The sequence below is a fragment of the Vigna unguiculata genome, chromosome 7 (genome assembly GCF_037176805.1).
Source record: "Vigna unguiculata cultivar grain cowpea cultivar isolate G323 ecotype 2 chromosome 7, ASM3717680v1, whole genome shotgun sequence".
NCBI classification, from domain to species: Eukaryota; Viridiplantae; Streptophyta; class Magnoliopsida; order Fabales; family Fabaceae; genus Vigna; species Vigna unguiculata.
In genome coordinates, this window is record NC_140798.1 from 10952733 (window position 1) to 11024821 (window position 72089).

Here is a 72089-nt window from a genome sequence, read left to right on the forward strand (position 1 = left end):
AAATGCAACCCTTTATACCTGCATACTATTTCATTACAATAAAGTGTCATTCACCCATCGTAGAGAACAAAATTAAATTCTTCTTACAACATTCAACCTCCGACTTAAAAAACATGGTTTCAATGAAATGAAATCAAAGCATGGGATGAAACATTAAATGTTTATGGAGTAGCTCGAAGTTGTAGAAACAACTTTATTGCAGACTCTAACAATAAGTGAATTCTTTTCTTTTATTAATTTATTTTTCCCCATAAAATTAATTACATTCCTAATCTATTGCTAGGAGTTATGAATAATTGGTTGCACTAAATGCACCTAATAACTCCGTTTTCCATTGTTGGTTTTTTGTGTGGGTGGTATTTTTTGTAAATTTATTACATTTCTACCACATATTTTTGAACTACAAAGGTGAATGAAAAACAATATGGAAACTGTGGAAATTTTATATGTCTAAAAAAATGTATTATGGTGGTGTTTAGGGCTTGTTTGATGGAGTATGATACAAAAGTTTTACGAACTTTTAACAGTGATGTAGTGAGAAGGTTAACATATAAGTATAAAAAATAATTATGAAGATTAATTAATTTCAATTATTTATAGATCGAGAAAGCTTTCATAAAAAAGGTCCTTTTAGTGGGCATAGTGTGCAGGACATGAAACTTTACGCACCTTACAGTGGTAATGTTGTCAGAAGTATAATATATGTTTTACTATGTCATTGTCCTGATAAATTTTATATTTTTATTATTTTTAGATGGATGACATAAATAAGGCATCATGATGGGTCTGAACGACATCTTACTAGTAGAGGATGATGAGGGAACTTGTACTATGACTAAAGACAAGTTAATGCCTAACGAATATATACCACAGTCCTGTGATGAAGTTGTGTCTCCATACGTTGGGATGAGCTTCACTATTGTTGATGAATTTAAGTTTTTTTAAAAGGAATACGCATTGAAGTATGGTTTTGGAATCAGAATCAAAACTTCTAGAAAAGATGATGACAACCAAATGTGTTACATAAAATTAGTGTGTTCTCGCGAGGGAAAGTATGTGTCATCCATACCCCCTGAAATGAGGACTCTACCCACCCAAACAAAGCAATGTCCAACACGCTTAACCGTTGTGAGAAATCAAGATAGATGGTTGATAAGCAGTGTCATTCATGATCATAATCATGAGGTCAGTCCCACTAAGTCAAGGCTAATCCGAGGGAATAGGAAGCTTAGCATGCAAGTGAAAAAAACCCTTGAATTAAATGACGAGGCAGGTGTGCGTCTTCACCAGAGCTTTCGGTCTTTGGTTTGTGATACAGGTGAATTTGATAACTTGGACTTTGTGGAAAGAGACGCAATAAACTATATTGGTCAAAAGAGACATGTTTTGGGGAAGGAAGGTTATGGGCAAGCTTTGTTGAACCACTTTTCTATTATGAGATACCTAAACAAAGATTTCTTTTTTTTATATTGAAATTGATGGAGATAATCGAATATGCAATGTATTTTAGGCAGATGCAAGGAGTAAGGCTGCATGTGTTGATTTTGGGGATGTTGTTTCATTTGGTACAATTTACTTAACAAATAAGTACGACATGCCTTTTGCATCCTTTGTTGGTGTCAATCACCATGGCCAATCAATGTTATTAGGATGTGGACTGCTATCTGTGGAAGACACTGATACATTTGTCTAGCTATTTCGATGTTGGCTGCGATGCATGGGAAATAAACCCCCTAAAGGCATTGTGACTGATCAATGTAAGGCGATGCAAAATGCCATTGCAATTGTGTTCCCTGACACACGACACCATTAGTGTCTTTGGCATATCATGAAGAAACTTCCTGAAAAATTGAGTGGTTATAGTAAATACAAGTAAATCAAACATTCCTAAAGCAATTGGTTGACGACTCATCAAGTGTTCTTGATTTTGAAAGTGGCTGGGCAAAGTACCTTGAAATCTATTACCTGCACCTAAAGGAATGACTTTATAACCTATTTGAAGAAAGACATGGATGGGTTCCATGCTATATGAAAAGTAATTTTTGGGTTGGCATGTCAACAACTCAAAGAAGTGAGGGGATGAATGCTTTCTTTGATGGTTTCATCAACTCTACAACAACACTCCAACAATTTGTAGTTCAATATGACAACGCAATTCATTCAAAGGTCGATAAGGAGTGTGAAATAGACTTTAGTTCTCATAACATGACCTTCCATGTTAATCTCAATCATTTATTGAGAGGCAATTTCAAGAGGAATACACTCAGGCTAAATTCGGGGAAGTGCAAACTGAATTCAGTGCAAAATGAATTGTAATGTTAAAAATGTTGTATTAGATGGAAGTAGGTCTATATATACTGTTAAAGATGTCTTGATATGGAAAGAGCAAAGTGCAGACAAAATTTATGAAGTTATCTTTCATCAATTGACAAAAGACAATGAATGTAGTTGTAGGTTGTTTGAGTTTAGAGTTATCCTTTGTCGACACTGCCTGATTGTCTTTGCACAAGAGGATGTTAAATATGTATCAGGAAAATATATTTTGAGTCAGTGGAGCAAACACATTCGAAGAAGGCATACTTTGATACGAGTGTCATATAAGACAAAAAAAGACGATCCAAATGTCAAGAGGTATGAATTAATGTGTAAAAAATTATATGACATTGCTGAGGTGGCTTGTGAAAGCGAAAATGCAACACAATTCATGATTAACCAATTGGAGTGAATATCAACTAATCCATCCATTGCATGCTTCAATAAAGGGGGTAATTGCTTACAACTTGATTTCAACATTTCTTCCCCACCGAATACTGTAGTTGAACAAACCCACTTACTAAGCCCAATTCAAGTCAAAAGAAAGGGTAGACCATGAGGATCAAGACTATAATCAACCATGGAAAAGGTTTGCAAAAAAAATATATATATAATGCTGCCAAGAATAAAGCGTTGCAAGATTGCATTGGAATTGGTGACCATGAAGTTGGTAATTCAACATCCTAAAGGACTGATATACTCAACCTTCAAACGAATACCACAACCAACATGGTAAGTTTTGATTTCATTATAAATTGTTATTTAAATGAAGATAACTAATTATTTTAAATTAAACCATATTCAGGTCTTTAATGTACCATGCACAGGGTTCTTATCATTGTTAACTTCAATTGAAAATACTCATGTTTGTGGAAGTGGAGAACTATTTAGGTAAAATTTGCATATGCTATATTTATTTCTTATAATTTAGTATGACATTAACTTTGATTAAAGAATGCCTCATCTTGTGAAGGAAATAATTGTCAAACAATACCCACTTTTGGATCATTCAGCATGATCAACATGGCATTACCAAACACCTTTTCAGATTAGGATTTGTGTTTGTCAATGACATGTTTAGTTATGGATAGTTTCGTAGTTTTTAAGTCTTACTTTGGTTTTGTTCACTGCAGTGGTGTATGTGAAAAGCTTTATTCATGACTCACCACTTAATTTGTCAGAATCCATCACATAACAAGAACTTGGGAAATGTATTATTTCATTATTTTGATCTTTATAATTTATCAATGAGCGCTTTAATTACACTGAAATTGCATTGACAAGATTCCATAACTATTATTTTTAATTAGGTTTGCGTAGGCAGGTTATTTTCCTATTTGGTTAAACCTTATTAAAAAAACATACCTTGATTACCCAACTAAGTACTCCTGAAAAAGTGATGAAAAGTGGGCTTCAAAGGTTTATTAAAGTTGTGGTACTATAATCTTCACTACGTTTTTAAAAAATTAACAAACAACAAATCTCCTAAGTTTTCTATAAATCTTATGTGAATAGCAAACATATTTTAAGTGATGACCAACCTTATACTTTTTGTATATGACCAACATTTGTAGAAAATGAAAGCTGACTTGGTAGAGCAACTACGAGAGGAAATGAGACAGGAACGGGAGCAAATTAGGCAAAAGCATCAAGAGATGAGATTAGAACGACAAGCGATGACGGAAGCATTTGACAAGCGGCTATAGATCTTACTGCTTTCGCAAAAGTTCCCCATTGTGGTAGAACCTGAACTTTCTCCCAATGTCGTGAGAGTCAACACTAAAGAAAGTTATTTAGCTGCAGCTGAAACAGGGGGTGACATTGGCTTTGGTTCCCAATGTGAGTTGTACACATTAGTAGGTTATGTATCTCCACTTCAGTTGGTGGCCCATAGGAAGCATTTTGAAGGTTCAACCATGTTACATGTTGAATGTCTCCCCTCTCACTTACTAAAGGTTATGGTGGAGACTGTATGTTATAGTGATGTTACAGTTCGTATACCGACATCAGAGGTTGGTATTGTATCACAAGCAGTGGGAACTTTCATCGTCTGGCCGAAACATCTAGTGAGGATGACACCACACATTCAATTAGTATGTATATGCAGTAATATTTTTACATATGTAGTATATATATTATCCTAACTAATATTATGTTTGTTTTTGTGTGTAGCAAGATGTACTAGAGTTGCATGTATAAAAAAATTATGAGGATCAAATAGAGGCATTAATGGAATATACTGCAAGCATGACTATAGATGCAACTTCGATTCCTTGGGATGCCATTATTTTTGGTAAAGAAAGCGAGTTTCCATTGTACATATATAAAAGTGATTTGATGGAGATCATATATGGCATAGAGGACTTAAATGTGTCTATTCTGCAATTATGAATGATGTAAGTGAAACATTTTTAAATCATTTTTTAATTGTTTCCTTCTTAGATATTAAATATGTATTTTCATTGTCAAATTAGGTACTTGCATGGTTTGAGTGTGGAAGCGGGAAAGGATGACATGCATGGGTTTATAGACCCTCATTTCATGACTCCAATGGGTAGTAAGAACCCTAGAACAAAAACGTACATCCAAAATTCCATAATGCAGCGAAATAAAAAGATTTTCATTGCTCCATATACAGATAGGTAACTATATCCTTATCTTTCATTTCATAAGGTCTAAATTTTGTAATAATAAATTTTGAGGTATTTAAACTAATTTTCATTGCTATTGTCATTGGCAACTGCTTGTTGTATCAGTGCTAGAGCGTACTGCTTTATGGTTTTGCTCTTGTGATAGACCTCCTCCCCCTATATGAAGAGCATAATTGATACGTAAGTCTTTTTCAATAAATGTCTTCATTTATACTTTAATCTTAAATATATAATGTCATGTTTTCTAACATTGATAATTTTAACTTTAGTACTTTTAATGGACAAAGTATATTGAGTGGTAGATCGATTGCCAATACTAAAAGGGTCACTTGAATTTTCCTCTAGGTACTTATACGTTATTTGTCATTCATTTACTTTAGTATTGTCATGTGTATTTATAACTAAATACAATTACTATAAGTGTAGTGTAATAAACAAACTAGTAGCTTTGAGTGTGACTATTATGTGATGCAATGGATGACATCAATTGTTCAGGGCAATTATGAAAGTGGTTGGGATGCGGTAACATACTAACTTATTTCATGTACTAATTTTAACTTGAACTAATTTACATATGTATTACTTTAACGTTTCCTACACTTTTGCATAATTCAATGACTCAAATCCGATGGATTCAAGAGCAATAGCTTACGTTCAAAAACCATGGGCAAAGTACTTTTTATCTAGAGTTAGTGAGAGTTAGGTTTAGTCAGACTTAGAAGTTTAGACTTATTTTGTCATACAAGTTATTTGTAACTTTTTTAAACTGTTTGGGTTGAAACTTTGTTGACACTACTGGAACTCTGTTTGAATTTGAATTTTGTTGAATGTTTTTTGGATTACATGTTCGGGTTAAGACATAAACCAAATCTACCTTTAAAAAACTACAATTAACAACGATTATGACACAAACCGTCATTAATTTGAAGTACATATACGATGATTTTGACTATAACCGTCATCGTTCGTGGTCGGGAGTTATGTTCCAATTGCAAGCACATAGTGTGTGTGAGACCCAGGAAGAACTTGGAATATTTTAGGTAAAATTAAAAAGTGATTGATAATTTAGTATGGATCTATAACAAGTTATTTTAGTCATGAGGAAAGACTAATTTAATTAAAGGAGTGATTAAAGATGCTATTTATCTAATCTAAGGAATTATGATTTGTGGAGTATAAGTGTTTTAATACTTATAATGCATGTTATATCATGTGATGGCATGTAATCTAGTGGTGGAAGTTTTATGTAATGTGTGCATGTGCGGGGTTCGAACTTGCTTGGCCAAATTTTGCCTTGTGTGTTGATTTTAAATTCAATTTTTCTCCTTTAAAGAGTGGGGCCCACGTAACATGAATTGGTTTTTGTTCTTCAGTCACGTAAATGCACGTTGCAACATATTTTGTTCAATCTTTCATTTTTTTCTTTTCTATCTTTTGAATTGTGATTTAAATAATACAAAAGGAAAGAGAAATAAATTCAAATTTAGAGAATCTTAACTCAAATATTTGGTGGGATTAGATAAAGCCAAACCCTAGAAGGTTTTAGTGGGAAGAATTAGGAAGGAGAGAGAGCAGAGAATAAGGGTGATGTTTCGGGAGTGGCTATGGTAGAGAAGGAAAACGCTGCAGAGAGATACCTTAGATAGGGGAAGCCAACCTTTTGTGTGTTTTTCTCTCTTTATACTTGTGCTTTATGAACTAGCTTGTTGCGTTTTGTGCCATGTTTCTCGGTTTTTTTCTTGCTGTGCATGTATGTATGGTCATAAAGGTGATGGGCGACATTTGTGGGTTTTCTTTTCATTCACGATGGAGGATGATGGATGCGTTAAATTGTCTAGTTTCTGTTAGGGTTTAGGATGCTTCTAGTTTCTTGTATTTATGATGACTAATGGTGCAATCACATGTTTACGAAGAGCTTTCCAAACTTTTCTAGTGTCAAGCAAATTTTATACTCATATTTGTAATGCTTTATATATGGTCACAAACCCTTTTTGTAGTGGGGTGAGAGTCACAGTTTCTCTCTTGTGGTGCAACACAGTTTCTTTCTCATTTGCTATATTTCTCCTATTGATTTAGATGTAGTTTTGTTATTGTTTTATGCATGATCTTTGGATGCAGAGTGCATGGTCGTGGGGTTCTTTGTTTTCAGGTCTAGGATTCTTTTTTTTTTCATTCACGCTGCACGCTGCACCAATCTTTGTTTTCATTGAATTGTTGTCATCACGTGAAGGTTTTCACGTTGCAAGGTGTGGAGTGCATGGGTTCCTTAATTCTTTCTCTTTCTTCCCTTTCTATTATCTTTCACATAAAGGCATGGGCTTCTTTTTCATTCACGATGCTACATCAGTTTTCTTTCATGGTTTAGTATTTCTCTTTCTTTTTTTTTTTTTGGTATCATGCGTGTTTGAAATGGATTGTAGGTGCAAACTGTGCAATGAATAGTGAAGTATCATTTAGTTTCTAGTGCTTTGTCTTGTTTTGATGCGACTTCTTTATTTTCCTTTTATTCAAGGTACATTTTTTCCTTTCTTTTGACGCCATATGCAAAGTTTGCATCTTAAAAAATTTTGGTTTACAATAGTATTTTCTCTCACATATTCCTTTGCTTTTCATCCATGCTGCAGCATGTGTTTTCATGAGATCAACTTTTCTCTCTCTTCTTTTTGCTTAGTTTTTTCACGTGAATGTGGGTGCAAGGTCATTAGCCTTTCTCTTTCTTCTTTTTAGTTTTGATATCATGCGTAAAAAGGTTGGGGGCATCGTGTTGTAAATTTTTATGCACAATAAGCTATTCTTTTTCCTTTTCAGAAAAGATAACATCTCCTTTTCTACTCTTTAAAAAGTTTAGGTGCAGGTTGTAGTAATTTATTTTCTTTTCTTTCCCATGCATTTTACTAAATATTTAGTGTGTATTAAATACATGTGTGATACATGAATTTGGTTTTGTTATGAGACTTTATTTTTCAACCATGATGTGATGGTGTGTATTTGGTTGGCAATAAGTAATCCTCATGTGTTGCATGTTGGGAGTGTTTGCCTTGCTTGAAAGATCTTGTTGGAATTGAGTGTTTTGTGAGGTTTTTCGTACCTAGGAACCCAGTGAAGACTCTTTCGCCTGTGTGAAGCAGTGGAAATGGGTCTTCTTCGCTTGTGTGAAGCAGTGGTAAAAGATTGGTTCGAGTGTTGTACCTTCTCGCCTATGTGAAGTAGTAGGGAGGGGAAAGATGTTTCACCTTATTTCGGATCGTTGTGAGTATAGTACCCGATGTGTGATGCATCGACGTTTTTACCCATAATTCCTTGAGGAATAAGGGAGACAATATGGCTGCGATAATGGGACACATCGAACCATCTGTTCTAGGAAACTACATGTTGTTGTGGGATGAGAGGCCACAGAAAACCAAAGCTTGATTATGATTTTGGAGATTTTAGATGAATGTGATGCTATGTTTGGTTTAGCATGATTGTATGAATTTGGGGTTTGTGTGTTCAAACCAAGGATGGATTGTGATCATAACGTTTCTGAGCTACTTGAATGCGACGTTGAGTATTATTGGACATGTTTTATTTAAGAATTTCTTTTGATGAATATCATTGTTTATGGTTAGCTTACCCCTATTTGTTTATTTATGTGTTTGTTGCATGTGTGATGATCATATAACGTGTGCGTTATACGAGAGCAGATGGTAATGCAGATGTTTCTAACACGTAGTAGATTGCAGAGAGAATGGAATGGACTCAGGGGTTTATTATTTCTTTAGTTGATTTCAATCAAATAGTGAAGACTATGAAAATTTCTTTTGTTTTCTAGTATTTAATTGGAATTTTGTTTTTTTATTATTACTATTATCAATGGATGTTTTGGACTACCTATTTACATTTAATATATAAGTTTATTTTAAGTGCTTTTTTTGTGATATAATCGTTTTACTTTTTAATAAAAAGAGCAATGATAGCTTCTCGTGACATCCTAAATTTGGGGTGTTACATTTTGGTATCAGAGCCTGGTTTTCGAAAAACCTTTGGGATTGTGTGGAGTGAGCTCGTCTAGTTGATGTTGTGTGACTTTGAATTGTGTAGTGTTTTATGACATTTAACTGGTAGTTAATTGATTATATATATATATATATATATATATATATATATATATATATTAGAGTGATGGCATGTAGATTTCAAAACCTGACCAACTTTTTGACGAAATTGCTTGAAAGCTCTTGTTGGAATTGAGTGTTGTGTGAGGTTTTCCGTACCTAGGAACCCAGTGAAGACTCTTTTGCCTGTGTGAAGCAGTGGAAAGGGGTCATTTTCACCTGTGTGAAGCAGTATTAAAAGATTGGTTTGAGTGTTGTACCCTCTCGCCTGTGTGAAGTAGTGGGAAGGGGAAATATGTTTCATCTTATTTCGGCTCGTTGCGAGTATAATCCCCAATGTGCGATGCATTGACGTTTTTACTCATAATTTCTTGAGGAATAAGGGAGATGAAACATCCCGACCGGATGTTACTAACTTAAATAATTAAAATAGGGATATAAGTATAAAATCGCATTTATGATCATTTCTTTTCCCAAAACATAGGAAAATTTAAAACTTTATTTCAACGCGCCAATTATAAAATTCATACGGCGTTCAATTATTACAAAGATTAATTGTTCATAATATTCTTTACAAAATAGTTCATGAAGAAAACTAAAAAAAACTCCCATAGCTGGTTCCCACTCCAACACTAGGCATCCACATGCTCACCTGCATCAACATCTGCTCCTATGTAACAAGTTACATGATCATCGCCAAACACACACAGATAGGGTGATCTTAAATACAAGCAGGACAATTACACATGACATAATTAAAGCATTTCATAACCATAACCTGTGTTAGCCCCAATCCTCAATCCTTCACTTCCAAACTTTCTGTTGGACGCATCTTGATTTTACACCCTTTTGGTGAGTTCACTGATTGAACTTTGCTGCATAAGTGTTTACTGGCCCCTCCGACTACAGGCCACCACCTGATAGTCCACACGCGGGAATAAATTTGCCACGCCCTCACACCGCGACAACAAGTGGAGTTCCCCAAAATGAACATAAGTCTGTAGTTGTCCCCAAACTACCAAAACTCTATCAGATGCACTGAAGAGGGCAATCATCCGAAACCTCGTCGTACGAGCCACGATCTCGCACACTCCACTAGACTTCCTAAACCACCAAGCTGCAACCTAGAGTGGCCACGTGTTACCCCAATACAAGTTACACTCGTAACTGGACCCCAGCCAAAGCATCACATCATGACATTCATCCAAAGCTATGTAGAACTCCTCCACTCGAACCAACTCTGCACCCAAAACCGCCTGGCGCGCCTCTCACGTCGCTAGGCAGAACTTGGTTCCAAACCGCCTAGCGGGCATCTCACACTGCCATGCGCAAAGCGCCTTCCAAAAATATTGTCGCACCGTCACCGCATGGCGCACCTCTCACGCCGCCAGGCGCAAAGCTCCTTCCAGGACTTCTACTACACAATTCCGCCTGGCGAGACCAACCCTGCCGCCAGGCACCACGCGCGTACAGTGGTCACTACCACTGTTTTGGGACTTGATTGCCTGACGGGCCACCCCGCACTGCCAGGCGCCATACCAGTAGCATTGCGTTACTGGTTTTTGGCATATTAAACAGGTCCTAAGGGACCTCAAACCACCCATTACACAAAATCCTAACACAAATACGATTATCCAGTTATACTACGATGACTCAATCATAATGCACACATTTAATCATGCCACACAATTAATTATTATGCATACCATACTCTCCTTCATTTACTAATCGAAACATGTCGCATTCTACTCAACTCAACATCACAATTTTTACATACACACAGTCATAACAGAAAATAAACAACATTACCGACAAAGCCGAACCTACATTTTACATGATTTCACAATTTATAGCATAACTTTCCTCAACTAATTACTAAAATACAACACATCACATTAAATGTAAATCATTCCTCACAATGACAGTAATCCCTACGATTAACTTCCAAAATTGCGACATTTATTTTAAATATCTGTACTTTTATCTCAAACTTTGGGAAAACAAAATATAATAATATTAATTAATATTTCTAATAATAAATACATATATTTATATACATTCTAGCCAATTACAGTAGCTAAATTCGTTACCACTTATATTGTACACGGGCTCCAACCTCAAAGTTTTCCAATAATGTACACTAAACAAATCTCAAATTCCTATACAAGATAAAATATTATATTGTCTTGATAAAAAAAATTGAGAATGGAATTAGATTTAAATAATTACACCTTCTATTTCTTAAGTTTCCACCGGTTAATATATAATATACCTCATTGCCATCCAATCTTAAAACTTAAATTGAACCCTTTATATAATATTATACTATCATATTATATATATATATATATATATATATATATATATATATATATATATATATATATATATATATATATATATATATATATATATATATATATATATACACACGCATATCAAATATCTCATACCTAATATAGATTAAAATATAGTTATATAATATATTATATATCCCTCACCTATTTTTCCCTTTCCTTTTCGTATATGCGTTTTATAAATTTATAAAGTATCAAAATATAATAAAAACAATATCCACTTTCTTTCTCACCTAAGCTTTTGGTGATGTTGCATATTGAAACCAAAACGGGAAAAAAAACAAGACATATATGCTAATAAAATCACACCAACGTCATATGATAACCAACCACTTATAATCAACCACCAATCTCGCAACCTTTCGATAGTTTTAGAAACCAATTCAAATAGGTTTAAGTACAGTACATATAAAAAGACCTCCGCTTATACTCTTCATCCAGCCCTAAACTCAAAACAATCACCAAACCTGGAATGCTTCAATTCACTTCCGCAATACCCCCACCCAAAATTCCCATACGTGTATATTACATTATAAGAAATTCATTGATTACTGACGGATATGTTCCGACGGATAACTATCCGTCGGTAAAGTTTATTTTCCGACAGATGTACCGATGGATATTGATGATTTATTTATCGACGGAAAGATCCGTTTGTAATGACCTATGTGAATTGGGTTTCTTATTTACCGACGGAAGGATCCGTCGGTAATGTCCGATGTGAAATTTGTTTCTTATTTACCGACGGATCCTTCCGTCGGTAATGTCATAGTGTAAGTTACCAATGACGTGTTCATATTTACTGACGGAGAAGATCCTTCGGTAAATTCTCGGCCAAATGAAAATAAGATTTCACTTTCCCCTCCACTATTTTCAGTTTACCCCCTTCCCCCAAAATCACCAAAACCCAGTGCCTTTCTGCAAATCGCCGTGACCACCGCCTGTGCCGCTCCACCGTGATTCTTCCGTTCATGCCCTGACGTGCGTTCTCTGGCGCAATCTGCCGCTGCCTCATCTGCTTCGTCCATTCTCCGGCGCGAGCCTCCTGTAGCGTAGTGTGTGGGGGTCTTGGACGACAACGCGTTCTCCGGCAACGTCAATGTAGTGGTAAGTGTCAACTGCCATGATGTTTGTTTGAATTTTTTTATCCCAAAACTTGTTCTCATTGTCGTTGATTCTGAAATTGGTAAGGGGAGATGATGTTCGGTTGAGTTTAGCAGTGGCGGGTAGGCGTGAAATTCATTGATATTGTGGGTTGTTTGCAAGAGACGTGAGACACTAGGTTTGATCAATTTTCCCTTTCTGATTTCACTGCATTTCCGAATTGATTGCTTTGTTGGATCCGAATTTGATTGGTTGGTTTTGTTTTGGATTCCATTAAGTTATTAAGTTGATTGATTCATTGTGTGAATGTGTTCATGTCTCATACAAGCATGTCTCGATTGCTTGTGTTTCCCAATTCAATGGTCATTGCTAGGTGTGTGCCATTTTCCCATTTCATTGTCTCGATCCCTTATTGAGTGATGTGTTCTGTTTTTTGTTTAATTGAGTTGGTTGATTAGGGATTTGGTGTAGTTTTAAACCAATTCGTTGATCAAATTGTGCATCAAGTTTAATTATGTTCTTATTTCTAAAACTTTGAAATTGGGCATCCTTAACAGCCACAGGGATGGGTGATAAACTGTGAAATTGGGCATCCTTTACAGCCACAACCACAACCATTGAATCAATCTCAACTTTCATACAAAAAAGCCACAAATTTAATTTTTTATAAGTTAAGTCTTATGAGAATAGTTTAGAATCATTTTTCAGCTCCTATATAATAATCTCATTCTAAAATTATTAACTACATAGGGTATGATTAACAAAAATATGAATTGCATTAAAGGTAGTGAATAGAGTTTCAAAGCTGCCAAGAATTTGAATAGTATGAGCCTATATCAATTAGGTTATGAGACCTCAATCCTAAAAAGGGAGAGAGAAACCCCCTGAGAAAGAAACTTAAATTGGAATTGTTTTGAAATCTGAAAAAATAGTGTGTTTTCACTTAGTTCATATTGTCTTAGCTCATTTTGACTATTTCTAGTTCATTTTTTGGGTTTTTACTAGGCAAATTCGAATTAGGTTGTTAATTCCGAGTTCTCATATGTTCTCAACCTTTCTTTTGATAATTGGAAGTTGTCCAAGTAGTTCTATAAAAGTTATGTGCAGTAGTTTATTTAATTTCTAATTTTTTGGAGTTTTAGCATAGTTTAGTGGTAGTTTTAGGTCTTAGGTAGCTAGATTTTGAGCTGTAGTAAGTTTTAGCAGTGTGAGTTGTTTTCTATTCATATTTTGCCATTAGAAACATGTTAGGATAGTTAGATTAAACTTCCATAGGTTAGCTTAGTACATGCATACACAAAAGGGTCAATTTTGTAGACTAGTCTTGGTTTTAGGTAGTGATTTTTGGTAAATCATTTAGGAGATAGTTTGTGACTTAAGATTAAGTTTTATTAAGTCATTTGAATCTTGTCTAGGTAGTTTAGTGGTAGTTCTACCCGTGCTTTAGCATAAACTTAGTTTTAGCCTATCTTTAAGATGTTTTTAGAGGTTTTAGGTAGTGAAATTTTGAGTTTTAGGTAGGATTTCAGTTTTGAGTTGTTCCTTAGGATCCTTGAGTCATTTTAACTTTGTTGAGTAGGTCCTTGGTGCTGTTTATACCAGTTTCGCATAATAGATTTCAGATTAGAGGAAAAAGGCAAAAAGTCAACTCTTGGTCAACTTTTCAGCCAAGTTACTGCATTCTTTCTTTGTTTATGTTAGGTTTTATGTCCTTGGTTTACTTTTTCTGCATAAAAATAGGCCACACAACTTAGTCACACTAATTGAATGAAAAAATAATGAAGTTAGGTATTTAACTAGACTAGAGATTCATAAACTAGCCATACAAGTTAGTCTCCACCTCAGTTTTCGTTTTTCTTGATATTGCTCACTTTTAGCTTAGTTTTCATCTTTCATATACTAAATACATTGTTTTTGCATCATTCCTCAACATTTCCTTTGCTGATTGGATAGTCTTAAGTTCATTTTGACCAATTTGTAGTTGATTTTTGTGTTTTCTGTAGGCAAATTTGAATTTCCCTCCAAATTTTGTTTTGTGATGTCTTCTCCACATTTCTTTTGGTAATTAAAAGTTATCCAAGGGTGTTGATAAAAGTTTTATGCAGTAGTTTATTTCAGCTCTAAATTTTTGGAGTTTTAGCATAGTTTAGTGCTAATATTAGGTCTTAGGTAGCTAGATTTTGAGCTGTAGTAAGTTTTAGCAGTGTGAGCTGTTTTCTATTCATATTTTGCCATTAGAAACATGTTAGGATAGTTAGATTAAACTTCCATAGGTTAGCTTAGTACATGCATACACAAAAGGGTCAATTTTGTAGACTAGTCTTGGTTTTAGGTAGTGATTTTTGGTAAATCATTTAGGAGATAGTTTGTGACTTAGGATTAAGTTTTCTTAAGTCATTTGAATCTTGTCTAGGTAGTTTAGTGGTAGTTCTACCCGTGCTTTAGCATAAACTTAGTTTTAGCCTATATCTTTAAGGTGTTTTTAGAGGTTTTAGGTAGTGAAATTTTGAGTTTTAGGTAGGATTTCAGTTTTGAGTTGTTCCTTAGGATCCCTGAGTCATTTTAACTTTGTTGAGTAGGTCCTTGGTGCTGTTTATACCAGTTTCGCATAATAGATTTCAGATTAGAGGAAAAAGGCAAAAAGTCAACTCTTGGTCAACTTTTCAGCCAAGTTACTACATTCTTTCTTTGTTTATGTTAGTTTTTATGTCCTTGGTTTACTTTTTCTGCATAAAAATAGGCCACACAACTTAGTCACACTAATTGAATGAAAAAATAATGAAGTTAGGTATTTAACTAGACTAGAGATTCATAAACTAGCCATACAAGTTAGTCTCCACCTCAGTTTTCGTTTTCCTTGATATTGCTCACTTTTAGCTTAGTTTTCATCTTTCATATACTAAATACATTGTTTTTTCATCATTCCTCAACATTTCCTTTGCTGATTGGATAGTCTTAAGCTCATTTTGACCAATTTGTAGTTGATTTTTGTGTTTTTTGTAGGCAGATTTGAATTTCCCTCCAAATTTTGTTTTGTGATGTCTTCTCCACATTTCTTTTGGTAATTAAAAGTTATCCAAGGGTGTTGATAAAAGTTTTATGCAGTAGTTTATTTCAGCTCTAAATTTTTGGAGTTTTAGCATAGTTTAGTGCTAATATTAGGTCTTAGGTAGATAGATTTTGAGTTGTAGTAAGTTTTAGCAGTGTGAGCTGTTTTCTATTCATATTTTGCCATTAGAAACATGTTAGGATAGTTATATTAAACTTCCATAGGTTAGCTTAGTACATGCATACACAAAAGGGTCAATTTTGTAGACTAGTCTTGGTTTTAGGTAGTGATTTTTGGTAAATCATTTAGGAGATAGTTTGTGACTTAGCATTAAGTTTTCTTAAGTCATTTGAATCTTGTCTAGGTAGTTTAGTGGTAGTTCTATCTGTGCTTTAGCATAAACTTAGTTTTAGCCTATATCTTTAAGGTGTTTTTAGAAGTTTTAGGTAGTGAAATTTTGAGTTTTAGGTAGGATTTCAGTTTTGAGTTGTTCCTTAGGATCCCTGAGTCATTTTAACTTTGTTGAGTAGGTCCTTGGTGTTGTTTATACCAATCTCGCATAATAGATTTCAGATTAGAGGAAAAAGGAAAAAAGTCAACTCTTGGTCAACTTTTCAGCCAAGTTACTGCATTCTTTCTTTGTTTATGTTAGTTTTTATGTCCTTGGTTTACTTTTTCTGCGTAAAAATAGGCCACAGACCTTAGTCACACTAATTGAATGAAAAATTAATGAAGTTAGGTATTTAACTAGACTAGAGATCCGTAAACTAGCCATACAAGTTAGTCTCCACCTCAGTTTTCGTTTTCCTTGATATTGCTCACTTTTAGCTTAGTTTTCATCTTTCATATACTAAATACATTGTTTTTGCATCATTCCTCAACATTTCCTTTGCTGATTGGATAGTCTTAAGCTCATTTTGACCAATTTGTAGTTGATTTTTGTGTTTTTTGTAGGCAGATTTGAATTTCCCTCCAAATTGTATAACAGATTCAATCAACCATTGCTTATGCTTCTTTATTTCAGATTGTTTTGATATATTCATTTGCATGAAGACTAATATTTATTTATGCACTATGATAGAGGAGGAAAAGGTGAGGGTGGATCTGGAGGTAAATTATAGTAGCAAGGAAGTATTTCCCTAAAAGGTTGCCTAGTACCTTTTGTGAGGTATAATTTCTTTCCACCTGATGTGATTATTGCTAAGTATTATCATGCTGCTAATTTAAGTAGTCAATGAACTGTATTAATGTAGTTAATGAAAATGTAAAGTAAGAAAATTTTAGCTAAAATGGTCTGCATAGTCATGGGACTTGCATTCCAATTAGGACATTGTAGTTGTGTTAATATTTGGATATCTTACTTAATTAGTAAGATATATCCCAACAATGTCATGATCTTAAGCAATACATGGGGACATGCATGTCTCCACTTTATTTCAATTCTCCCCATTACATTCTAATTTAAACCATTTATTGTGATACAGAACATGAGTGAACCTGCTTTGAATCGTGCATGGATGTATGATCGTTGTTATAGTGGTAGAAGGGGATTGAAGGAGTCTTTTATCTTAGGCGTTGAAGAGTTTGTTCGAGTAGCAAGACAGTCTAAATATTTTGAACTTGAAGGTGGGATTAGATGCCCATGCATTAAGTGTGACTGTACAAGGATTTTGACAGATGAGATTGTAAAAGTTCACCTTTATAAAAAAGGGTTCATACCAAATTACTAGATTTGGACTTACATGGTGAAGATATGTCAGTTGATTTAATTGAAGGTGATAATTTTGTCCCTAGAGATGGTGTACATACTGCTGAAATGGAGCAATTGTGTGACATGGAAGAGATGGTCAATAACGCTTTGTGTCAATTTCAATCAAACCAACAACCCAACGACACTAACTTAGAAGAGCGTCCTAATGAATCCACACAAAGGTTTTATAATTTGTTGGCGGAGGCAAATCAACCTTTATTTGAAGGGGCAAAAGACTCTAAATTGTCAGTATGTGTTAGACTTCTATCTTATAAGTCTAATTGGAATATTCCCAACCAATGCTTAGAGGCTTTCACCAAACTTTTGTTAGATCTCACACCACCAAATATGAGCTTGCCAAAGAGTTATTATGACGCTAAGAGGTTAGTATCAAAGTTGGGATTGGAGGCTAAGAAGATTGATTGTTATGTGAGTGGTTGTATGCTCTTTTATGACAATGATAGTGGAAAAAAAGATGCAGCATTGCTTGAATGTAAATTTTGTCATAAACCAAGATATCATCCACTTCATCAGGGATCAAGGCGCAAAAAACCAATTCTAGTTAAGTCAATGTTCTATTTGCCTATAATCCCAAGATTACAAAGAATGTTTGCTTCTATGCAAACTGCACCACATATGACTTGGCATCATGAAAACCAAAGCCAAGGAATGTTACGCCACCCATCTGATGGTGAAGCCTGGAAGCACTTTGATCGTAAACATCCTACCTTTGCGTCTGATCCACGCAATGTGCGACTTGGTCTATGTTCAAATGGATTTAACCCTTACATTCAGGCTTCATCTTCACCATATTCTTGTTGGCCCGTAAATGTTACTCCATACAATCTTCCTCCATAAATGTGCATGTCAAAACCTTATATGTTTTTGAGTTATCTTATACCAGGGCCATCCAATCCAAAGGCCTCTATTGATGTTTACTTGGAGCCTTTAATTGATGATTTGAAGAAGTTGTGGGTTGGTATCTTGACCTATGATGTTTCAAGGAAACAAAATTTTATGATGAGGGCATGTTTGATGTGGACTATTAATGACTTCCCTGCTTATGGGACGTTATTTGGTTGGGGCACACATGGTAGATTAGCTTGTCTGCATTGCATGGAGCACAATAAGTCATTCACGTTAAATTATGGTCGCAAAAGTTGTTGGTTTGACTCATATCGTAGGTTCTTACCTAATGACCATCACTTTAGGAGAAATATTAAAGCCTTTCGAAAAGGGCAAGTTGAAACAGATGGGCCACCTCCTAGGTTGACACTATTACAAGTTTGGAGAAGAGTGAAATATTTTCCAAAAGTCACTGAAAACGGTGTAACACGGATAGATGGATATGGAGAGTGGCATAATTGGACAAAAAGATGCATTTTTTGGGATCTTTCATATTGGAAAGATAATTTGTTAAGGCATAATCTTGATGTAATGCACATTGAAAAAAATTTCTTTGAGAACATATTCAATATGTTATGAATGTGACGGGAAAGACAAAGGACAATGAGAAGGCAATAAGGGATTTAGGATTGTATTGCAAGCGAAAAGACTTGGAGTTGAAGGTTCAAGATAATGGGAAAATATTAAAGCCTAAAGCAAATTACACCTTAACTCCAGATGAAGCTAAATCAGTTTGTCGGTGGATAAAGGAACTTAAGATGCCAGATGGTTATAGTTCCAACTTGGCTAGATGTGCTGATGTTGAAAAGGGAAGAATCCATGGAATGAAAAGTCATGATTGCCATGTATTCATGGAGTCATTACTTCCTATTGCATTTAGTGCTTTGCCCATTTATGTTTTAAATCCTCTTACTGAAATTAGCCATTTTTTCAAAGATTTGTGCTCTGCAACATTAAAAGAGGAATGCCTAAGAAGAATGGAGGAAAATATTCCAATTATTCTCTGCAAATTAGAGAGAATATTCCCTCCTGGATTATTTGATTCCATGGAACATCTTCCTATTCATCTCCCCCATGAAGCATTGTTGGGTGGACCAGTGCAATACAGATGGATGTATCCATTTGAAAGGTACTAAAGGACCTCCCTATTCATATTTATAATTAATTTTCTGACCAATTTTTTTCATCATGATGTATTTTTTTATTTGTATAGATTCATGGGTGATTCAAAATGATCAATAAAAAATAAAGCAAGAGTTGAAGGTTCTATTTGTGCATCTTATTTACACCGTGAGACAACATACTTTTGTTCTCATTACTTCAACAACTTCATGTTGTCACCACGCAATTGGAGGAATGAAGTTGAATGTCAAAGAGATGTGTCAACGTTGTCTGTTTTTCAGCAAAAAGGTCGACATGCAGGGAGAGAATCGATTCATTGGTTAACTGATGCAGAGTTCAAATCTGCTCATGTTCATGTGTTAATCAATTGCATTGAAGTCAAATCATATCTTGAGTAAGTTATATCCTCCTTTGTGAACAACTCAGTCCTCATGTGTTAATCAATCGATTCATGTGTTAACTGATAGCATTGGAATTTATTTTCACCAGCTCATTCCTTATGTGCTTGCAAATACCTGAGAGTAGTGCTTCTGCTCGTATTCATTCAGAGTTTCCTGAATGGTTCCAATATCAAGTATGTATTGTACCATTAATTATGAAACAAATGGATTTTAATGTATCATAATTCTACATCTATCTTTCTATATTTGTAGGTTTATAACGAGCCATTAAGTGTTAGAAACCAAGACCTAAGGGATTTGTCAAATTGGCCAACGAAATGTGTCAAAGAATGGCACACGTACTTTGTGAATGGGTACAAGTTCCATACTAACGCGTGGAGCAAAGGGAAAAAGACTATAAATAGTGGTGTTCATGTGAAGGGCCTTACCGAAGGAGGTGAAGATGATTTTTATGGGATCATTCATATAATATATGAACCAGAGTACAATACTTCTAATAAACCGAAGAAAGTTGTACTTTTTTTTTGTGAATGGTTTGATCCCTCAAGGAAAGGTACAAGAGTGGATCCTAAATATAACATTGTGGACATTCACATGACTTCAAGGTACCAACCATTTGATCCATTTATTTTGGCATACAATGTTAGACAAGTATATTATGTACAATATCCACCATCTCGAAAAGACAACTGTGGTTGGTGTGTTGCAATTAAAACAAAGCCGAGAGGTCGCATTGAATCAAATGAGGTGGAAGACGATGTCCCTTACCAAGTTGATGAAATGTCACATGTCAACGAAGTAATTGAAGTAGAACGTGTATCTGGATTTCATCACATAGAAGGTCATGATGAAGAGTTAGAACAGGAGGAGGAGGAGCAAGATCTAGATGAAGAAGAAGAAGGTGAAACTGAAAAAGAAGTGGATGAAGAGGAGGACGACGATGAGGATAAAAGTGATGATAATGACTAACTTTATCTTTTTTGTTTTTGTACTGAACTTTTTAATATGTTTGTTTTTTCTTCATTTCATTAGAACTTTTTGTTGTTGTACTTCAACTTGTGTAATATGTCTAATGAATAGTTATTAAGTTGATATATTTGTTTATTATCATACACCATCTTAATTTGTTTGATACTTAGATCCTAAACTCCATACGCCATGTCATCGGGAGATCCACCTTGACCACCCCCTGCTGATAAAGGGAAAGGTATTGCAAAAACAAGAAAGAGACGTAATAGTTATGTGCTTCGGATTCCACTTAGACCCATCACCCCTACCTCGGGCTTACATATGCCATCCTTATCTTCTCCACCTCCACCCACAGGGTTACATAACCTTACATCTATCTCGGCGATTCATATGCCATCCTCATATTCTCAACCTCCACCCATAGGGTTGCATATCCCAGTTGTTGCTCCCAGGGCCCCTTCTGTACCACCCTCACATATACCATTCTCATCTTCTTCAACTCCACACACTGGGTTACATACCCCTTCTACAGACATTGGAGCATCCCCATCACCTCATACTGTACCATCTCCAGCCTCGATTGGTGGCCCATCTTCTGTCGTTGGTCAGCAGTCTGCACCATCCCCAATTGCATGTGATATAGTTGCCCCACAGCCTATGGTTGATCTTGATTTGGATGCAGAACCTGACCCTCCTCTGCAGGATCGCCCGATGATTGAACCTGTCGGTCGAGGGTAATATTTAAATTCAATTATTCTCATTGTTTATATTATGTAACTTCTTTCATCTTCTAACAATTTTCCATGAATTATAGGTTTGTTCCATCTAGAGTTGCTTCACAGGCTATCACAAAGACAATCAAGCAACAATTTCTTAATCCTTGGCCATCATGGGGATCAATACCTGAAAAAGACAAGGACATTTTCTGGCAACGTTTCAAGGTAACGTGTTCTAACTTATTATATATAGGTAAATTAAGTTGTTAACTGTTATTCCATTTTTAATATACTTATAATGTTTTATATGTTTAAATTGTGTTATAGAGGAGAGTTCAGTGGGCACTAGAGCATGAAATTGCCATTAGGAGAAATTTCAACAGCAGAGCTTCTCATCGTCTATCTGAAATGTTTAGAGATGCTAGAATGGCTAGAGAAAGGCCAGAATGGATTCCTAATGATGTGTGGACAAGGCTGCTAGAACATTGGAATTCTCCAAGTTATCAGAGCAAATATATTGCAGCTAAGAAGAATAGGGCTTTTGAAACAGGTGGAACCCTACACACAGGTGGATCCATTACCACTTATGAGCATGCCCTTCGTATGGTAAAAACATTAATTGTTTGTATTTGTCACATTTGAACTACATTTTTAAAGTTTAAAATCAAATCAAATCTAACTCTATAACATTTTGTTGCAGGCACGTGAGTTGGGACGCCATGTGTTTCTTGATGAAGTCTTTCAACAGACACATATCCGGAAGGGTACTGGCGAGTATGTGGATGAGAAGTCTAGGAAGACAAATGTAAGTCTCTTTTACTGTTCAGTATTATTTACTCTTAAATGTATCCCACCACAAAATAATAATTGTTCATTGTTTACTTACAGGAAGAATTTCAGCCTAGGCTTTCTTAAGTCAGATTTGAGGTTTCCTCATGTGCTGATGGAACACAAGAGCAATCCTCTGTTGATCCTACACAGGATGATTCTATCAGGACTAGGTGCTGGATTGAGATAGTAGGAGGGAAAAAGAAAGGAAGACTTTATGGGGCTGGTCAACTTGTTTCAAAATATGTTGGTCCAAATGAAAGTCTGAACCAACTACCACCTTCTTCCTCTTCTAATATTGAGGACCTCACTAATATTAGGCAGCAACTTTCACGCAGCCTGGAGGAAAATGAGCAATTAAGGTATGAGTTTCGATCCTTTCAATCCCTAGTTCTGCAATATCTCCCTCCTGATGCTCAGGCTTGTCTTCAACAGCCATAGCCACAGCCACAGCTACAGCTACAATAGCCAAACCCTACTCAACAAAACTCTGAAATCCCTCCACCTCATCCTCAACAACAAAATAATGAAGAGGACGATAATGTAAATGAAGAATCTTCTCCTAATTATGAAGATTATTAGTTTTTCTTATTCTTAAGACAAACTTTCTTCAGCATGTACTTAATAAACCTATGTATTATTATTCCTTCTTGGTACTGATCGTGCTTATGTAAACATTCTTGTGCTACAAACCAATTTTCTCTGTTTTATAAACAATTTAGTGTGTCATCTGATATATATGCATAATTATATTGTGATGGAGTTTGATAATCATATAATATTTGATAAAATGGAATGTTGGAATGTTGGACGGTTGGATTTGTTTGTGTTGGAATTTTCTATATGCAGGTATTGTGGAATATCTAAAAAATAAATAAACCCAGACCAATTTTTGACTCTTACCGACGGATTACCGACACCCTTATCCGTCGGTAAATCCATTCGTGAAGTTCACGCCATTACCGACGGATAAGACCGTCGGTAATTTCTGACGGATGTTTCCCTCGGTAATTAGCGACGGATATATCCGTCGGTAACAGCGTAGACTTTACGAATGGATTTACTGACGGATAAGGCCGTCGATAATTTTGGACGGCATAATCCGTCGGTAATAGCCGGCGATTTTAGCGACAGATGTTTCCGTCGGTAATTACCAGCGGACTTGAACAATCCGTCGGTAAATGATTACCGACGCGCGATTTACCGACGGATTTGTTGCTGTCGAAAGTTCGTCGATAAAACGTTTTTATCGACGGATTATGCACATTTCCGACGGATTCTGACCGTCGGTAATTAGCGTTTTTCTGGTAGTGTTATAATATAATTGGCATTACCCCTTTAAGACAAACAGTCAAAGTCAAAGACATACTGGTTTAAATCGTCGGTATAATTTTGTATACCTCAAAGCTATATTTATCGACTATAATCCGAACAATAATTATTTTCTTCTTTCTTTTATTTTATAGACCCCATAGAACTCCGATACAAAACATACTCAAAGAAAAACATCTAGTTCATACACCCAAAAACCAACAAAAAGAAAAACAAAAGACATGAGCATCTTGGATGTGTTCATACATAAGAGCAGACAACAAGAATCATGCATCAAGCCAAAAAAAAGAAAAGAAAAGAAACAAGTTCAGCTTCCTCTAACCTGGATTTCCAGCTCCAATTGTGCTTCTAATGTCCCTTCTTGGCCCAAAATTGTCTTAGGTATTTTCTCCTATACTTGAGTGCACCTTTTCTCCTCAAACACTTTCCTTTGGTTCAGTTTTGGTGTTCTGGAAAACCCTCTTAGGTAGCCACACGAAAATACCTCCTCTCTTACACCACCTTTACTCACTTATTAAGCTTTCCCCTAGTAATTACCTTACCTCTCTAACTTTTTTGGAGACGGCCAGGGTTTCTTGATCACTTACTAATATAGCCAAAAATAATCCAAGCGTAAAACAATCCATTTTGCACTAGCCAAGGTTCGAACTCACATCCACCCAATTATCAAGCATATGCACAACCATCAACCTATAGATTTTTCTTGACATATCATGCATACACATACTCATAACATCATGCCACATGTTCATATATGCGCCTACAATAAATTAAATAATTAAAACATAACATTAATGGCATACGTAAGACTTGAATCCAAATCCCCCTTAAATGCACCAAACGTGTCTAACCACTTAGGCTACCATTGCTCCTTTGTCATAACTCTCCGCATTAATTGCTTTATAGATTCCTTCCCTTGCAATTATTAAATAAATATTTATTTATTTACTTAATTTTCCCGGGTCTTATAGGAGCAGTCTGGCTGCGATAATGGTACACATCGAACCATCTGTTCTAGGAAACTAGATATTGTTGTGGGGTGAGAGGCCACAGAAAACCAAAGCTTGATTATGATCACTATGTTTGGGGATTTTAGATGAATGTGATGCTATGTTTGGTTTAGTATGATTGTTTGGATTTAGGGTTTATGTGTTCAAACCAAGGATGGATTGTGATCATAATGTTTCCGTGCTACTTGAATGCGATGTTGAGTATTATTGGACATGTTTTATTTATGAATATCATTATTTATGGTTAGCTTACCCCTATTTGTTTGTTTGTGTGTTTGTTGCATGTGTGATGATCGTATAACATGTGTGTTATACGGGAGTAGATGGTAATGCATATGTTTCTGACACGAAGTAGATTGCGGAGAGAATGGAATGGACTCGGGGTTTATTATTTCTTTAGTTGATTTCAATCAAACAGTGAAGACTGTGAAAATTTCTTTTGTTTTCTAGTATTTAATTGGAACTTTGTTTTTTTATTATTACTATTATTAATGGAAGTTTTGGACTACCTATTTACATTTAAATTATAAGTTTTTTTAAGTGTTTTTTTGTGATATAATCGTTTTACTTTTAAATAAAAAGAGCAATGATAGCTTCTCGTGACATCCTAAATTTGGGGTGTTACAGTGTGTTCAACGACGAATTTTGAAATGTCGTGGTATATTCTAAGATTGATGACAACTTTCTTAAATTGTCGTTATTGTGAGTTACCTTTATCAACGACCTTAGTACCGAAGGTTGTGAAACCGTCTTCATAGACTTTAAATAGTCGTCGTTAATAGCATCTGCTACAGTAGTGACTATTACAGAGTTTCTAGCCTTGGTGGAAAAAGGGAGAATGGTAGAAAGGTTAAAGGAAGAAAGCAAAGCATTGAAGACTCTAATGCCTATTGTAGGTAGGCCAAATGAAAAGAAACCATACTCCAGACCATAGAATGTTAAGGGTGGGGTAACTTCTTCTCATTAGCAGTAGACTCAATAGTTTATGGGATGCTTCCGATGTGGAGGCCCTCACTTGAGGAAGGATTACACTTAAGGTCCACATTTTGTAGAATGTTATAAATGGCAAGGAGAAGGACATTATGTTAGCGATTGTCTTAGTTTAAAGGGAACTTTAAAAGTTGTTAAACCATCTCAACATCAACAAGGAGGAAGAGGTGGCATCCATCCAGAGTATATGCCTTGCTAGAGGTGGAGGCTGCAAGATCAGGTAATCTAGTTTTTGGTATGTTTTGTATAGTCGATAGAAGCTTAAGTGTGCTTTTTGATTCAAGAGCAACACATTGTTTTGTGTCAAGTGCTTGTGCTGAAGAGTTGAGTCTTCCGATTAGAAAGTTGCAATTGGATCTTGTTGTGACAACTCCAACCTCTAGTCAAGTGCCTACCTCAAGGGTTTGCTCATAATGTCTAGTTGTCATAGAGGGATGTAAATTCAAAGTAAATTTGATATACCTACCTTTGCAAGAACTAGATATAATATTATGAATGGATTGGTTGTCTACCAATCACATTCTTTTTCATTGCAATCAGAAGAGGGTAGTGTTTCCTAAGGAGTTAGAGTTATCCTTAGTGTCAGCTCAACAAGTGGTTAGTGCTTTGAGTGATAGTTTAATAAGTATAATTTTATTTAAAACTTATAAGTTTTAAATAGAAGTAGTAAAATTGGTATAAATGGTGTTTTTGTATTGCGTTCTTTTTATTCATTTAGTACTTTTCCTTTTTTTATTTAAAACTTGTAAGTTTTAAATAAATCTCTAACTTAATTTTCTGCTGGTATATGTGTTTCTTTTATCATTATTGTGTATGTACACAAGAGCATAAACTATTGTATGTGAGGACCAGAATAATGACGAGGTTAAGGAGTAGATAGGAGTGAAAGACTGCGTATTAAGTAGGAATAAGTTATTTTGTTTTACGTATATTTCCTTATGTTTTGGATTTAAGAAATGAGTATTTTGAAATATTTGCTTTGAGCACTCAACAGAAATATTGTAATATAATCTTGTGACTATTATGGTGTAGCTTTGTGCTTGACATACTGATAGATGTAAAACTTTAAATTCATAGAAAACTTCTACTAATTTAGGGTGTTATTTATTTGGTACCCAATAATATATATTTTGTTTAAATCACTTTAATTTTTAGATCCAACTAGAAGGGAATAAAGATAAACCAACGTGGTTTGAAGTGGTTAGTCTTTACGTGATAATCGGACATTTAAATTCTTTCCTTTCTACGTAGCATGAATTATTTGTTCATAAAATGGTCAAGATTTTCCAGATTTCAAGATAACGCACAAATTAGCGATCATCTATCTTTTGTCTTTTTGCTTTACTATAATAATTTCAAACCCCTTATCATGAACCAACTTTTAGATTGGGCTTAACTAATACTTTTGTAATGTTAAATGTCCAATACATGATGCACCAACAACCTTGCATTATGCAATGTGGGGACGCATGCGTTTTTTATTTTTTCTAATATAAGGTTATCATTTAAGTTTTAATGATTTTAACTTTATCCGTATTTAAATTTTGTTCTTGTGTGACCGAAAAAATCATGTTTTAACTATGTAATCTTTTCTACTAAACTCGAATTGCATTTTTTTATTTAACGATTATTACTCCTAAAAATTTCACCATATATGATATGCGCAAGATATGCAGTCATGGCATGCTTTTGAAAAATGATTAAATATTCAATAAAACCAATGTTTTGTAAGTTAATACAATCATGAAAAAAAAAACTTTGTTTAGTGTGATTAATACGCTAACTCCTTCTATTGGGCTACTCAAGTTAGAAGAAATAAAATTGGAGCTTTCCTCATGCACCCTCATTGTTACTAACTACACATCACCATACTAAGAGAAAATAAAATAAAATATCCTCTTTTATTGTACCATTGCATCATCACCGATGTTATTATCATCGCCATTATACCTTTATTTCTACTACACATGAAGAAGAAGAAGCCCATAAAACTCCGAGGGTACAAGAAGAAAAAGGCCATAAAATTGTACCCCAATGCTTAGAAATGTCATTACAATGGTAAATAAAGCTTCCCAAATTCATGGTTTTACAACATTTAAAAAATCTATGTGTTTCTTCAAACAACATTCTTGATAATGATCTTATTTACAAGGTAGTTCCTAATTTAATCTTTGTCGAGAAAAATGTTAGCCTAACAAATTGACAAGGTAGATTCTACTTTAGAATTTAGTCTTTGTTGAGAAAAATGTTAGGCTAACAAATTTATCTTTTACATAGAAAATCAAAGAAATTGTATTAATATAAATGGGAATGATTATGTTAACACTAATGACTATGGTGGGTTTTGTAGAAGAAGTAATGGTCTTCTTACATAGGACGAGAAAGGTTTTTCTATCTTGTACTATATTGTGAGGGGTGCTCCTTTATAGATGTTAGATGTTAGTTTGGATTGAATCTTGAAGGGTGGGGTATTTGCAAAAGATCCCCTAACGCTCAAGTTAGTAGATATTTGAAGATAGTAACTGTTACAGTGGAAACATCTACCAAATTTGTGAGATGTCAACTTGTTATAGGGCTTCTATGAGCCTCTATGTGTTGGGCCTTCATTAGCATAATTGTATTACCTAAACGGATGATTACTATTTAATTTAGTTAACTAATTGATATGATTAATGTTGTCTTGTTTATTTTTGCTCAGACAACCAAGATCTACTTGACCGTTCCTTGAATGTCCTTGGTAAGGGTAATCAAGTTCATTTCAACCTCCTTAAAATCTCTTCAGTCAGGTTTACCAGAAGTCATCTTAGATTTGTATAGCACAATTAAGACATTATTGGTAATGATGTCATATTGAACATAACATTCAAAATTTCAAGGAGGGTTGGATCAAATCTCAACTTTAATGTTGTTTTACTAATTCTTAAGATTTCAAATGTTGATAGTATTTAACAATTTTGATCTATCACATTTGCTAACTTTAAATACAAAATCATTTTTGTATCTTGTAATCTTAGAACAATAAGTGACAATAAGTAATGAACAAATTCATATAAAAAACTATGATACCACTTATATTACTTGTATATTTCTTAGAACACTCAACCTTAATTATAATATTTGGCATTACTAAATATGTCTTAATCATGGGAATTTTCTCTTTTGTTGGAAGGGAAGAGTCTAACCTCAATGGCTAGTTCATGTGGTATAAACATTGTGTGTTATATGCTTACAACATATTGGTATTTTACAGGAGAAATAAGAGGATCCATGTCAATCATTATTTGGAATTTAAGTATAGTCCCACACTAAATAAAAATGAGAAAGTTAAACACCTTATATGGAAGAAGACCTATAACCTATTTTCTTAAGGTTTTGAATTGAAGGTTAAGTCAAATTCTTATGTAAGTTAGGCTACCTAGTGAATCTCCCCTTGAAAGACCCACCAATGGTATAAAAGCTAGTGGTTCGCGTTGGTGACCTACTTAGATGAGTCCTTGTATTGAAAGTCTTTCTAACAAAGAGTTTAGGTATGTGTGTCTTGTTATGATGAACAACAGTACAATTAAAGGGGTACTTGAGGTTTGAAATTGTTAAAACCAAGAAAATGGTATTTTTAAAATTGGCAGAAGTTTAAAAATAATGAGACTTAATTATTAAAAGGATGTAGTATAAACAATTTTGTTATAAATGAATTTCATTATTTGACGATTTGTTCATCTATTTGAAGGTCTAATCTGAGACCACTAGAGTGATCCTTGTAGTGAACTCTGCAATTTGGATCAATCATTTTCTTCGTTTGTGTATATTAATTTTCTACCCTTTTTCTCTCGGTCCAATCTGTTTTATTGTTGCAAGCGATCCTCTTTTGGTTGCATGTTATGTGTAAGTCAACAAGTCTTTGTTGATCAATGATCATGATGGTATGTTCTAATCGTTCTTGTGATGTTTCTATGTGTAAATAGAGCATCCTGTGGAGATAAAGATGGTTTGGTCATCTAGAGTTGTTTACACAAGTGAGTGAAGCTAATTCTAGTTATTATATGTTTTAAATTGTTTAATTGATTTTTGGTATGTACTGTGAATTGTTGTTGTTATGATTCAATTGATATGTTTAATGGTTCGTAGATGTTGAAATTAGATATTTTATCATAATTATATGTTCATGAATTGTTTGAACTAGTGAGATATCTATCATGTGCATGTTTGATTGTGGATTGAATATTAAACCAGTATATGTGATTAATTGAGTTGGTTAGTACGTTTTCTGATCTATATAAATCATTGGATTGGTTTGGTATGGTTGGAATGGAATGAAATTCGTAGGCTTGGGTCTTTTACATTATGCAGACTCGTTGGGCAAGGGTTGAGTCGCTAAATGAAGTCAAAGTTAGAGAGTTCACTGACTTGATGGTCGTTAGGCGAGACTATTCTCGTTGGATGACTCCAAAGTCAGATAACCCACTAACCTGGCTATCGATGGGAGTTGTTAGCAGTTGGTAGGCGGGTTCTAGCATATTAAATCATGGGAGGTCTAGGGGTTCTCTAGTCGCAAGGTTTTTCATAAAGTAGATTTTCACATGGCACTACGAGATTGGTTCGATTTTCATGAGAGTGAGAGTGCCACATGTCAAGCTCTCCTTCACCAAGATAGCATTTTTAGGATTTTGGTGCATATTAGAATTATAGGGTTTTTGACCATTTTGGAAACACCTTACTCTAGAGTTGGCCCAACCTCTCTATGAGCACCATCAACCACCTTCATTCTACCCATTAACCACCAAAATCGAGAGCATTATGCCTTCATCACCTTGCTTCTGTGAACTCACCACCATATAAATCATTGGATTGGTTTGGTATGGTTGGAATGGAATGAAATTCGTAGGCTTGGGTCTTTTACATTATGCAGACTCGTTGGGCAAGGGTTGAGTCGCTAAATGAAGTCAAAGTTAGAGAGTTCACTGACTTGATGGTCGTTAGGCGAGACTATTCTCGTTGGATGACTCCAAAGTCAGATAACCCACTAACCTGGCTATCGATGGGAGTTGTTAGCAGTTGGTAGGCGGGTTCTAGCATATTAAATCATGGGAGGTCTAGGGGTTCTCTAGTCGCAAGGTTTTTCATAAAGTAGATTTTCACATGGCACTACGAGATTGGTTCGATTTTCATGAGAGTGAGAGTGCCACATGTCAAGCTCTCCTTCACCAAGATAGCATTTTTAGGATTTTGGTGCATATTAGAATTATAGGGTTTTTGACCATTTTGGAAACACCTTACTCTAGAGTTGGCCCAACCTCTCTATGAGCACCATCAACCACCTTCATTCTACCCATTAACCACCAAAATCGAGAGCATTATGCCTTCATCACCTTGCTTCTGTGAACTCACCACCATATAAATCATTGGATTGGTTTGGTATGGTTGGAATGGAATGAAATTCGTAGGCTTGGGTCTTTTACATTATGCAGACTCGTTGGGCAAGGGTTGAGTCGCTAAATGAAGTCAAAGTTAGAGAGTTCACTGACTTGATGGTCGTTAGGCGAGACTATTCTCGTTGGATGACTCCAAAGTCAGATAACCCACTAACCTGGCTATCGATGGGAGTTGTTAGCAGTTGGTAGGCGGGTTCTAGCATATTAAATCATGGGAGGTCTAGGGGTTCTCTAGTCGCAAGGTTTTTCATAAAGTAGATTTTCACATGGCACTACGAGATTGGTTCGATTTTCATGAGAGTGAGAGTGCCACATGTCAAGCTCTCCTTCACCAAGATAGCATTTTTAGGATTTTGGTGCATATTAGAATTATAGGGTTTTTGACCATTTTGGAAACACCTTACTCTAGAGTTGGCCCAACCTCTCTATGAGCACCATCAACCACCTTCATTCTACCCATTAACCACCAAAATCGAGAGCATTATGCCTTCATCACCTTGCTTCTGTGAACTCACCACCATATAAATCATTGGATTGGTTTGGTATGGTTGGAATGGAATGAAATTCGTAGGCTTGGGTCTTTTACATTATGCAGACTCGTTGGGCAAGGGTTGAGTCGCTAAATGAAGTCAAAGTTAGAGAGTTCACTGACTTGATGGTCGTTAGGCGAGACTATTCTCGTTGGATGACTCCAAAGTCAGATAACCCACTAACCTGGCTATCGATGGGAGTTGTTAGCAGTTGGTAGGCGGGTTCTAGCATATTAAATCATGGGAGGTCTAGGGGTTCTCTAGTCGCAAGGTTTTTCATAAAGTAGATTTTCACATGGCACTACGAGATTGGTTCGATTTTCATGAGAGTGAGAGTGCCACATGTCAAGCTCTCCTTCACCAAGATAGCATTTTTAGGATTTTGGTGCATATTAGAATTATAGGGTTTTTGACCATTTTGGAAACACCTTACTCTAGAGTTGGCCCAACCTCTCTATGAGCACCATCAACCACCTTCATTCTACCCATTAACCACCAAAATCGAGAGCATTATGCCTTCATCACCTTGCTTCTGTGAACTCACCTCCATCATGGTCATCATCTTCTAGCTTTGGTCCAACTTAACTTGAGGAGGAGACTATCATTTGGTATCGAGATCTTTGGTTCTACAAGAGCTAGGTTTCATGGTCCTACTTATCTTATTGGTTTTATCTGTCGTCTATGTGTTGTTCTTTATTGTCTCCATTTTCACTTCCATATATGTTGTTTTCCTGGTTCTAGTTTTTGTTCTTCTTTTGAACCATTTGACTTATGAACTAAGTTCATATATTTGTGTTGTTAGTGTGCTTTTGTATTTTATTAAGTCTTTTCTTCATTTATATGGTTCCATTTTGATGTTGTGTTGGGTCATTTTTATTTCCACATTCATCCATGTTGTCTAGATTTATGTGTAGTAGTCATTTTTCCTAGTTTGAGCTTTGCAAAAATCAAAAAAATATATGTTCAAGTTTGTTTACAAAATTGCACTGTATACATCCATTTGAGTATTTTTACTTTATATTTTTTATTTTATACTTATCATTAGACCATTGGCAAAATTCTTAGAATTAAGTTTATCTTATGTTTGTTTGAGTTTCATGTTATATTTTGATTCTAGTAAGTTTTTCTTTCATATTGTGTGTCTTCAACCTTTGAGCTTCCAAAAGCATTTTCCAAAATAGATTTATGTTGTGTAGTGGTGTGTATGTGTTCTGAAAAACAGAAAAGAGAAAGGACAACAAGAATCGAACCGTTTTTTGAACAAAATAAAAAAGCACAGGAAAAGTACCAAAGCAAAAAACAAAAGTGTTTACAAGGCACCATATTTAAATTTTGATGCATGATACACATCCGTACTCCAATGCATTTCTCCTTAAGTCAAAATAAATATGTTTTCGAACTTTTTCTTTCAAATTCAAAGCATATGTTCCTGCGAGAATCTCGACAATCACTTGTTTTGATTTTACATATTGATTATTTTGAAATAATAAAAAAAAAATTGGTAGAATAGTCACATTATCTATAATGTCACCACCACTAAATATTTTGTGTGAACTTTGATGTTGATCTTGCAACCATTTTTAGGTTTTGATGCATGTTATCATTCTAGGGTTTTGGACCATTTTGGAGACACCTTACTCTATAAATATAGTTGTCTCTCCTATGTATTTTTCACTTTAAGATGCTTAATGTTATGTTGCCAAATTTATTTTGTGTCATATCTTGTCTCTTAGTCACTTGCTAGAGCATCCCATGAGGTGCCTCTAGTACCTTTTTCTCCAGAGTTGGTCTAACCTCTCTTAGAGCACCACAAATAATCTTCATCCAACCACCAAAACACTATAATCGATCTTACCATCACCATCCACCAACTTTCGCGCATCAATCATAACCATAGCCTCATTTTCAAACTTTGGCCCAACCTAGCTTTGTTGGTATGTTTTATGTTTGCATTCTTCTTTATACAATAATCCCCTTATCAATGTGAGCAGATAAAGATACAGGTTTAGGGTTTTCCTTTGAAGGATGATGAGCCAATTGATGGCAAACCCCTAGCCAAGAGTCCAATCACTAGGAGCATAGGCAAACAAATTCAAGAGGAGTTATCATCATCTATGCAAGGTAAAGCTAAATTCATTTTCACTTGGGCCATCATGAAGCATTTCTAAACCTTGTATTAAGGGTCATGTACTGTAAGATTTCTTTTAGGCCTTGTATTAAAGGCCAAGTTGTGTAGGGTTTTTGAACAATCTTGCTTAAGTTGTAGTGAAATGTTTGCGCCTAGCTTAAGTCAATCTTGGGTGATTAGTTTCGTAACCTGCTTGGTGGAAGACGTCTCACACACATGATGCCACATGGCAAGTCCTTAGTATAGAGTTTTCTTACAAAGGTAGTACTCACGTGTCATTTCCTAGCGGAGAAACTTTTGCAAAAGTGGCTTTCCACATAAGAGTGGATAGTTTTCCTAAAAGTGAGAGGATTTAGGCCATTTTTCTGTGAACCAACCACTTGGCCAAGCAACCTTGCCTTGCACTATTTTCCATTACACCCTTATTTGAGCCTTATTGACCCATTGTCTTGAAAATTCTCAACTCATTAGAAGTTCAAGACCTAAAACCATGATCAACCCAACCTTAGATCTGTGAGGAACCTTAGAACTGTTTTAAGTCCTACTGAGAGCCAAACATTGTGTTCCTTTTCATTGATTTCCTGTTATCAATGATTAGCAATGATGGATATGCGAGTAAACTTCGTGTTCTTATCAAAGGATTAAAAGTGAAGAAAAGTGCAGATTTGCAGAATCATGGTGATATGCAATCTTGCATGTGAAGAAGAGATTTGCGAGTGTAAAATATGTTTTTACAATAACACCCTAGTTAAACAACGTGCAATATGTGTAATACAAACTAATTTAATAGGTTGATAACAGGTTCCATGGGTAGGGAACCGATTCCATGGAGATGAGAACTGATTTCATATTCCATTTGTATAAATAATTATGGGCCTCGGTAATAGATTCTATATGTATAAGTTGGGAATATATATATATATATATATATATATATATATATATATATATATATATATATATATATATATATATATATATTAATTTTAATTATAGGAATAAAATGGTAATTTTATATTTTATTTTATTAAAATATTTTTTTTATTTTATCACATCCATCAAATTTTTTACAAATTTTCATAAATTTTACTTTCAAATCTCTTCACTTTTATCCTCAAATACCTTAAAAGAAACAATTCAAATTTTACCTTCAAATCTATCCAAATTCATCCACTCACTCTCTTTAAATCCTTCGTCACAAAAGAATGCACCCTAGATGTGGGTGAAGAGGTGTTGAATCTGTTTTTACTATTTTAATGCATTGTGAGAATTTGCAAGGGTGGTATGAATGAGAAAATTTGAAAAATCTGAACAAAAAGAGAATGAAGAAAAAAAGTGGTCTACATTAAAATAGGGCTCAAAACCATATTATAGAGTTTTCTAAACCATAATATTATGGACAATCATTCCAACCATATTTTTAACAGCCTTTACTGTGAGTCACAATTTTTCCGGCAGCTGCCATAATTTGTGAGCCTTACTATAATCACTTTGATGAACCACAGTTTTGAACAGTAATCACTCTCCATACTGGGGAAGACTTTTTGATAGGAAACCTTTATTCTAGAATTGAGATTTCACAGCCAAAATGTCATAGAAGGTTAACAAAGTTTTCTTTTGATTCCTTAAATTCCTTTATTTTGTCGAATATTGGATTCTTATCTCCATAATTGCTCAAAGGATGCCTTCGACCTAAGTAGAAACAAAATATACCGGCGATGCCAATTTACATGTTTCTTCTTCTACATGGTCCTTTCCTATCAAACAGCAAACTCTTAACTTGGTTTGATTAACTGATTAATTTCAACGTTTCTATTTGTTGGGACCAGCATAATAGACCAGTATAATCCCAAATTAAATTTTAAAAGGCTTTCACAGATTTATGCTTGGCGTACCAAACCATAATTCACAGATTTCCAAGAGAATTCGCAGCGATATCCGACAATTGACTAAATTTTCTTTACCAACAAATCCTGGACTTCATATGTTAGAAAATGGACGGATATTAAGATTAATCAATCTAATTTTAAAGCACGTAAACAAATGCAATTATCTCTAACTCAACCAAGTAACTAGGATATGTTAACCAACACATTAATACTTCAAGAACAAGATCATCGAAAAAGTAATTGAAATTACATATTCGCTATAAGTTGTCCTGGCATCAATCAGCATGACAATCTCTCTCGCCACAAATTAATTCAGGTTCCAAATGAGTTGGAATAACCAGAGTCATTATACATTAACACAAAACAGAAAAATCCCCAAATTCCACATGAAGACTTCTCGACCTTTCCTCGCATATCGTCATCACTATGGCATTGTGGCTAATGCTCTGAATCAGAATCACCTCTCTGTCGTTGCCTCACTTGTCTTTTCGTTAGACGACTGTCGAACAAATTGTCCACGAAATCGAGGTCGTTGTTCAGCTAATTTCTTTCTGCTCTGATATCGAACCTGAATTAAAACCACATTGAGTCTCCACAAGACAAAATATCATCTAAATACTAGAAAGTCCTACTGTACTGGGTTTGACACATAAATAGCTTCTCTAAATAGGGACTTCTGGTTTTAAAAATTGTTTGTTTCTTTTTCATTTTCCTTTCACTAGTTACAAAAATGGTCTTATTTTCACTTTGTTTCTTACTTTCAAATGTAGTATATGAAATTACAAAAAAGAACAAAATAATTGCCTTCATTTCATGTACTAATCTTTCAAATAAGAAATAAATTGAACAAACTTACATGTTTGTTATTCCTAGAGTAAACAAGCGCTTTCTCAAAAACACAAATAGATAGTGGTTAATGTGAATATTCATGAAAAGTTTTATATTTAACAGAGTAACAAAACAAGAAAATCCAATATTAAACCATGGGTATCCTATCCAATGCATACTTTCTTTGAGATACAACAATAACATTGGTGGATTATCCTACCTCAATCCCTAAGAGATATCATGGCTCTAGATACCACTTTGTCTGATCCGTCAATCTACACTAATTATGTTAATGGGTATCTAACCATTGACAAATTAGATGACACTAATTATGAGACCTGGAAATCAGACATTAAACTTTGGCTTAAGAATCAGGGGTATGTTGATCATCTCACCCAGAATGTGTCTTCTATTGATGCTGATGAAGCTTCCCGTTGGTTGAAAATTGAAGCTCAATCATGCATCATTCTCAAATCCACTATTCACTCCTCTTTTAACAACTGTTTCATACATATGAAACATGTTTAGAAGTTTAGGAACAGGCAGAATTGTTATACACCAATGAAACTCAACGTCTTTATGTTGTAACATGATGTTTGCACTTACTTATACACTATGAAATTGCCTTATCTCTAGTCGATGTAGGATCTCCAATACATACCCCTCACGCCAAGACATATGCATCTCAAGCGTGGGAGTAAACATTAATGGGTGGTCCTATAATGGTCTGATAGTGGGTGGCATGATAGACCCACCAAACAACAAATCTCACTAGGATAAGCTCTAAACCATAACTCTGATACCATGTTAAGAAGTGAACTTTAAAACTAACTCAATCTTACAAAACCAACTTATAAGGTAAAGTCTAAACCTACTTATATACTATAAATTGACTTTATCTCTAGTCAACGTGCGACTTACAACACACCCCCTCACGCCGAGACATATACATCTCGAGCGTGGGACTAACAATATCTTAACAATATTATCTAACAGATAGATTGACTCGAGTCGTCAAGGAAGACGGATTCAACCAATGCCAATCAGATCACACTATGTTTGTCAAACACTCCATGGAAAGGAAGGTAGCCTTGTTCATTGTTTATGTTGATGAGGTAGTTATCACAAGAAAATATTATGATCAAATAAAGCATCTAAAGGGACTTTTGGCCAAGGAATTTGAAGTCAAGGACTTGGATTAGCTCAAATATTTCATAGGGATGGAAATTGCTCGGACAAAGAATCTTATTGATGTATCACAAAGGAAATACACACTTGAATTCCTTCAAGAAACCAACATGCTTGGGTGCAAGGCAGCCAATACTCCCACAGAACTGGAAAAGAGAGGTAAAGAAGAAAGTCCACCAGCTGATTAAGATAGATATCAAAGCCTAGTTAGGAAACTAATCTACCTAACTCACACTAGGCCTGATATGTTGTGAGCTTGGCTAGTTGCTGCTACACATCTAACCCAAATGAAGCCCACATGAAAACAGCAAACAGAATCCTCCAATACCTCAGGTACACCAGGTCAAGGGCTCTACTTCAAGAAGAACTCAAACAGAGGCACTGAAGTCTATACTGACTCGGATTGGGAAGGATGCCCCTGTGACAGGAAATCAAATACAGTCTACTGCTCTGTTGTTTGGGGAAACTTCTTGACTTCGAGAAGCAAGAAGTAGTTGGTGGTGGCAAGGAGTAGTGCAGCAGCAGAATTCAAAGCTAAGGCTTATCTGTTAAGGAATCTGGCTTAAGAGGATGCTGGATGAAATCAGAATTCCTATCAATTTGAGGATATTATGTGACAACAAAGCTGCTATAAGCATTGCAAAGATCCCAGTCCACCATGATATGACAAAGCATGTGAAGATTGACCATGGCATTATAAGTGTTGAACATGTTTCATCATTCAGACAAACACGTGAAAACATTAAATCCAATCTGTGTATGATAGAAATCTACCACCCATATTGGGGGAAGTGTTGGAAATCAGCACATATCAATCAGAGTCATTCAATTCTGATTTGCACAGCCCATAATAAAACTTAATGTAAATAAGATCAGTTTTATTACCTTAGGTAGAGCATTTACTGGGAGAATTATTTCTCTGTTTTCAGGAATAAATGTATTCTATTTATACCTTTTTTGTATGTTTCCCAAATCAGTAAATATACATCATATTTTCCTCATGCTTAGGGAAAACACAGGAGGATGTTAAATTATAATTGAAGGCGTCCTATATGCAGAAAAAAGGAGAAAAAGATTTGTATTTGGAGGGGTTGCAAGAAATTTCATGGCTTCAAAATGGGAAAAGGCCTCTAACATCATCAGCTGAGGTGACTTTACCCTTTGCCAAGAAGAAAACTGCAAATGTTTAGGGCAAGATTAGCTCAGTTTTCGAGCTCACACCAGCAAATTGAACGGAAATGGTTGTGGAATTGAATCTCGGTACTAAGATAAACTCATGCGGGATCGTACAAAACTGTGCAAAAGTACAAATTCATGTCCAAGTTAGCAAGTCACCTCCATACCCATTTTAGAGCATTGCAACGCCCTACCACTCCTCCAAATGTCGTTGGGTCACAGTTGAAGCGGCACATTTTGACCCCAATTTATGTTGGCCGCTAGATGTTTCACTCACAACAACATCTTGCTAGTTCTGGACATGACTGTCACTTGAAGGGAGTGCCGCTGTCTTCACATGTCACGGTACAGACAAGGTCAAGAATATTGTTTACAGCCAGAATGCTGGATGGAGAGAATAGAGATAGGAAAGACTATATCATCACCAGAAGGTTGGATATATTTGAGGGGTGGCATGGTGAGAAATAGTTAGGCAAGAGGGGTTTATTGTTGTATTCAATTTCTTTTGTTGCAATTTTTTTGAGAATTATGTTTACAGAGCTCAATCACTGGGAGAAGGAAGTATATATAGTCTACAACATATAATTTTAAGTTCCTACAACATCATAGCAATATATATTAAATCACTTACTTATGAACTCTATGGACTGTTACCTTTTTATGAAAGCACCTCTCCTTTCTTTCTTTTCTCTTTTGGCGAAATTTAGTCAAGGCTGCTTCCCTTTGAGAAGTCTTGTTTTGATCTACTCTGTTGGCACTTCTACTTCCACTAGCATCGCCACTGCCACTATTCCCAGGGAGTCCATTGTCGCTTTCCATGTTTGTTCCTCCAGCATTAACTGCTGTGCTGCCCCCATTTTGGCCATTGCTTCCATTGTTGCTGCCTGAAACACTTCTATTGTTACTGAGGTTTCCAACATTACCTTCTACTAGCACTTCTACCACATTTGATGAACCACAATGCGGAGTAGCAGCAGTAGCCAATTTCTTTGCAGATTCAGTATCATGATCAGATGGCAGCTGGTGCATGTCATCAGTACAGTTACCATTTTCATAATGGAGATGGAAGTCTGGAGCAGCAGAATCTCTATGTCTGTCTACTTTAGGTAGTGCCAGCATTCTTGCTGCTTTATCTTCAGTGTTATGTAAGATGACTTGTTGAGAGTTACAGACAAGGTTGTTTTTTATAGGCTGGAAAGCAGATGTTTGGTACAAACATTTGGTTGAAGCCACTGCTAGTTCACTTATAACTGCAGATTTAGCATAAGCATTATTAGTAGTGGAACCCATATCAATGTTATTGCTAGCACCATTTGAATTTTGGTTAGGAAGATTGCCGCTTGAATGAGATTGAATATCACGAGATGAATCTTTCTTTGTAACTTCTAAGCTATTATTATAGGGAGAATTACTTCCAACACATCCAGTGGGAGATTTCTTAGTGTTAGAGGCTGCATTGTACCTGTAGCAAAAGAGTTTAAACAGTTAAACAGTTATCCACCTTAAAATGAATTCAGAACAACAACAAAAAAACAGTAACATAGTATCATTATACCTTGAGAAAGCAGACTGATCAGAACGCCTTAAGACATTTCTGTCATCCTGAATTGTAATATCAGCATCTTTAACTCCTCTAAGCCTCTTTAAACTAAGGTCAAGAGATGGCAATTCTTCATCATTATTAGTACCTTTATTTTCAGTATCTGAGGGCTTCAGCCTTTTATTTAAGGCTTCAAATTCTCCACTATGCATCTGAGAATCAGAACTGCTAGTAATGGCTTCAGACAATGATAAACCTTTGCACCTTAGCTTGCTAGATTGATTTTCACAATTAAGGTCCAGTGGTTTAGAGGGGGCGGCATCAGGTGCATTGCTATGTTTAGAACCTGCAGTTTTGACTGGAACCCCATTGATATAGTTGACCACGAAGTCAATATCTCTATTGAGTCAACTTTCATCTCTTCCAGGGAAAAGAATTAAATACGATAAATCATCACAAAATAAAGGTACACGCATATACAAGCATGGGCAATACCAACATGAATGCATGAACAGCTGGCCACCCAGACTTAGGGAGTCAACTCTCACCCTCTCTTTCACATTGTCTAGGGAAAAGAGTTAAATAAAATAAATCTTCCCAAAAGAAATGTACATGCATATTACATAATCTGCAACAAGTACATGAATACATATATGAACAGCTGGACAACCGCACTTAGGGGAGAGATTACACATTAATGGAATGAGATCAGTAGGTATGAAATGTAATAAGAAAAAAAACTAACCTATACACCCTTATTTATTAGCCAAAGACAATCATATACCCATAATACAGGGTCTAAATCTTGAGTTTTTCTCATAGAGACTGGTTCCTAAATAAACGTCACCTACTGGGAATTTAACCTATGTTCTAAAGAATCATGTGTTACCAAAAAGAGTACCCCAAGGCAAACCCGAAAGCAAAGCAACATAATGAAAACAACGAAGAGAATATTAAATCCAATGCTAGGGAAGAAATTGTTCTTCTACAAATCCCTCAGCAAGATAGGAGATACAATTAATGCCATGAAAACATTCACTCAACAACACACTATAAAATTTCCATTACCGCCAAACACGTACAATTTGGTTGACTGTAATTGAGAAAGAGTTAATGCAGTGACATGAAGATGAAGACACTTTGGCCTTACCAAGTTGTTCCTTCTGTTCTGAACACTCCTTTGCACCGAGGGGAGCCACCTTGTTCCCACCGATTTCAGCATTCGAGTGAACAACTTGAGCACACGTACTGTCAGGGCACTCAGCTATTTGATCCCACTGAGAGACAGGTTTGGGACTATCAACCTCTACAGCACGTTTGGTCCATGAGCTCTGCATAAGAAGAAAACAAAGAACTTGTCAAGTAGCTTTTGGTTACAGGAATTAGAACATGACCTCCACTCGACAATACTGCCTCAGTTAGTCCCATCCAGTACGCAGACAATTTTCTGTGGTGTTTGCTGTTTAACTGTTTATTTCCCTAAGATATTAGAATTTGATGATGTTTTAATGAATGACAGGTTAAATTATGAAGGTTTCTAGCCCTTTACTTTTTCACAAACTCACAAGTGAAAACAGCATCTCATGCAAGTCTGATATAACACCGCAAGCATAATCATAGAAAAAAAAACTGAGACAAATGCAAAATTAGGTGTATTATACAATTATCAGAAAGTACCTAACGAGAGCACAATTCCTCCAGAGTTACAACTATATCAGAGGTTTCCCTCCTCTCTCCAAGTCACACAATGTCTTCCTACTATCCCACTCCCACCTCTTTCCCTATATTCACTCCTTTAACAGAATTCTCACTCCCCTGTTGCCAGACTGCTGCCAGACTGGCATTCTTTCTCTTAGACTATATAATGCACATAATGGGCCTAGTAACATAGTAGCAACTATATGAACCACTTCTTTTGCATTAAATTAGTGAAACACGATGTGCCACACTTCCTACTCAATCTAAAGAGATTTTTTAACAGCATTACAATTCGTATAATACAAAACCTTCACGTTAACATGTTCAAAGTAAACCATTTTTATATGACATACAAAAGATAAAAGAGACACGTAATTCCATGTTACCGAAACAGAATGGAATATCAATGTAATTAATCTCACAGCCATGTACATCAGAAAGGTAATTATTTCTCCTTAAATATAACTGATACACGTACTAAAATGTAACTGATACAAATACTCAAAAATGTCCTTGTTAGGAGTAGCTTTAGAGATATCTGTCAAGAAGTATGCCATGAATTTAGGCTTTATGTAGGGGAATTTATATTTATCTTTTTTTTTTTGTTTGTTTGGTTAGATTTGATTATGAATTTAATATTAGACGATTGTAACAAGAATAAAATCCCACAATTATACGGATTTATTCTCTTTAGAATTATTTCCTGTTTTATTTTTTTAATTTATATTTTTATCTCAGAACAAATATGGGTCAGCTGACCTAATAATTATGTGAGAGAAATAAAGAAATTCTTACCTTCTAAATTTGAGAATATCTATAAGAGATGTGCCAGCAAAAGTATCCAGAGTACCAAGAATAACATGAGACGGCTCTTGTATGAAAGGTACAAAAGATGACTCAAGTGATTCAAAAGACTCAACTTCAAAAGAACTCTCCCCATGAAGTTGAGGACATTCATAAAAAAATTTAGTTTCATCAAAAGTCACTCCATGGAGGTATAAAACTTTTAACTTAGAAGATGGTAACAACGACATTCCTTTATTTTAGATGCATATCCAACGAATATGCATTTGACAATTTTAGGATCTAACTTTCCACGGAACTAACTATGAATATGGACAAACACAAGACATCCAAACACCCGATTTTGAAGACTAGAGAGAAAAGGAATAGACGAAAAGGAAGAAATGAACTCGATAGGACGTAGACCATCTAGGACTCGAGAGGATAATATGTAAATAAGATTTGCAGCAGTGAGGACCGCCTCTCCCCAACAAGATTTAGGGACATTCAATTGGAAAAGAAGTGCCCAGAAGAAGATGCCTATTTTTTCTTTCAACAATGCCAAGTTGTGGTGTATCCACATAAGTAAATTCATATGAACAACACCATTTTTAAAAGAAAATTTAGACATGCCATGATTTACATATTCCCTCCCATTATCAGAACGTAAACGTTTAATTGACTTCCCAAATTGTGTTTTTACCACATGGAAGAATTTCACAAATAAAGTAAAAACTTCAAATTTTTGTTTCATGAAAAATCTATGTAACGCGGGTACTATCATCAATAAACGAGAGAAACCATTTTGCTGTAGATATACTATAGTTTGATGCAGGTCGCAAACGTTAGAATAAATCAAAACAAAAGGATGGGCAATCTTTATATTACGAGGATGATGTGGCACAATGGTGTTTTGCCAGTTGACATAAATCACATTTAAATGACTCTGGAAAATAAGGAAGGAAACATGGACTTTATAACAAAAAAAGTGGGATGTACTAGACATCAGTGGATATGCCAAATTTAAGAGGACTCAAAAGTAGTGCAAGATTGGAGACAAGAGGTACTTGTTTGTTTACCGATACTATCTTTATTTCCCAAGTTATTAAAACAATACAACCCTCCTTATTCTTTAACAGTTCCAATCGTCCTTCCCGTGGGAAGAATCTGAAAAACACAATGACTGGGAAAGAAGTTTACAGAACACTTTAGGTCATGGGTGAGTTTTTGAACAGAAATAAGTTTACTAGAAAATTTTGGAATATAAAGAACATCTTTAAGGTTTAGCCATGGCAAAAGAGAAACATTACCACATTTAGATATTGGTATACAAGTCCCATTGGCAACAGTAATGCGGTTACCGAAAAGAGAAATATATGATGTTAAAAGAGATGAATGAGGGGTCATATGGCCTGTGGCACAAGAGTCAAGAACCCAAGAGTTCTTACATAAAGTTTTAGAAAAATTAAAAGAGGAATTGAAGTTTTTACCAGTCATGGCTAGAGAGCAAGTACCAGAAAGTGACTTACGAATAGACTCCATGACAAATTTCAAACGTTCAATTTCAGCACTTAATGTATCTTTGAAGTTAGAAAATCAACATTGCTTAGTGGGTTTGTCTTGCTTAAATAAATATTAGGGTCACACTTTGCGATTTTGTTGCAACAACCACAGTTGTGATGGTCACTTTGCCAATATCTAATGCCATATTTGACTCAAATATGGTCACATTGCTAATGTATGCAATTTCCATGCTAATCCATCTTTTTAACCATATGAATCCTTGGTCCTCTATGATCCGACCACCACCAATCAACCTTTGCACCTTCCTCCCACATCCATTTCTCCTTCATATTTGGTCACTCCTACTCCTGTCACTACCCCTCCATCGTCTACCTCCATTTTTCCCTGTGCCATGTTCGCTTCTTCCTCCATTCTTGAGAACATCATTTATCGGATCCCTGATTATAGAGCCTCTTTTCATGCTACTAGTGACTCTAGAAATATTCAACAAGTTAAAAAATTCTGATCATGCTACTGGGTGAGTCTCAAAATATTTAGTAGTTTAAACATTTCAATGGCCCTGATCATGTTAATGTTGGCAATGGAGAAGGTTTGAATGTTCTTGCATCTGGTTCCACTTCTCTGTTATCCTACCCACTCATCTTTTATTTTTAATCTTCATCATTTACTACTTGTTCCATCTATCACCAAAAATCTCCTTAGTGTTCATCAATTTGCTTTTGATAATGGTGTTAATTTGAACTTTTTCCTCATTATTGTACTGCCAAACCACAGGCCAACCGTGGAATCCTTCTAGAAGGTGTTGTTGGCATTGATGGCTCATATTCCTTCCCAATCTTCAGATTCACAACTATTTCACTCCTCTCTCGTCTAGTACTTCCACCGCTTTGTCCATCACCACCCCTATTGCTGCTAGGTCTTCCACAATTGCTCCATCTCCCTCGAAGTCTCTCAATTTATGGCATTCTAGATTAGGCCATCCTAATGTCAATGTATTAAAACTTGTATTGATTGAATGTAATGTTCCTTTTCAAAATAAAAATCTAGCTTTCTATTCATCTTGTGGTGTTGGCAAGTATCATTGTTTACCTTCTTCCACTTGAAAATCTTGGCAAAACTCCTTCATCCCTTCAATTAATGATGCTAGAATATCTCCATTGAAGGAACACTTGTGTAAACACTTTCAAACCAAGGATCTTGGGAGCCCTAAATACTTCTTGGGTATTGAAATCTTAGTTAAAAGGTGTTGTAATCTCTTAAAGTATGCTCCAAACAATAGTTCCATGGACCTAAATCAAAAGCTAATGACAGAAGAAGGTGCATCGTTCTATGATCAAAAAAGATATAGGAGACTAGTTGGAAAACAGAATTATCTTACAATTACTAGACTTAATTTGTCTATTGCAATTGGTTGTCGTTCAATTCATGCAGCCTCCGTGTATTGGCCTTAAGAATGTTATCATTTGTATTCTAAGGCACCTCAAAAGAGCTCCAAGACAAGGTTTGCTATATGAAGATAAAGGAAAACACCCAAATCTCTGGGTACTGTGATGCAGATTGGGCAGGATCCCTTACTAACAGACGCTCTACTATAAAATATTGTGTTTTTCTTGGAGGAAATATTATTCCCTAGAAAAGTAAGAAACAGAATGTAGTGCTTCGATCAGCTGCTAAAGCTGAATATAGGACAATGGTGTCTCTTACTTGTGAACTTGCATAGGTGAAACAACTCCTTCAAGAACTTAACTTCTGTGAAATCAAAACCATGAAGATGTATTGTGATAACTAATTTGATCTCCATTGCTTCCAATCCAGTTTTCCATGAGAGAACTAAACAAATAGAAATTGACTATCATTTTATTCATGTAAAATTGTTCTCAAAAGAAATTTGTACCGAGTTTATGGATCAAATGATCAACATGTAGATGTGTTACCAAGTCCTAAAGGGGACCATGGGTTGAGTTTATCTGTTTCAATCTTGGTAAATTCAATTTGTGTGAGAGAGAGTATTAGAATAGTATTAAAATTGGGTAGAAAGTAGCTTTGTTGGAAACTATACCTGTGAGTTGTACCTAGGTTTGTAGTTCAACCTTTTGATCTTTCGTCTTCTCATTCTATCAGATTTCTATCATTATAAATATGAGATCATAAAAGTGGTATTTCAAGCCCTCGTAAATATATTGTCTTATTAATCTTAAGGTATATAAAATATGTAAGTTGAGTTGAAATCAATTAACCCGGTACCGAACCCAATTTTGATAGGGTTAGCCACAATAAATCTGCTGAAATGTAGTTGGGTTGAGTTGCTCTTAACTTACAGTAAAATAATTACTTTTGCTAGTGTATTTCTCGTTGGTTTTCTTAACAATGTCGCAACATATGAAAAGTAGGTGAGGGGCAGAGGCATTTAATGGATGAGAGCACAAAATTGCCATTTGGGCTAGTTTAGTATTCATATCCTTGAAAGAGTTTAGTAAGCAATAATTATGGAATTACATTTCTTGATATAAAAAAACAACACATTAATATTTAAAGGAAATATGAAATCCTAATAAAAGGAATTAAATCTCCTAAAATAAAGAAAATAAATCTTTAGACATAGAGACTATAAATCAAGACCAAATCTACCAAATAAAATGCTAATCTCAATCTCTTAATTTTAGGGGTTTCTTACAAACAAATCTATATTTATTATTCAATCAATCAATAATTAGTGTACAATAAATGTGCAATAGTTACACCCATATTTCAGCACTCCCTCTCAAGTTGAGGAATATATATCCTCCATTCCCAATTTCATTACAAGATTATAGAAGTCTGTATTAAGTCCTTTTGTCAGCACATCAGCCACATATTGCTTATTAGATAGAATGTACAGCAAGCATACTAAACCTTCTTCTAATTTTTCCTTCATGAAGTGTCTATCTATTTCCATATGTTTTGTTCTATCATGTTGAACGGGATTACATGTAATGTCTATTGTTGACTTATTATACCAATAGAGCTTCATGGGTCCCTCCATATTAATCTTCAAGTCATCTAAAGATAATTTTTAGTCATAATAACTCACGTAGCACCCTGTGCAATGAACCTGAATTTTTATTCAGCACAGATCTTGACACCACATTATGTTTTTTACTCCTCCATGTCACTAAGTTCCTACCTAGGAAAGTTCAATATCCAGTTTTTGAACTTCTATCAACAAACACCTACATAATTTGCATCAATGTAGGCTTCAAGACTTAGTTGTTCCATTTCTTTTGAACAGTATTCCCTTTCCAAGGCTTCCCTTCAAGTAATGTAGAATTCTATAAGCAGCTTGAAGATGAGATTGCTTTGGTTCATGCATAAACTAACTAATGTCACTTACTGAATGAGCAATGGTTGGCCATGTAAGCCAGATATATATATTTTCTAACCAATCTCTGATACATCCTTTTGTCTACTGATGATTCCTCTTCAGTCATACATAACTTGTAATTAAGACCCATTGGAGTTGAAAGTGATCTCCACCCAATTTTCCTAGTTTCTACCAGCAAATCGGTATATATTTTTGCTGAGATATGACAATTCACGAGTTACAGTAGGCTATTTCAATCCCTAAAACATACTTTAATCCTCCTAGCGCTTTTAGTTCAAATTCCTGAACTAGTCTCTGTTTCAATTCTTCTTTCTTTTTTTCATTATTTCCAATCCCTGTAATATCATCTACATAAACTTGATGTATTGTTACCCCCTCTTTTCTTAAATGTTTAGCAAACAAAGTGTGATCTCCTTTGACTTTGTAACGAAATCCTTTCATAGCTTTTGTATATCTTCCAAACCAAGCTCTAGGAGATTGTATCAGTTCATAAATAGCCTTCTGTGGTATGCAAATTTTTTTTGTCTCCTTCAAACCCAAGTACAATATTTATGTAAAAGTTTCCAATCAAAGTGGGCAACTAATGACAACAGAACCCTTACTGTATTCATTATAGCAACGGGTGCATAAGTCTCCTTATAGTCTATTTCATAAGTTGGAGTGAATCTCTTGGTGACTAGAGCTGTCAAAATGGGTTGGAACCCGCGAGCCAACCTGGCCCACCACGGGTTCAGGCTGGGTTGGGTTGAAAAATTTTTACAAATTTCAATACGAGTTGATTTTTTACCCGGCCCACCTAAAACTCGACTCACTCGGGTAGAACCCATGGTGAGTCGGGTTGGCTCACCAACCCGCAAATAAAGGGTCACACAAATGTTTGTTGTTAAGTTGGGTTTTGCATTTGGGTAAAGTTAGGTTGTTTTTTTAGCCAACACATACATAATTTGTATTTTTGAGATTTTGTTTTGTATTTGAATTGTATTAAAGTTCACTTAGATTTTAATTAGAATTATAATTTAATTTTGACTGAAAAAAAAAATTAAAAAAATAGTATTTTTTTTAATTAAGTGGGTCCGTGAGCCAACCCATTTAACCCACCAACTCGTGGTGGGCCGAGCCGAGTCAGGCCAGGTTACCCATTTTGACAGGGTGGCCCACCTCTTTTTGTATCAGCCTTATATTTTAGTGTGAATATCTGTTTCCAGTCAACAATATTCTTTTCTTTGGATTTGTCAACAATTTTCCTGAGTACTATTCTTTTTCAATGCATCCATCTCCACTATTCTTTCTATAAGGAAGAATTATTTAATTGCTGTGTCTAACGTAGACCACACAATATGCATTTATACTAATTTACAAAATCAAATACCACAATTTTTGAATAATAATTAGGGATAATGGTTCTAATTTCCTACAATCTATATCAACAAATGATTAACAAATTTGTAACAGCTATAATTATTTCATTTTAACACTCCCCTCGAGTTGGAGTATATAAGTCATGTGCACCAAATTTGTTACAAACATACTTAACCCAAGGGCCTCTATGCAACTTGGTGAACACATCTGCCAACTAGTCACTAGTATTGACAAAATTTTTATTTCTCTAGAGAGCACCTTTTCTCTCATAAGGTGACAATCAATCTCTATGTTTAGTTCTCTCATGGAAGACCGGGTTGATGCAATGTGAAGTGCAACTTCATCGTCACAAAATGGCTTCATTTCATAGATCCAATGTGAAATGACAATCAATCTCGATGTTCAGATCTCTCATGGACAACCGTTTGAAAATGTGAAGTGCAACTTGATAGTCACAAAATAGCTTCATTTTATAGATGTTCCCAATTTTTAGTTGTAGATGTCTAACATAGGTAAGCTCACAAGTGGTTATTGTAATAGCACAATATTCTGCTTTTGCATTGGATCTAGCGACTGTTTTTCTTTTTTCTTATCCATGAGATCAGATTTCCTCTAGTAAGAGCACAATAATCAGAAGAGGATCTTTTGTCTACCGGTGACTTGCCCAATCCGCAACAAAGTAAAGTGACCTTAGTATTTCCTTTGTCTTCATACAGTAATCCTTGTCTCAAAGCATTTTTTATGTATTGAAAAATACGTGTCACAACATCTCAATGGCTATTATAAGGGAAATTTAGAGATTGATTTACCACACTAATTGCAAAAGTGATATCAGAGCTCGTGACGGTGAGATAATTGAGCCTACCTACTATGCCTTAATATCTTTTCAGGTCTTTTAATGGCTCCTTTTAACCCAGAAAAAGCTTGATATTGAGATCCATAGGAATACCACAAGGACAGCAATTAAGCATACTAGTTTTAGTGAGAATTTCCGGTGCATACTTACGTTGATAAACAATGGCAAAAAATGATTGGGCAACTTCAATGCCTAAGAAAAGTTTGAGGGAACCTAAATTTTTGGTATAAATCTGCTGCAGAAGGAGCTCTAATGCCTTAGTTCACTAGTCTTGGGAAAGACTAGAATCTTCTTTTGCTGATTTTAAATAAGACATCATGGAGTTGTAAATCAGCAACTGGCTGTGTAATGAGTGATTTTACAAAGAGAAAACAGCAATAAGGATTGTTAAGATGAAATTGCAGCAATTAAGGCTGCATCCTCTTGAAGATAAAATGGCAATGAAGACCGCAAGGGGTAAAAAAGAGACTGGGGAAAAACCCTAACTTTGATTCTATGTGAAAAAATATATAGGCAGTAAGCAATAATCATGGGATACTTTTCCTTATATGAAAAAAAAAAAAACAATACATTGGTATTTCAAGGAAAAATTAAATCCTAATAAAAGGAAATAAATCTCTGAGAAATAAAACTCTTAATCCCAATCCCTTAATTTTAGGGATCTTTTACAAACAAATCTATATTTATTATTCTATCAATCTATATATCTATATTGTTTAATATTTACACTCATATTTCAACAAGTATGAATTGACAAATAAAAATAAAAAACATCCGTGAAATCTAATTTTACCCTTAAGATCCATGCATGCATGATTTTCAAAAAATACAGAATTTATACCTGAGTGCCACTACCATTGTCACTTCCATCCCCATTATTCAGGCCTACACTTCCATTATCATCTTCATCATTGCTACCAGAATTATTATCAGACTTCTCAAGACTCTTTGATTTTACAGACTTCTGCGTATGCGTTCCACTTTCACTGCCACTCCCACTAGACTGCAATGCTCATAATTGACAAAGTAAACAAAGGCCCACATCATATGAAATAGACAATTTTAAGCATGAAATAAAGTATCACAAATCTGCCACTGACATTGAGCAAAAATCAATGGACATTTATTTAATAATAACAATAGTAGTAAGAATCAGTAACTCTAGCATTTACATCAATCCTACTATAGTATTTTGAGCTCATAGATTTAGCAAAGGCAACAGACTGCTTATATCCTCATACATATTCATGCCATAAAAGAAAAGGAAATAGAAAATATAACGTAAGGAAAGAAAAATTCAAATCAGCTTACACTGTGACATCTTCTCCAAACGTGCTGCCACAGGTTTTTGAGCTCATTCTTCCGAATGGGTTTGACTAGAAAGTCAACGGCACCCTTTGACAAACACTTAAAGACTAAACCCATAGAATCAAGAGATGACATCACTGCAGACCAATTTCATTAGAAGCCATAGAAAAGAGTAGCTCTTTTACAGCATGTGATGAGAAAAAGAAATGCTTCAAACCAAACATATACAAGCACTTGGAAAAACTTACTAACTACTGGAATATTTTTCCGAGTTTTGTGGCCCATAATCTTGTATAGAAGACCAATGCCTGATAAACCAGGCATTGCCACTTCAGTTAAAATGAGATCAATATGATTGGTTAAATCCTCCAATATCTTCCAAGCTTGCAATCCGTTAGCTGCTTCAATAACTGGAAAAAAAAAAACACCAAAAACACATTAAGCTCTCATGTAACAGTATTATACTCATCACATAGAATTATATTACAAATTATTAGATATATTCACAGTCAATCGATACCTAAGAGCTTGCTTTACAATAATTAAACATAACAACAGAAACTAAACTCTTACAGAACTAAAGTCATGCAGGCTTTACAAGCTTGCTTGACCTATATTGTAAAAGAGTCTAACAGAGCACCTCAATATTTAGGGGCAACCAGGTCCTTTCCCTGTAGCTGTTTCTACTTTTCCATGAATAAAATTATCCCCCATTTCCATACTGGATGTCAAAATCACAAGTAAGCCCGCTAACGCATAGGATTGGGAATCAGTGAATCACATGTTGGGACCATAGTTGTATAATGGAATAATTCTGTCGTGACAACAGATTGCTTTTATGGCATATACTTACAGGAACTAGGATATAAATTTCAATATAATTCTATACTGGTTTACATATGCAGGGTCCATATAAAAGATTAGTATTGAGAATAATGTGATCCAATTTACTGTATAAAACTGTTTGCTATCATTATTTTTATAGGTTATCATAAATTGGATGCATTGTGTTCTTTTATTTGTTAGAAATTGTAGTGGAGATGAGTGTTCCCGACCTTCTAATTCTGGTCCAGCCAAGGAACAAGATGACGATGCTAAGCGTCTATGGAAATATGTTACAAAGATAAGAACTGCACGTGGTTCTGGTGGTAGAAATTAAGAAATTAAATGCAAATTTTGTGATTTTACATTCAACAGATCTTACATTAGAGTGAGGGAACACTTGTTGAAAATTGAGAACAATTCAAGAAGTTGGACAATGAGGCTACATTGAAGAAGTCAAAAACAAAATTTGTCTCCTTACCCCAGTATCCTCAACAATGGATACAAACAATGGCAGTGTTCATCCGAAAAGGAGAAAAACTATAGATATTGAGTTTAATATGCAGAGTAGAAAGCAACTTGCTTATGAAATTGGTAGAATCATTTAATCTGCAAGATTGTCATTTCATCTAGCATGAAATCCTTGATATAGGAAAGTATTTTCTTATGCAACCAACCTCCTAGTTATAATAAATTAAGGGCAATATTACTTGAAAAAAGATAGAACTCATGTAGAGAAGTTGTTACAACAACCAATTAAAAAATTCATGGAGCCTCTTCAATAAATGATTTGATTATATTAAATACGAGGATATAATATGATTTGATAGGAAAATATCTTACAAAATATTTCTCACTATTAAATATTGATTTTGTTGCCTATTATTGTATCTCTTCATTATAAATAAGAGAAGATATATGTATATACACATGAATTCATTATAAATAAGAGTACATATGTATATACACATGAATACATTATATTACTTCTCAATTTCTCTCTTCTCAACATGCTACTAGAGTAGTAACATCCTCTATGACCTATTTTGTCACTAATCTTTCAAAAATTGTATCCAGAGCCTCTTGAAAATTGTGTTTGCCTAGTGAACCCATTGTCTTTAAAAGATTTTTTTTAAGGAACCCTTCTATCCTATTAAAAGGTTTGTTCATTGATGCTAATCACCAAAATATGATATGATTTTAAAAGGAATATCTTACCAAAATATCTCTCAATGATGGAGATCCTACATCATCATATAGAGATATAATCAAATTATAATATGTAAGTAATTGCAATCCTTACCAAAAAACCACAATTTTGTAAGATTAAATTAGGCTTAAAATATACTTTTTAAGATGGAATCAGAGTCTATCCTGTCTATCCTACCGTTTATCATGTCACCCGCAATCAAACCTCCCACACATATCTACTCTCATGCTTGAGACATTCAATTCTTATTGTGAGAGGATGTTCTAGAGATATCACATCAACTACATATACAACCAAATTAAGGTATATAAATAAGTGCAAACCTTACCTTAAAAACTGATGTTGTAAAATTGAGTTAAACTTTTAAAATTTATTTTTTAAAACCATTATTAGATATTATTTTGCTTGCTACTATTTTATTTCTTCTTTATAAATAAGAATACTTCTATGTGTACCCAATACACATAACTCATTATATTCCTTCCCAATTTCTCTCTTATCAAAATGGTAGCAAAGTGGCACCATACGATACAACCAATTTTATCACTAATCTTTTCAACATAACCAAAAGGGTGTGAACATTGTTACTCATGGACAAACTGATCCACAAAGAAGATCTCTAATTAGCTTCGTGATTGTCACATTGTGTGGACCTAACAACAAAGTAGTTACAAATCCAGCTTAGAAAGTGAAGTTAGGCCTAACTCAACCTTACAAAATCAACTAATAAGATGAGGCTTACAATCACTTATATATTATAATTCAATCATATCTCTAGTCGATGTAGGATCTCCATCACACCCCCTCATGTCAAGGACAAGATATCTCAAGCATGAAAGTAGAAATTTGTGGCCTGTCAAATAGTATGTGGCACAATAGGCCAACAAACCTGCTAGGATTGCTTGAGATTAAAAATATGAGAAAAAGAGCATAAGAGGTTATTGATCTTTGTTATTCCCAGAAGAAAATTTCACCAGGAACATCTAGCTATCAGCTCATAGGTACAACATATAGCAGTCTTCCAATACAGTTGTTAACTACCTACATTAAATACATATTCTAGCAACAACTTATTTAATACATATTCTAACGGGATTAAACCCACACTTTCTTATATGCATCTTAAAAGTGAACTTTAAGTCTATCTAAATCTCACAATACCAACTTGTAAGGTGAGTTTGCATCTATGTCTATACTATATTTTGACCATATCCCTAGTCAATGTGGCAAATCAAACACTGACCAATTTGTTAAGACTCTTATAAGTACCTAAGTTTGTACTAGTAACACACTTTTCTGTAATCTCTCTTTTTACTAATGCGAATTCATAACTCAACAGTTTGAGATTTTGACTTTGATAGAGTCCTATGTTAAGAAATACTACACTGCTTAATTTCCTCATGGACCGAAAATATGAATAGCTTATTAGAACAATTGTCCTATCGATTAAATAACTTCAATGCCTAGGACATATCAAAATTTACCAAGGATTTTAGCTTGGAATTAACATGAGAGGAATTGTGATAGAACAAATATATGGTAAAACACGTGAAACTCTTCTTTTATTGAATACAAACTATTATCCTGCCAATGTGACAGGGACAATAGCTAAACACCCCTCTAGGAACGATTACAAGAGATGCCAAGGTAGAACTCCGAGAGACCTCTCTCTCAGCCCTTCCTACAATTCTTCTCACATACTGACTAACTCCCCCACTAAACCCCCTAACAGACTTAAATAAGTCTGCTACAGTTGTACCTTCTAACAGACTCAATTGTCTGTTTTCTTCCTTCTTTTGTATACAACGCCCAATCTATCAATTTTTTCGGGTGGAGAATATCATGTTCATGCATGTTATGACAATATCATCCACATAAACAATGACATAAATGCATCCTTGAGGCAAATGACACTAGAAAGCACAATGGTTAGCTGAAATGCAAATCATACCAAAATGCTAAAAAATAGTACATAAGGAGTTAAACCAAATTTGAAGGGATTGTTCAGTCCATATAGGGGCCTATGAAGCTAACAAATCATAGAAGAGGACTCCCACAAAGCAATTAAAGGCATATTTATATCAAGTTGAAACAAGGAAGAACAAAGAATGACGACCATATAATAGGAGTCTAACAAAAGCCATTTGGCCACAAGAGAGAAAGCATTAGTGTAGTCCTACAACGTATTGGGTGCAACCTTTCGTCACCAAGTTTGCCTTGAAACAATCTTTAGTTCCACCAAAGTCAACTCTACATGTGTTAAACCATGGAACCAAATGACAAAATTGACAAGAAGCAAAGGAACCAACTCTTTTGCTTACGGTGCACATATCTCGGCAATCATTGCATACCTCCAATCAAAGTGAGATAATATTTCACATGAAAAGTTAGAGACAGACAAAAGACACACAACAGAGAAAAGTATAATGAAAGAGTAGGATGGTGATAAATAAATGTAACATAGTGACATTCACTCTATTACTATATAATGATGATTGATGTATGAATTTTGAGGTTTCGTTTTTGTTTTTCAAAATTGTATTTACAAAAACATTAATATTAGTATATTAAAAATATTAGAACAGTGTTCACCCCACAACCCCACTTTTAGGGTCAGCTACTCTAGTATGCTATCCATGATTTACAAACAAAATAATGTTCAATGGTTATGAAGGTCATTAAGTCATGGAAAATTGTGCACAAGTGTTGAGTATTGTTGAAGGTTCCACATTAACTAGAGATATGGCCTAATTAGTATATAAATAGTTGCAAAACCTTATCTTAAAAGTCAGTTTTATGACATTAAGTCATGCCTAGAACTCACTTCTTAAGATAGTATCACATCTTATTCTAGCAATGTTTGTTAGACCTATAGTGTCACCCACAATTTGGTTCACAATCAAACCATTTACAAATATCTATCTCACACTTAAGATGTCCCATCGTCGGCATAAGAGTGTGTTGAAAATCCCATGTTGACTAGAAATATACCCAAATTTAGTATATAAACAAGTACTAATTTCACCTCACAAATTGATTTTGTAAGATCAAGTTAGGCCTAAATCCACTTTCTAAAGTGGTATCAAAGTTTGGTTCATCTTAGTGACCGACTTAATCGAATACGATCTGGAATGAGTGCAAATCCTAAGTTTGTAGATCTCTTGTATCGAAAGTTTTTCTAATAAAAGTTTCATACAAGTGTGTCTCATTATGATAAACAGCAATACAAGTAAGAGTCACCATTAAGGTACTCGTGATTAAGAAATGCTCTCTGGAAATAGAGTGTACCGATGTGGAAGGACTTAAACATAAGGGAAAATTGTTGGAGTTCAAATATGAATTGAAGACTTGCATTGTGTAGAAATGGGAAAGTTGTGTAACACATTAATGAGAAAGACACACATTATATCACCCTAAGATTTTAGGTTGAAGGTAGAGTCAAGTTCTATTGTATTGTTGACTAAGGACTCATTGCATTGGTGAAGATCTCTCCATTGTGTATCCCATCATAGTTGTCTAACAACTGGTATTTGAACTTATCCTAACAAAATTTGGTGAGTCTATCATGCCATGCACTATTAAATCACTCACAAATATTTAGTCTAGCATGAGATGCTATGTTCTTAGCGTAGGACTGTGTATTGAAGATCTCACATTAACTAGAGATATAATCAAATTATAAATATAAATGGTACAAATCTCACTTTAAAAGTTTATTTTGAATGGGTCATTAAGCAATTTTCAGATATTATTAAAAGTTAAACATTTACACACATGAACAATCATCATTTCAGCATGACAAAGGTAATAATAGGGTCTACTATTTTTAGGACGCACCGTACAGCTAATAAACATACAAAAGGAGATAAGCAACATAAAATTATACAAATCAAACAGCACTTATTAAAAGGTCGGTGTTCAGACCTAACTAAATTATTAAAGGATTTGATTATAAACAGATAACTAACCTTCATAACTACAATTGCGAAGCAGTGCAGTGACAACATGACGAGTAGAGTCATCAATCTCCACAAGCAAAACCTTAAGGGATCTAATATGCAAAAATCTCTCCCAACAAATTATTGCCCCTTGAGGCTGTGGAATATGCTGCGGAGCAGAGGACTCCACAGTCCCCTCCTGTCCAGCCTTAACTCCTTCAGCTAATCCATTACATTTCACTTCATCACCCTCGCATAACTCATGTTCCCCGCCAGCAATCTTCTTCCCATCTCGTAAGCGCTGACTCAGTTCTTTCAGATCTTTGCTGTCGCCATCGACACTCATCTGGACAACCCTTGTCATCCAGAATGCCCAAATTTACAGTGAATATAACCCGTCCTCATCCAAAGAAAAACAGCACACATTCAACAATCTCCACGAACCCCAACCCAAATGCAACTGCAAATCACTAGATATGCAATTAAAAAATATATATATACAACGAATAAAGAAAGACTAACAAATGCCTTGACCAAATATCCACAGCGCTCTCAAACAAAACCCTTTCTACAATAATTCTCACTTTCTAAAACCATTCACTTCAAATCCAACACACAAAACTATTCAAAACCAACCATGGATCTAGACCAAACACCAACCCTTGCAAGAAGTGATTCAATTTTTCTTTGTAAGTATCTTCCAAACCCTAACTAAGCTGAAGAACTTACTGAGGTCTTCCGTAACTTACTGAAAATTCAAAACCTCAGAGCAGTAACTGTACATACACAAGATCGTTGCTCAAACATGAACATCCAGAACCAGAAACGACGCATCGTATTCTTCGTGCTAAATCGCTGACACTGTCAAAAACGAATAGATTTGAAAATAGAAGAAGAAGAAGAAAAAAAAAGATATCCTCGTTCCAAATCAAAAATTTCAAAAATAAAACGAGGATTACCAGGTGAGAAACTTCACTAATCGCCATTATGGAGTCATTACAGAAAAGATTGGAATTACGTCATTACGTCATAATAATTACAATAATAATAATAAAAAGAAACCGCTGTTAAACCTTAAAGCGAAATTAGGATAAACAATTTATCAAAAAAAATTGTCGAAAGGGGAAAAAAATCTTTAAGGTGGCTCGTGTTCTGTTGTGAAGATGAAAGGAGATTGACCAATCTGAAAGCACGGTGGAGAAGCAGATAACGCCGACGTTAAGTTTAGAGGAGAAGGAAAAGAAAGATATTGGGTGGGTTGGAAGCGCGATGACCGCGGTTGGTGACGTGGACGAAGTGAAGGTGTGGAATGTTCGCGAACTGCCACGTGGCCAAGATATTTCCAAGTCCGCATGTTTTTGGGGACGCTACTCTGCTGACGTGGATCAAATCAAAAGCCGGGTGCTCGAGAACGAGCAAGGCGATGGAGAAGATCTTCAAGATTTGAAAAGGACACGTGGCATAATCTCCTTTCACAGGATTCTGGCTTTTCGTGCAAAAGTCACGACTTCACGGAGTTTGAGTCAACGTAAAATGACGGTAATGACCTTATAGATTTTGTACATAAATTAGGAATTTAGTTAAATTTCGATTTCTATCATTGATTAAGTACTCAATATAAAAAAATTACTTTCAGCTCATTAATCTACCTACTCTAAAGAAGTTATCGCATATTAATGTTATTTAAACGAATTATATTTTTAATATATTTTAAATTCAAACTTTATAGATTAATAAACATCAATAAAAAATATTTTTTTATGTAAAGATTATTAATAAAGTTAAATATATTTGGATACATTATATCTATTTGTAATAAAGAACTGAAATATTTATAATTTAATTTGTCATGATTGAGATGACATCATTCCTATTCTATAATTGCAACTTGATTATCGCATTAACAGATTTCAAGTTGTCGTGTCATTGTTTCATTATACTTCGAATTATCAACATCAAATACTTTTTTATTCATATTATTCTAATGAAATACTTATTAATTTTGCTTTACAATTAATTTTTAGAAAAAAATAAACTATATTTCTCTCCCAAACGTTATATTTTCCGAATGATATAATTTAAATATAAAACTATTACTTATAAAATATATCACAATGTGTTGGTATTAATATTAAGATTTATAAAAAAATACTCCTTATTGATAAAAGTATAAAATTTAACAAATTATTAATCAAATTTAATCTACTGGGTTAAAGTACAGGTTCTTTGTAGTTTCCATTTTGAAAAAAAAAAAACTCGTTATTTTTGTTTTTTAAAGGATTATCATTTAGTTAACGACGAGAGAAATTCATATTCAATCATTGTAGAACACTTGATTGTATAGACACCCGTATTTTCGTTTGTAGATTACAGTAAATAAATATTTTTATAGACTTATTGATAATAAATACATATCTTTAATATATAAATTATATTAAAACTAAGAATGTGGTAAAAGAATTACTTTCAAATATATACTTATGTTTTAGATCACCAACTATTTTAATTGGGATCAAAGATTAGTTTTAACTATTACTTAAAAATATTGTTAAAAAATTAGTTTAGAAATAAATATAAAAGATGATAGAGGAATAAAAACTATATGTAATTTGAGAAATGTTTTGCAAATTATTAAAAACATTAATAATAATTAATTAAAATTAGAATTTTAGTTAATTTTAATTTATATTTAATATTCAGATAACAATTTTCATTGAAAGTTAAAGAAGGAAAAATATATTTAACTCATTTTACTATAGAAGGAAACATAAACCTATCTTATAAAAGAGAGAAAAAAAAAACTAGATAACTATTGAATCAATTATTGTATAGCTAAAGGAAAACAGAAGTCCTAAAGGGTTTCAATATAATAATATAATTTTGACTTTTCCTATAAACTATATTATAATTTGATTAAATTTTTAGTTAGATTAAATTAATGAATTTGCATGCTTGAAATAGTGTCTATAAAGTTGCTTATATTCATTAAAGGAAACCATATGTGAAAATGCAATCCCCTTAGCATTCAAAACCTCTAATTTTTTTTTTATAATTACTGATTTAGTATCTAACTTTTTCGTTAAGTTCAATTTGGTACCCAAATTTTTGGTTTGTTCAATTTAGTACCCCAATTTTCTAAAGAGATTCAATTTGGTCTTATCCGTTAAGTTGGAGTTAACATCGTGTCCGTACAGGACACGTGTCAAGCCATGAAATTTTTTATTTTTTATTTTTAAATTAATTTTCTTAAAAAAATATTTTTTTTTCAAAAAAAATTATTTTTTTTTCAAAAAAATTTAAAACTACCACGTGTCAATTTATTATCGTGCCACGTGGCATATTACAATCATGACACGTGGTAGTGGTAATAGTTGTTTTTAATTTAGTACCCCAATTTAAATTTTTGGTTCAATTTTGTACCCTAATTTTTTAAAATGCTCCAATTTCGTTCTTTCCAATTTGAGACCAAATTAATAATTAAGTTTAATTATAACTTATATATACATGTTAAAATAATTGTTTTGAATTTATACATCAAATCATTACACCTAAATATTCAAATTTTTTATTTTTTATAAGTGTAAAAAATTTTATGTGTAAAAAATTACAAAGGTTAAAATGTCAAAAATAAAAGGCTTAAATACCTTTTTCGTCCTCATTTTCGTAGTATTTGTTGCGGATGGTCCTCATTTTTACCAAATGTTTAAAATGGTCCTCATTTTCGTAGTGTTTGTTGCGGATGGTCCTCATTTTTATCAAATGTTTAAAATGACCCTCATTTGCGCAATTCGTGTTTAATTTAGTCATTTTCTGTAACGTCATTTAAATCAGTAACGGAGCACTGTACAGGTGTCACTGTTTGTATTACATTGCACAAATTGCTACAACATTGTTGCTTGCAACGATTACAACCAGAGGTAAAGGAAGAAGATTGGACTACACCTGTATAGTACACATAATATACCCCAATATAATATAATACAAATAGTGCCACTTGTACAGTGTTCCGTTACTGATTTGAACGGCGTCACAAAAAATGACTAAATTAAACACGAATTGCAAAAATGAGGACCATTTTAAACATTTGGTAAAAATGAGGACCACCTGCAACAAACACTACAAAAATGAGGACCATTTTAAACAAATAGTGCCACTTGTACAGTGTTCCGTTACTGATTTGAACGGCATCACAAAAAATGACTAAATTAAACACGAATTGCAAAAATGAGGACCATTTTAAACATTTGGTAAAAATGAGGACCATCCGCAACAAACACTACGAAAATGAGGACCATTTTAAACATTTGGTAAAAATGAGGACTATCCGCAACAAACACTACGAAAATGAGGACCATAAAGGTATTTAAGCCAAAATAAAATAATTTAAGTATTTAGGTGAAATGATTTGATGTATATATTAGAAAAAATTATTGTAACATGTATATATAGGTTGTAATTAAGCTTATTTACTAATTTGGTCTCAAATGGGAGAGGACCAAATTGGATCATTTTAAAAAATTGGATCATTTTAAAAAATTGGAGTACTAAATTGAAAACAACTATTACACTGTCATGTGTCATGATTGTAAGCTGCCACGTGACATGATGATAAACTGACACGTGGTAGTTTTTAAATTTTTTGAAAAAAAAAATTCTAAAAAAAAATTAAAAAAAATTTAAAAATTTCATGGCTTGACACATGTCCTGTACGGACACGGTGTTAACTCCAACTTAACGGAGAAGACCAAATTGAATCTCTTTAAAAAATTGGGGTACTAAATTGAACAAACAAAAAGTTTATATACTAAATTGAATTTAACGAAAAAGTTGGGATATCAAATCAATAATTATATATATATATATATATATATATATATATATATATATATATATATATATATTATTTTGAATTCCCCACCTTGAACCACGAAAAACTTTATGAAGGAATTGAACCCAAACTTCTTCACGCTTTGTAGGTTTGAATTGTTGAACATGGAGGTGTTGACCAAACTAGAAAGTTGGTTTTGTAAGCAAAAATACTTGAAGTTTTGACATGATTCACATGACGAAAGGAAGAAGTTTGGTGAAAGTGTTATCCTCTATGATGAGGTGCACCAAAGAGGAGCAGTTTACAATAACAAAGGTAAGGTTCTATGAATGGAGTTGGAGTCCAAGTACAAATTTTGTTGCATTTTTGCGGAGTTAAGTATTCATCCACTAAACATGTTGTAAGAGAGATTCATGAGCTAAAATTGATATTTTGATACCAAAATATCCCTAAAGAAGGCATTGTTGTAGAGGTCTAGAAAACATAAAGACAAAGAGGTGATTGTGATTTTCTCAATCAAAATATTATAAAATTATAAATAATAAAATTTTCAGTTATAAAATTATAAATAATAAAATTTTCACTTATAAAATTATAAAATCAAAATATTAAAAAATTATATGTGAAGACAACAAACCAAGGTAACAGACAAAATAACAACCATATCACCTTGATAACAAAAAATTGAAACAATAGAACATAAAAGTTTATTAGAAATTCAATTAACAATTTTCAAATTTATATACTAGAAACTTAATCTAAGAAATGAAAAAAGAAAAAATAAATAAAAATAAAAAACTACAAAATAAAAAATACTAACCAAACTCATTCATTTAATTATTTTTCTCTTTCTTAATTTTATTATTTAAGACCGTCTCAATTCAATCTCATTCTTACAACTACGCCATCTCCTCTCAATGAAAATTGCAAAATTTTATGGATTTCATTTTTTTTTTCATTTTCAATAAATTTTAAATTTAAAAGGATAGAATGAGACACAAAAGGTATAATACAAATGTATTAATAAATTTCACTAATTTCCTCTAATATTTGCTTGATAGCAAAAAAAGAAAATAGAGTAATAGAAAAAAAGTAAATAAAAAGCGAAGTAAAAAATTAACATCTAAATTTCAAAAACTAGAAAAGAATTAAATGTAGATATATATTTTTTAAAATAGGTTAAATCTATTTTTAGTTTCTTAAATTTAAGATAAATTTAATTTTGCTTCTCAGAATTAAAATCTATTGCTTTAGTGTTTTTAATTAAAAAGTGTTTTGTTTCGATTATGAATACCCCAAAACGTTAAAGCATACGAATATTAAAAATAAAAATAAAGAGTACCAATAAATTTAAGAACCTTTTTATTTTATTTTTATTCTATCAAACAATTAACATTATTTCTATCACCAGTATTTTTCTCATGTTTATCTCACCGAGCAAACAACTTGCAATACTTTGGTATTGAGAGCCTCATTGCAGGGCCTGATTTGGAGGATTTCTTTACGCACACCATGTTTTCTTCCTGCACTTCCATAGCAATAGTGAAATAACTTACTCATTCCTTATTAAAATTAAAATATCTGCACATAGTCTTTACATTATATAATTCAGAATGTAAAATTACATTATCAATTATATGATTTTGAATACATTTTACGTTTTAATTGTCTTCTAAATGTCTTCTAAGTTTGTATTGCAAATTGTCTAATCTAAAATATAAATTTACAACAAGGATTGTACTATATTTTGAATTGTCTTATTTCAAATTATACACTCTAAAATTTAATTTACATTTCAAATTGTTTCTAAAAAATACATAACAAATACACGATTCAAAATATAAATTTACATATTAATTATAAAATCTGAAACATATTTTTCAATTTATATTACGAGTATAATGTGTTCTACGAATTGTACGAAATATGCAGATTGTACAGTCCAAAGCTATAACTAAAACACAAAAACAAATCTTACAATATTCTTTTCTATTAATTTCAACACATAATTGAAAACTTAAAAAGTATGGGATACAGAAAGAAAACATGGGATGGAGGAAGAAATTCCCCCTTCTATTTGCCACACGAATTTCATCGAACTTCAGTGCACACGTAACCAAATTTACCATCTCTTGCTCCCCAAGCATTTAGGGTTCCTATTTATTCACTTCTTTAAAATAAAAATAGGATTGAAAGCATTTTTATATGAAACCCAAAGTAAAATATCCTCCCCATATTGGCATGAAATAGGAGAATATGTTTTTTTGTTGCCTTTGTTCTAAATTCTTAACAAAAAAAGTAAAGATGATTTTAACAAAGGTAAATAACTTTCTGCTAAAATACTGAAATAATCTTTATTTAGGTGCTAAAAAATATGCACTTTCTCTCGTGCTATAAACAACAAATGTTTCTATTCCATTCTTCTTATTTATCTCTTCTCCATTCAACTCAGAAAACAAATTATCCAAGAAAGCTTTCCACCTTATTTTCTCGGTGGTGTTAAACAAACAGGCGTAGAGAATTCATGAAGGAATATAAAAACTCCTACAGGATAAATAGATAAGATCTAACTTGCCAAACAAAAACTAGAGAATTCTTGTTCTATTCATTTAAACTACAAAACTTTGTTAAAGCAACAAGCATATTCAATGAAAGGAGTCATTGATGAGTATAGTGAAATCAAAAGACTTATTCAAATAACATAGAACATCATGAAAGGTTTACCTGGAAGTTACTCCAAAAAAAGTCTTCCCTAAATTTCGAGCATGTGATGATGCAAAACAACAAGTTTTCATTCACATTTAATTTACAATAACATTACATGCTGTGATATATTCACTCTTCACTATAACATTACATGCTGGGAAACTCCTTCCATATAACCAAATTAAAACGAAAGAAATACTATCAGTTTTATCAGATTACAGCATTTCAAATATTATTATTGGTCCAAAATAATACTAAAAGAGAAGTTTCCTTCTTTGATTCTCTGTCCTGCAAAATTGCCAAGCATGCAATATATATGCACGCAAAGAATGAAATACTTACAGCTATGATACATTATTATATCTTTATGCTGCAGCAGATCGCTTGTCTTCGTAATCATCAAGATTAAGGGCATGTAGCAACTTAGGCCATGACTCTGGGATTCCCCCTGGCAGGTTAAATTCCAATAATTTTCCTCTGCTACGGTAAAATTCCTCCACAGGCTGAGTCTGCAATCACGACAGTCTTTAAATTTATGGAAAGGGAAGCCAAAAATCATTCACAACGATGTAACTATAAACAATGGGGAATTGGAAACATCAACTTCAACAAATTCGCCCAGATATTTTATAAACATCTCATTATAAAAATAAATATACAACAAATACGAAGTCACTCAAGCAGTCATTTATTCTTGAAGTCCACACATAATAATAATATAGTGTGCACAATACCATTTCACGGTATATTCGAAGCCTTTCTTTGACTACCGGTTCAGTATCATCTGATCGAGTAATGAGCTTAGAAACGCAATTCGCAGGAGGAAGAAGTGGAGCCATAACCATTCCAGGGCTCCCATTCTCAGCCTTAATGTCAATGGAAGCAACATTAAAATTACCCCCACACTGATTGCAAATTCTCCTACCAAGGCATTTCTCAAGCAGAACATCTTCTCGGAGCTTGAGATTGATTACCAAGTCAATGTCAGTTACCCCTTCCAATATTTCCTGCACCGAAAAACATAGGCTAAAATTTGAGTACTCTATAATTTAAAGTTTCATATTGCTTCTATGAACAGGAAGCACACAACATAACTGTTGTAACTTAAACACATAAAGGGGTGAAGAGGCAGAAGCCGAGAGAATTAAAGCTGCTTGTATGAAGGGGGAAGTAGAAGCTGATTTGGTGGGAAAATCAAATCATAAAAAAAAAAAAAAAGTAGATCAGGTAAATCGCCTTATGAAATCGTCAGGTTTATCCATACAAAGAAAAAAAATCTTCACATTTCTTTAAAAATTACATTTTCAGATTTCAAAACTGACTACAAATATTTATGTTCCTTGTACTCATGCAAAGATTTAGTAAATAAAATGAGGGTTAGTACCTATAATGAAATACTTTACCAAAGTGAAGAAACTCACTGCTTGCTTTATTGTTCGAGGAAATCCATCAAGAATAAACCCCAATTCGCCTTTAGCTTCCTCAGCTGCAAGTCTCTTTGACAATAAACTTATTATAATTTCGTCTGACACCAATTGACCTTGGTTTACAATTTCTGATAGCTGTAAGAAACCAAATATTACAAATAAAAATGTAGAAGAGATGTTCCGATGGACATAAAATAAACATTGTAACCCAACAAAGAGGCAACAACTAGGCTACAACAGATGAAATTGAAAAACCATAACTCTATTAATAGAATCTCATTTATTGTCCGTCAACTGATCTTTAAAAGTAAAGTGTAGTAAAACATCTAATACCTTTTATTAAAAGGAAAAAATCCAATACCTAAAGCACTTAAAAATGGAAAAATGAAAATGAAAATCGAGACATCATTTCACTAATTTGGTTCAATTAAAATTACAAAAATCAATGTTCCAGACTAAAAGACTCACTAGCTTGGAGAACAGGTAGATTTTCCTCATTACCAATATATATTACGCATGCAATTAATGTTACAAGATTACTGTTAATAAATAATATGAGAATATTTATAATTAAATAAGAATAAGGAGTTAACAGCCAACAAGAGACGATTAGACCATTCTGTACGTCGTTAGTCTCGCAACAAAAAGGACAGATATGATGAAAGAGCAAAGATACAGTCAATGCAAAAAAGACGGGAATGCCAAACTGTTTGAGATACACCAGAAACGTACATCTCCAACCACAGGTTTAAATAAGAATAAGACACGCAACGTCAATGACAATACTCTCTATTAAGTAGTTTTCACAAACCAAAACAACTATCCTGTGAGGGACAGTGTTTCAATTTCCAGTGAAATGAAGAACCAAAGAATAATAACTATTATCATGTCCAAGTTTCCCTTATGCAACACCATATTGAAGACATTTCTACTCAGTTACACAGACTTGGATGCCACAACAAGAAACGAGACTAGACCCAATCAACCTTGCGCCATGGGGCTGGCAAATACAGACAACTCAATGTACGTTTCAAATATTTTAAAAACTTATTACTTCAGTTTTGTTTAGTTTTATTTTACATATGTTTAAAAAAAAAAAAAAAAAAACTCTTCTTCCCACATCTACATAGGAAAATCTAGTTAAGTATAATTTAATTGTCTAACTCCTATGCATGGAACTTGAGTCCAAAAGTCTGTTTGCAAAATGCCAAAAAAAAAAAAGACTAACAAAGCAAGTAGTGCTTAAGCAAAGTGGGACAACAATATGCATGAAGTTGTCCAACTTCCACCAACAAGATCAAGCTGAAAGTTCAGTAAGATTTAACTTCTATGCACCATCACAATAAAAGAACTTGTAATTCTTAGTTTACAAGAAATCATTACTATAATATGACTTTTGGGTTAGTTGACTTTTAAGATAATCATCATAACATAACAGTTCGTGTATTTGAGATTGAATAACAAATGTTTAATATTGTTTTAAAAATAATAATCATGCTTCATTTTCTTCAAGCGCCGCCCATAGAATTTTTTCAATAACCTTGACGAAATCCTCGTCAAAAAGATCACGAAGCTGCAAAATAATTTAGAAAATTCAAAAAACGAGGAGGAGGAAGACGAAAACCTGGGAAGAGAGGGGACCAGAGGAGGCGAGTTCGTCCCGGACGAGATCGCCGGTGGCGATGTGCGGGACGGCGAGGAGGTTGGAGAGGCGACTGGCGTAGGTGCCTTTGCCGACGCCGGGACAACCGAGAAACACCCACTGCACGCACCTCTTGCTCAGGTTGTCGCGCGGCGACACCCGGCGGAAGGAGGCGGCGGCGTACGGCGGCGCGTTGACTTGGGAGGAGGAGAAGGTTCGGGTGGCCAGAGGAGAGACGAAGGAGGCGCGCTTGGCGAGTCGGAGGCGGGTTATGGCCGCCATGGGATTTGCAGAAGCGAAGGAATGATGAACGACACGGTGAGTGATTGATGATGAATTGATTAGTCAGTTAACTAATTCTTCGTTTTTGTATTTATACCATATTTGCTTCTAAGTTTTTTTTTTTTTTTTTTTTTTTGTGTAATGCGTGAATAAATATCAATTTACATTTTCTACATAGGATATATATATATATATATATATATATATATATATATATATATATATATATATATATATAAGAAAAATAATAAAGCACGTGGATAATTTATAAATGTTGAAGGTGAAACGTGGAGAGTTATTTACGACTTTGGTCTTTTAAAATGCAATTTGAGTTTTTCTTACATAAACCTTTCTTTTTCCTTTAAAATAAATAGTAGCATTTTTACTTCGTACTTTTTTAATTTTGAAATTTCTAATAAAAATAAGTACAACAAAACTTTTGAAAAAGAAAAATTCCAAGTTCAAATATTTTTGTAAGATCATAATGATACTTAATTTTAATATTAAAAAATTTAAGTATAAATAAAAGTTTTATAAATGAGTTTTATTATTTATAAACGCATCATTTTTTTTAAAGTACTTTTTTAGAGATTTTTTCTTTCTCTCTACATTTCTTACTTCGGTGCTTATCTTTTTGAAGATCAATCTCTATGGCAAACTTTACAATCTTGTTCGGTCAATTTCTCAAATTGAGTAAATTGATTTTCTGTCTTTTTTCTTCTTTTGGTGTGTTCTTTGTGCATGCAAGAAATCCTAATTTACATGTGACCTCTGAGTTTTCCTTATGAGTTTTTTATGATTAGTGGTCCTAATGATGTGCTCTAATCATGTCTATGTTGTTCCTAGAGTGAGTTGTGCGCTTTGTTAGGTCTAAAGAGTTATATGAGTTGATTCACATATAAGGGAAGCTAATTACACTATGTATGAATTGTAAAATTTCCAAATTCATAACTTGCATGAATAATTTGTGATTTGCTTGTAGATCCGACCGGTGGTTTGATATATGATGTATGAAATTTTGGGTTTTATGTCTAAAATTTGCTTGTTAAGGATATTGGTTGTTTTGATTTGCGATTGAAATTAATTGGCATTAATGCTTGTGATAAATTTGAATTTGGTATGTGATTGACGTATGTGAAGGTTTGTGGTTTGCTTAGATCGGTTTGGAAATGCACAATTAAGCAGAATCATGTTTTCCAGAATTATACAGACTCGCTTGGCGAGCATTTATTCGCTAGGCGATTTCTATGTCAGAGGCTCACTAACTTGGGAGTCGTTGGACGAACATTTACTCGTTGGGTGAATTCTAAGTCAGAGACTTACTGACTTGGAATTCGTTGGGCGAGCATTTACTCGTTAGGCAAATTCTAAGTCAAAGGCTCATTGACTTAGGAGTCGATGAGCGAGCATTTACTCGTTGGATGAGTTATTGAAGAGTTGTTTCCCCTGGAGTCCTAGTGATACACTCGTTGGGCGAGCTATTTGGTCGCTGGTTGAAATTGTACTTTCCGTTTAACAAGAATATTTGTTCATTGAGCGAGTGTATCAAGACTTGAGTAGTTGTTGACTGATTTATTTTAAAAGCTTTGTAACTTTTAAGAATGATTGATTTAAAAATGTTTGATAAATGAGAAGAGTTGATACTAATTCAAGGATAATTAGTGGTGAATTGTTGTAGTGTATGCATTGATGTGGGCACCTAGTTGGAAGCTATTTTGACGCTCTAATAACTATTTAAATTCTTAAGTAGAGAAGAATGGAGTATGCGGTGGGAGGAGCAGTAGGTCCTAGTCTAGGGGTTTTACCTTGACCAAAGGAGTTAACGGACTAACCTTGTGTGTAGTAATATCTATCGCTCTATAGAGTGTCTGATGTCACCACAAGTGCACACCTTACTAGGGTTCAACATCAATGCATGTATCTGGATAATTGCATCATAGCTCTAGATCTATGTATGAAATAAAATGATTTATTTTGTTTAATCTAAGTGCTTGTTTTCTGATACGATTAAATCTTTTACTACGTTAACTTACCATTTTTCTTGTATTTTGTATGTCTTCACTTGCTTTATTATTTGCAATGATCACCTGATGGATGTGAACAAATGTAAAAGTTCTAGTTGGTCAAGTTTAGAGAGAAGATGATGCAGTTATCTAAATGATGTATAAGATATTTTTGTGTGTTAATCTTCTTATATATAATTTTGCATTTTAGTTTATCTTCTTTGAAATGAGTGTAATCTAATATGGGCATGCTACTATTATGTATTTTATGATCATCAGTTATGACATGTTTTATTTAATAATTTTATACTATTAAATTGTAGGTTACAATTTTATTATAATTCATGTCTTTGAAAAAAATAGATTTAAATAAGGACGAAGATTTTTGTGGGAGAAAAAAAATTCAATTAATTCATTAAGAAAAGGGAATGAAATCTAAAGAGGAAAAATAGATATGTTTTACTATTTTTATTTTTTAAATATCTTACGCTTGACTTTTTACTTTTTTTTATCAGTACTGGTTAATATAAAAAAAAAATCACGTCTTTTTAAGATACATGATTTTTACTTTGTTTCAAACTTGATTATAAGTATTTTCACAAATTGAGAATATAATAATTGAAACTAAAACAATTAAAACAATCTATCTACAGATAAAAAGTTTTAAGAATCGCAAATAATTTTGAAAATCAAAAATGAAACACCTTAAGAGGTAAAAAATTACTTTTAAAAATAATATAAAGCACCTTAACGAATATTCTTAACCATAAAATAAAAACAAAATTTATATAAAAAATATCATATAATACGAGCATTATTTTACTTTTTCAACCATACTTCAACACATATTTTACCACATATGATTTAAGGAACTAGATTGAGAATTGTTAGTTACCAACTTTCAAGTACAAGCAAGCATATTATTAAAATAATAAAACAATTAATTTATCATACAAATGGCATTCTCAAGACTTGAACCCAAGTCATCTCAACATCATCAAGTACTCTCAACCACTTAAGTTAGTATTGTTCCTTTTCATAAATTTCCCGCATTATATGTCATAAATATTACATTACCCACATTTATATTAAATAATTATTTATTTAATTATTTTATTTTCTCAAGTCTTACAATAGGTAAGCAAAAATACTAGGCAGTGGAAATGAAGAATAAATATATGCACCTTTATCTTCATTTTCAATAACACAAAAAGGGGAAAATTGGACTCACTTGAAGAATAAGAGTATGAAGATTTAACTTTATCACATGAACTAAAGGCATGAAAGTGTCACTACTGAAGTTATCGAAGCAAAAAAATTCATGTGCAAAGCATTGCACCTGGGTTAGCACTTATTAGATCACGAGTTGGCACGTAGTTAGGGGATCTAGTCATATGTTGTTGTGGATTAAATTGAGAAAATTGCATTCCTTAACTCACCAACATATACTCCTCATTAGTAATGAAGAGAGTGAAGATTGAAAGAGGTTATGTACATCCTTTCACACATGTTCAAAATGTATACCACGAGTTAACACTTACATGGCCATGGGTAAGCAAAAATACTGCATAGTGAAAGTGAAGAAGAAATATAGGCACTTTTATTTTCCTTGTCCAAAACACAAAGAGGGACAAATTGGACTCACTTGAAGGAATATAGTATGAAGATTTAACTTTATCACATGAACTCAAGGCATGAAAGTGCCACTACTAAAGTTATTGAAGAAAGAAAAATTCATGTGCAAAGCATTGCACCTGGGTTAGCATTTATTAAGTCACGGGTTGAAACGTAGTAAGGGGATGAATTCATATGTTGTTGTGGATTAAATCACAAAAAATTCCATTCCTTGACTCACCAACATATACTCCCCACTAGTAATGAATAGATTGAAGATTGAAATAGGTTATGTACATCATTTCATACATGTTCAAACCGTATACCACGGGTTAGCACTTATGTAGCCATGGGTAAGCAAAAATATTGTGCAGTGGTGGTGAAGAAGAAATATGCACCTTTATTTTCCTTTTCCAAAACACAAAGAG

The 72089-nt window shown here is 34.0% G+C and overlaps 2 protein-coding genes and 1 pseudogene across 8 annotated transcripts; 1 reads left to right on the forward strand and 2 right to left on the reverse strand.

Moving 5' to 3' along the window:
- The first annotated feature begins 17079 nt into the window (after positions 1 to 17079).
- On the forward strand, positions 17080 to 20716 carry LOC146884615 (uncharacterized; annotated as a pseudogene).
- A 15077-nt stretch (positions 20717 to 35793) lies between these two features.
- Positions 35794 to 58414, reverse strand: LOC114191497 (two-component response regulator-like APRR7). 6 transcript variants are annotated; one of them, XR_003605955.2, is made up of 10 exons: positions 58119 to 58414; positions 57190 to 58020; positions 51438 to 51599; positions 51193 to 51326; positions 50723 to 50884; positions 41451 to 41631; positions 40316 to 40658; positions 39415 to 40222; positions 36792 to 36896; positions 35794 to 36136 (listed from the first exon to the last, which is right to left on the reverse strand). XR_003605955.2 is itself a non-coding variant. In XM_085676237.1 (10 exons), exons 3-10 carry the CDS (start codon positions 57521 to 57523, stop codon positions 36026 to 36028), a joined length of 2235 nt encoding a protein of 744 aa, XP_085532363.1. In that variant the 5' UTR covers positions 57524 to 57619; positions 57946 to 58020; positions 58119 to 58413; the 3' UTR covers positions 35794 to 36025. The 6 variants fall into 6 exon arrangements, 5 of the variants coding, with proteins under 5 accessions (XP_085532363.1, XP_027936487.1, XP_027936486.1 ...); XM_085676237.1 differs by lacking the exon at positions 36792 to 36896 and having other exon boundaries at positions 57190 to 57619; positions 57946 to 58020; positions 58119 to 58413; XM_028080686.2 differs by lacking the exon at positions 36792 to 36896 and having other exon boundaries at positions 57190 to 57619; positions 57909 to 58020; positions 58119 to 58413.
- A 6344-nt stretch (positions 58415 to 64758) lies between these two features.
- On the reverse strand, positions 64759 to 68123 carry LOC114192410 (putative adenylate kinase 1, chloroplastic). 2 transcript variants are annotated; one of them, XM_028082121.2, is made up of 4 exons: positions 67745 to 68123; positions 66115 to 66255; positions 65428 to 65700; positions 64759 to 65202 (listed from the first exon to the last, which is right to left on the reverse strand). In XM_028082121.2, exons 1-4 carry the CDS (start codon positions 68042 to 68044, stop codon positions 65059 to 65061), a joined length of 858 nt encoding a protein of 285 aa, XP_027937922.1. In that variant the 5' UTR covers positions 68045 to 68123; the 3' UTR covers positions 64759 to 65058. The 2 variants fall into 2 exon arrangements, with proteins under 2 accessions (XP_027937922.1, XP_027937920.1); XM_028082119.2 differs by having other exon boundaries at positions 66097 to 66255.
- Between the last annotated feature and the right edge of the window lie 3966 nt (positions 68124 to 72089).

Coding starts and splice junctions, on each gene's coding strand:
- LOC114191497 (XM_085676237.1), bottom strand. CDS start 57,523: ATGACAAGGGTTGTCCAGATGAGTGTCGATGGCGACAGCAAAGATCTG. Junction 51,327..51,437: donor GAAAAATATTCCAGTAGTTA/GTAAGTTTTTCC, acceptor ATTGGTCTGCAG/TGATGTCATCTCTTGATTCT. Junction 36,137..39,414: donor AGAGGTGCTTTCATAAAAAG/GTAACAGTCCAT, acceptor GTTTTAATTCAG/GTTCGATATCAGAGCAGAAA.
- LOC114192410 (XM_028082119.2), bottom strand. CDS start 68,044: ATGGCGGCCATAACCCGCCTCCGACTCGCCAAGCGCGCCTCCTTCGTC. Junction 65,701..66,096: donor CAGTGAGTTTCTTCACTTTG/GTAAAGTATTTC, acceptor TTTTCGGTGCAG/GAAATATTGGAAGGGGTAAC. Junction 65,203..65,427: donor TTCGAATATACCGTGAAATG/GTATTGTGCACA, acceptor TCGTGATTGCAG/ACTCAGCCTGTGGAGGAATT.